Consider the following 72,089-nt stretch of genomic DNA (forward strand, 5'->3'; position numbering starts at 1 on the left):
AACTTATTTTAAGGCCTTATGCCCAGATTTCCTTAAGAGGTAAAATTTAAGAATTTTGCTAAAGCTATGGGACGAGCCCCGGACTTTTTCCCACACCATAAACCCTTCGTAATTTATTTAATTACTAAACTAAACATACGAAATAATAATAATAATAATAATAACATCCAAATTATTCGGGCCGTCTTCTACCCGAACCCAGACTCAAGGCCCAATACTTCCAGACCCAAAAATCGAGGCGTTACATGATTAAAAAGCAGAAAAGCCAAAAGCGCAAATAGCCCATGAATAAAAAACACACGGATCCTCTAGATGGGTCGAGTCAGTGCGCGGGTTGAGCATGAAAATGACACCGTTTTGACTAAGCTATAAATATTAATTTTTGACAAAAACTTCATTATTTCTTCATTTAAAAAAAAAGGAAGTTTTCTCTTAAACTCTCTCCCCTTTTGCGATTTCCGGTCATCGGACCGACCATCGCCTGGAAAAATAAAAAATTTCCCTTTTTCGGCTGTCGAAAAAGAATAGGTAAGTTTTTCTTTTTTTTATACCTTTTTTTGATATATATGTATATAAGCAGATTTGAAAAGGAGAAAAATAAAGAAAATGAAAAGAAAAATAATCTTAGCACATTTTTGAATTTTGTTGTTCTTTTACTGCTTGTTTCTCTTTTGTTCTAACTTTCTATTGTATGCTTGAAACTTTGTTTTTATTTATTTATTTGATATGTGTTCCCAAAAAATACATTTTGTTCTTTGTGGCTTTATATAGCCAAATACAACCTTTCAATATTGCTAATCCACTGTCTTTTCTACTGTTGTTTTGCAGATGGCAGTGGCAAGTTGAGGGCGGTGCTGACAGGCGATGGCAGAATAGGCATAGGCTAGGGGCAGCACGCCTAGGGTTTCAAAAACCCTAGTGTTTCTTTATCAGTTTAGGTTCTGGGCCTCAATTGGGCCATTAGGAATTTGGGCTGATGGTTTAATTTTGGGGCTGTAATAGGATTGTGGACCTTAATTTATTTTGATTTATGTTTATGGGCTGCGAGCAAAACTGGCCAACAAAAGCTGCCCCTCTTTGCTCGTTGTTGTGTAACGAGAACGAAGCAAAGACTTTAAAAAGAGCCAATTTTGCATGGTCGTGCCGAGTCTTGACTTCTTTGGTACTCCTCTTCTTCAGGTAGCCTTATTCCAACCCACTGCATCTTGTTGCTTCGATCTACTCCACCGCCATTTCAGAGAGATAGGACTTGTAACTTCAATCTGCTCTGTCGCAACTTCAAAGATATAAGATTTGTGTTTTTAGTCTGCTCAACTGCAACTTCAAAGAGATAAGACTTGCTATGGTAGATCTAATCCGACCTACTGCAACTTCAGAGGTGTAGGATTTGTCGCTTTAATCTGTTCCACTGCAACTTTAGGGAGATAGAATTTGTTTATTTTTGCTCTACTGCAACTTTAGGGGTTTGTGGCTTCAATCTGCTCCACTGCTGTAACAGCCAAATTTTTCAGTGGTGTCAGAAACAGTGATTCGATATCGCTAAATCCGACAAGTAAATTTAGAAATTTTGACAAATAATAATTATAGGCCAAGCGCGAACTTAAAAGAATTATTTTTAATTAGTGAATTTTACGATTTTAAAAGAATTAATCAGGTAAATGGGGTTGAAAACGAGGTATCGAGACCCCAGATTCATAAATCGAGCCATAAATATTTTTATAAATATTTATGGAATATTATTAAGTTATTATTAAAGTTTCGTTAGAAAATTTTAATGTTTGGTTAGTCAATTAATTAAAAAAAACTAAATTGAAAATAGTGCGAAATTTATTAAATTATGATTAAATAGTTTAAGTGATTAAAAAGGAGGGATTTGAAAGGGAATTGGACCCAAATTGTATGGGCTGGACGGTTGGGCAAGAAAATCAGCAAAAAAGACAAGGAGAAACAAGGGCAAAATGGGAAATTTTGCAAATTAAACATATAAAACAAGACAAAATTAAAAAATCTAGAGATATCATCATTTTTCTTTAGCAAAAACGCCATGGGAGGTCTAAAAGCTGCTGGTTTTTCATACTTTGACATATGTGAGTTCAATTCTTGCCCTTTTCTTTGAGATTTTTATGTTTTTGTGACTTTTACAATTAGGTCTAAGTGTTTAATTCATTAGTTTTTGATTTTATGGACAAAATTAAAAGCTATCATTGATAAGTGTTGGCTGTTTATGATGAAATAAAATGAATTTTAAGCTTTGATTTTGTTGTTTAATGATTTTATCAAGTAAATTTAATAGAAATTGATTTTAGGACCTAATTGTGAAAAAAGTTGTGAATTAAGGTTTAGTGTTAAAATTCTAATTTTTAAAGGTTGTGTAATAGGTTAGAATGATGGAATAAAATGTTAATTGAGAAAAATTAGCTTAATATATGGGCTAATTGAGCAATGACTGAATTGTATGACCTGTGAAATTTAGAGGAAAAATGGTAATAAACATCTTGAACTAAAACAGCTTTGGACAGCAGCAGTAGGTTAACTTTGAAAAATCACAATAAATTGTAAAAATTGAATTAGAGAATGAATAATAAATGAAATTAAAGCTTACTGAGTCTAGTTTCTCATAGAAGAAACAGTGTAAGCAACTGAATTGTAAATTATGAGATATAATGAATTTTGTTAGACAAGGTCAGGATGAATTTGGGTTCCCCTGTTTTGACTTTGGAAAATCACAAAAAATTGGAGAAAATTAATTAGAGGCTAAAATTTATATGCTTAGAATCCTTAATGAGTCTATTTTCAATAGAAATCAACGAGAACAATCTGAGTTCTATACTGTGATATAATTAATTTTTAGTGAAGAGAGGTCAGAATTGTCAGATAGTGAAACAGGGGAAACTTAAATGAATAAACTGTACTAATTGGCTAAACCAAAAATTTTGAAAATTTTATGATGGAATTATATGTGAGTTTAGTTTTAGGAAAAATTTACGGATCTTAATTTGGAGCTCTGTAGCTTGAATTATAAATAATTGAGTGACTATGACTCGTGTGAACAGTTTGATGTGAGCATTAATAAGTAAATTGTGAAATCGTACTTACAAGAATGTTATATACATTAAGGATGTGGAATGGAGAGGAGGAGAAGGAAAATAAATGATATATGTTTATAAAAAAATAGTATGAGAACGATACATATCATGACATGTATATACATGACTAGTTTCAATGTGATGCTTGTTGGGTATGGAGTTGGATTGAAATGTCTAAGGCAAGTATTTTATTCTGCGCATCTAAAATGTGGTATTTTATAAAGATATGATCTAGCTTTAAATATGAATGCTTGATGATTAAGTGAAAAATTTTATGAGAAATCAGTTGAGTTCCGACTTGATTTTAATGTTCATGTTGGGCTTCGAGGGCCCAAATAAAGGTTGTTATATATATATGATCTCAAAAAGTGAATAGTAATGTTTTGATTAATCTGTAAATGTTCTGTATGTACTGGAAACTTGTAACACTCTGTAACCCTGTTTCGACGATGGATACAGGTTAGGGTGTTACAACTGCAACTTTAAGGAGATAAAATTTGTGGCTTTAATCTACTCCACTGCAACTTCAGGGAGATAAGACTTGTAACTTCAACCTGCTCCACTGCAATTTTAGTGAGATAAGGTTTGTGGCTTCAATCTGCTCCACAGTAACTTCAGGGAGATAAGATTCGCCATAATGACTTCAATCCATCTCACTGCAACTTCAGGGGTATAGGAATTGTGACTTGTAGCTCAAATCTATTCCACTGCAACTTCAGGGAATTAAGATTCGCTATCTTCAACTTGCTCCACTACAACTTTAGAGAGATAGGGTTAGTGGCTTTAATCTGCTCTACTGCAACTTCAGAGTAATAAGATTTATAGCTTTAATCTGCTCTACTGTAACTTCAGAGAGATAATATTTGCTATAACAACTTCAATCCATCCCACTGCAACTTCAGGGATATGGGATTTATGACTTCACCGATCTTGCTACACCTTCCTCTGGGGGCACGACCTATAAAATAGATTTTATAGGCCCATGTTTATGCCAAATGATTAGGATCTCATGATTAGAATAAATCAAATACTCCTAACTAGATGTGCATGAATGATATTTGCATGAATGCAGGATGTCATTTTGCGAGAATGATCCATTTTTTAATGCTTAAGTTGTTATTGCTTGTTGTTTATCAAGGTCCTATCACTGACGCATTATCTTGCCTTCTTGTTCAGTTGGTATCTTTGATAGAAAATCTAAAGAAATAGCCATAATTTAGACTATTCTTTCTCAAATGTTTCCAAACCTTAGGTTTGGTTAGTTCTAAATAATAGTCCTGTTTCAGGTCCCCGTACTATTTAGAAGCTTTCAGAGTAATATGCAAAACTTCTTTTATGAGAGTATTAATGGTCCATTAATCGTTATTTCAATGCAAAATGCTTGAAAAAAGATCATAATGATGGACAGAACTTGATATTGATCAGGAAAAAAATTTGAAAAGAATAGATTAATCAAAGAAAGCAAATATTATTGAAATACAAAATGAGTAAAAGGAAAATAAGTGCCCCAAATATTGTAGCATGAGCTTCTCTATACAAACTTCTTGAGGACCTTTTTTAAGCTCAACATGTGTTTAGGGGATCTAGAGTGCTTTGTTGCTGCCCTAAGAGGTAGCATCTCTCCTTCTTGTTAATTCGGAGGAAGCAAGATTACTGCATGCCCCATCTTTGACCAAAATTTGAATTACCCTTTCACGAGTTTTCAACTCAAAATCTCTTTGGTCTCAAAGCGCTCTTTTAAGAGTTTTCGCCTTAGCCTATTCTCTTTCTCTTTTTTTTTAAGTGAAGTACTTCTTGACTGAGTCCGAATTCACTGGATTAGGCAAAGTCTTGCCATCCAGTTCAGTCAATATCAATGCTCCTCCATAAAAGGCCTTATTTACCACATAAGGTCCTTCTCAGTTTGGCATCCACTTTCCTCTAAAGTACTTTTGTATAGGGAGGATCTTTTTTAATACTAGGTCTCCCTCGTGGAATTCTCTAGGGTGAACCTTTTTGTTGTATGCTCGCATCATTCATTTTTGGTACATCTAACCATGACGGATGGCTTTCAACCTTTTCTCTTCAATCAAGTTTAGCTGATCATAGCGGGATTGAATCCATTCTACTTCATCCAACTTTAATTTTGACAAAACCTGGAGATAAGAGATATTGACTTCAATGGGAAAAACCACCTCCATTCCATAAACCAATGAGAAAGGTGTTGCCCCAATAGAGGTCCTGACAGATGTTCGATAAACATAGAGGGCAAATGGTAACTTCTCATGCCAATCTTTATAAGCTCAGTCATTTTCCCTACGATCTTCTTAATGTTTTTATTGGTTGCTTCGACTGCACTATTCATTTTTGGGAGATACGGTGACGAGTTGTGGTGTCTGATTTTGAACTGGCTATAGACTTCGAATATCGTGTTGTTGTTTAAATTCAATACATTGTCAGATATGATCCTTTTTGGTATTCCATATCAAAAATTGATTTCCTTCTTCAGGAACTTGTTAATTACCGACTTTGTAACATTGGCATATGAAGTAGCCTCTACCCACTCGGTGAAGTAGTCAATGACCACAAAGATGAATCGATACTTATTTGAAGCTTTTGGAGAGATCAGCCTAATGATGTCTATGCCCCACATAGAAAAAGGCCATGGAGAAGTCATAGCATGCAGAAACGAAGGAGGTACATGAATTTTATCTCCATAAATTTGGCACTTATGGCGTTTCTTGGCATAATTGATGTAGTCTTCTTCCATTATGGACCAATAATACCCAAATCTCATAATTTTCCTGGCCATTGTGAAACCATTGGCATGTGTTCTGCAAACGCCCTTATGGACTTCTTCTAAGATTTTCTTGGCCTCGAAAGCGTCTACACATCTTAGTAACACTTAATCCTTTCTCCTTTTATATAGGATCTCCTCATCTAAGACATAGTCACTGGCCAGTCTTCCTAACATCCTTTTGTTATTCTTAGTTGCCTGGTCAGGGTATTCACGATTCTTCACGTATCACAATATATCGTGGTACCAAGGGTGATCATCATTTTCTTTTTATTCTTCGATATTGTAACAATGAGCTGGAGCCTCATAAATACTCATCTGGATCGGTTTTACATTAACTTGTCTATTTATTTTAATCATGGAAGCCAAAGTAGCCAATGCATCAGCTATCTGATTTTCATCTCACGAAAGATAGCAGAAGGTGATGTCCTCAACCTCTTTAATTAGTTCTAGAACCAGCCTTCGATAATTGATCAACTTGGGGTCTCTCGTCTCCTATTCTCTCTTGAGTTGATAGATCACTAGTGCAAAATCCCCATATACCTCTAGCACTTTGATTTTATGTTTTATGGCTGTACAAATACCCATAATGCATGCTTTATTCCGCAATATTATTCGTGCAATTAAAATCCAATTTACCAGTAAAGGGATAATGATCTCCATTTGGGGATATCAGAACTGCCCCGATTCTGTTACCCATAGCATTTGAGGCTCTGTCGAAATTTAACTTCCAAGAATGGCCTTCTTGAGAGTCTTCTTCAGTGGTGGCAATATACATTAGATCTTCATTTGGGAAATCAAAGTTTAAAGGCTCGTAATCCTCTAGAGCTCTACTGGCTAGAAAATCTACTATTGCACTCCCTTTTACAGCTTTCTGATTCACATGTACTATATCAAATTCAAAAAGCAGAATTTGCTATCGGGTTATCCTTCTATTCAAAGCAGTCTACTCCATCATGTACTTTAGAGGATCGAGTTTCGAAATGAGCCAAGTTGTGTGGTACAACATATACTGTCTCAATCTTCGAGTTGTCCAGATTAAGGCGCAACACAACTTTTCGATTGGCGAACATCTTTCTCACATTCCGTGAATTTCTTACTGAGGTAGTAAATCGCCCTTTTTTTCCTTCCTGACTCATTGTATTGGCCAAGCACACATCCCATAGAATTTTCAAATACTGTCAAATATAGTATTAGTAGCTTATTTAGACTAGGCGACATCAGTACTGGGGTATTGGACAGGTATTGTTTGACTTTGTCGAAAGTCTTCTGGCACTCCTCATCCCAAACACCTGGATTGTGTTTTTTAATGAGATGGAATATGGGGTCATATTTCTCAGTTAGTTTTGAAATGAACCGGGCAATGTAATTTAGTCTTCCTAGGAATCCTCAAACTTCTTTTTGAGTGCGCGGCGGAGGCAACTCATGTATAGCATTGACTTTATCTAGGTTAATCTCAATCAGCTTTTCGCTGACTATGAATTATAGCAGTTTACCTGACCTGGCCCCAAAGGTACGTTTTACTGGATTGAGCTTCAACTAGAATTTCCTCAACCTCAAGAATAACTTCCTCAAGACTTGCACATGCTCCTCTTCTGTTGTGGATTTAGTGGACATGTCGTCGACATAAACTTTAATTTCTTTATGTATCATATCATGGAATAGGGTTACCATGGCTCTCTGATATGTTGCTCCCATATTTTTCAATCCAAATGGCATCAACTCATAACAAAATGTTCCCCACACGGTTACAAATGTGGTCTTATCCATGTCTTTAAGATGTATCTTTATCTAGATGTATCTTGAGAAGCCATCTATGAAGGAGAATAATGAATAACCTGTCATGTTATCCACTAAGGTGTCGATATGTGGCAATGGAAAATTGTTCTTCAGGCTGGCTTTGTTCAGGTCTCTGTAATCTACACACATTCATACTTTCACGTCTTTTTTAGAGATGAAGACAATATTGGCTACCTATTCTGAATATTTGACCACTTGTAAGAAACCAGCATCGAATTACTTTTTGACCTCTTCTTTTATTTTTAGCAAAACATCGGGCCTCATCCTTCAGAGCTTCTGTTGAACTGGCTTACACTCTTCCTTTATGGGGAGCTGATGTACCACGATATCAGTACTTAGTCCAAGCATATCTTGATATGGCCATGCAAAAATATCTTTGAATTCTTAGAGTAACTCAATGAGATCTCACTTTGTCTCTACGGCACTACAAGCTTCAATTTTTACTTCTTTTCCTTCTTCCAATGCCACAATCTCTACTGACTCTTTGTGAGTTAGAATCTGTTTCTCCTCTTGTTCTACAATCCTTAACAAATCAGGAGATAGGTTATAGTCTCTGTCATCTTCAAAGTTCTGAGGTTCCTCTAAACACATATATCACTCAAATGGAGATTCTGAGTTAGTAGTAGCGTCACTCATATTGTTGATATCTAGAGACTTATTATAGGGATGAAGAAAAATCCAAAGAACAAAAGAATCTAAGAATAATTATATGTATGGTATTATTATGAATGAAATGAAAGAATAGAAGAATATTTGCTTGGAATAAGACAGAAAAATACATTTCATTGAAATAAAGACGTTGGACATAGGCCTATTTTACAAAATGATTCTTATTGCTCCTAGACTTTAAAGCAATAAACGTGTTTTGAACATTATTCAGAATTAGCTCTAAAAACTATAGGAATCTCTTCCGCAGTGCAATTGTTCAGAATAGTTCCAGGTACATAAGGGTAGATACTTGATAAATTTCCCCCCAATTCTTTCTTTGGATATGGCGTTGACGTTCAAATTTCCTGACATTTCTTTTGTGATTTCTTTTCTTGACATCTTCCGTTCAGGTGAATGGTTCCTTCTGGCACAAATGTTTTGGATATATGAGGAAAAGTTACCAGTTCCCATTTGACTTCTTCCCCGCTTAATTGTGCTCTTCTCCTTTCCTGTTTCTTCTCCAACTCTTTCTTCTTTTGCTTCGCATCTGGCTTATATCCTAAGCCAAAGCAATCTTGTTTATCATCAAAATTGGTACCTCAACTCTCCCTTGGAGATATTTCTAAAGTCTTTTTCCCGGTATGGCTCCTTTTCTGACCATCAGCCATAGGCCCATCTTCATAGTTTTAGATATTCTGGGCATAGGGATCTTGTTCCCTTCGACAATGAAGGTTGTATTTACAAATTCCACCTACCGAAAAGAACATTCTATCACTTCACCGTCTACCCTTATGTATGGCGTGTTACTGTTTACGGTTGTAATAATGTATTCTTTAGTGTTTATCGTTATCAGTTGACCCTCAGTTATCAACTTTAGCTTTTGGTGCAGTGATAACGGCACTAGCCCAGCCGAGTGAATCCAAGGCCTCCCTAGTAAGCAATTATAAGAAGGCTTGATATCTATTACTAGGAAATCTACTTCATACGTGTTTGGACCAATCAAAAGAGGTATCTCAATCATTCCCATCACCTTTCTTTTGGTACCATTGAATGCACTTACTATGTTCTGACACGTTTTCATATAAGAGCTATCCACTAGTAATCTGTTTAGTGTGGATAAGGGCAAGACATTCAGTGCGGATCCATTATTAATTAACACCCCTGGCAGTGTATATCCCTTGCAGCGGGTGGTGATGTGCAAAGCCTTAATTGATCTCATGCCTCTAAACGGTATTTTATCATTATTAAAAAAGATGAAATTACGGGCCCTTATGTTACTGACCAGATGGTCTAGCTTATTGACGGAGATATCATTAGCGACATAAGTTTCATTTAATACTTTCATCAACGCGCTACGATGTACCTCCAAGCTTAAGAGTAAAGTTAGCACTGATACGCGAGCTGGTTGTTTATGCAGTTGCTCCATAATGCTATACTCGCTATACTTTAAGAATTTTAAAAACTCTTTAGCCTCCTCTTCAGTTATCGGCTCGTTAACAGGAGATTCAAGTCTAGTCGCCTTTTCTTTCTTTTGTTTAATTGCCAAGGCTTTTCCTTTTGCGGGCTCAGCCTTTGCATTTGATATGTCGTAGCGCCTCCCACTGCGCGTGTAGAAACCCACATCTCGACCTTCTTTTGAAGTGCTATTGGGTTTTCTTCTCTCAGGATCGTCACGTTGCAGTTATAATTCCAGGGAATCATTTTATTGTCCTTGTAGGGAAAGGTTACATGTTTCTGGATTATGACTCTTGGTGCAATTTGTACTTCGGTTTCATTGTTTTTTGGTCATAAAATGATAACCACTAGGTGGTTGACTTTATAGATATTCTCTGTTGACCCCTCTTCTGAGGCGCATACATTTTCTTCTTCTGGGCCTTCGGTATACTCAAAGAATTCTAACTTCTTATTATCCATGAGACCTTGTACTAGAGCCCTGAACTCATTGCATCTTTGAATTTCATGACCTTCTTCATCATGGAACTGGCAGTAGTTCCTTGCTTTTTGAGATTTTTTCTCTAAATTCTGTGTGCTTATTCCACTTTTTACCATTTCCTTCCAAAGCGCTCTCAGTGGGGTTTTTACTTCTGCTATATTCATCTTGATTCTCTTCCCCACATTCTTAATTATCGCGTTTACCCCTTTATCAGAATGGTTGGGTAATAAATTCTCTGTACTAAATGGATCATCGAATCTCACAATGCCCATTTTGATAAGTCTTTCGATTAACTTTTTGAAATCAGTGCATTTCTCGATCGAGTGTCCCATGATTCCACGTGGTATTCGCATTAGGTGTTCGCATCGTACTATTTGGGGAATGGAGGTTGCATAGGTTTTAGGTAGAAAGGGGATACTACATGTGCATCAAACAAATTTTGGTATAACTCCCTATACGTCATTGGGATAGGCGTAAATTAGAGTTTCTCCATATTTTACCTTGTGTTAGATTCTTGCCTTAGGGGGCCTTGATGGCTAGTAGCCATTGCCCTTGGCTGATTTACAGTAATCGGCTTTGAATATCCCTTATCATACGTACTCGCATTATTTACCTCATTTTTCTTCTTTTTCGAGGCAGTTCTCTTAGCGTTTTCCCCGACTTCTATTTTTCCACACCTTATTGCATTTCCTATCATCTCACCGGACATTATTACGTCTGAGAAACTCTTAGTTGTGCTTTCTAGCATGTGATTAATGAATGGAGCCTTCAGGGTATTAATGAAGAGCATTGTCGTTTCCTTTTCTAGCAGAGGCAGTTGAACTTGCGTGGCAACTTCCCTCACCTTTGAGTATATTGCCTGAAGTTCTCGCTTGGCTTTTTCTCTATGTTTTGCAATGTGATTCTGTCGGGTGCCATATCTGTTACATGACCATATTGTTTTATGAAGGCCTGTGCTAGGTCCTTCCATGAATTGATTTGGGCACAGCTTAATTGATTATACCATTTGGCCCAGCCCTGGTCAGGCTATATTGGAAACAATAAATTAACAACTAATCGTTATTGATATATCCTGTCATCTTTCGACAGAATATCGTAATGTGGGCTTTTGGGCAGCTGATCCTATTATATTTCTCAAATTTCAGGGTCTTAAACTTGGGCGGGAGCACTAGATCTGGAGCCAGGCTCAAGTCTTTAGCATCAATTCCACAATAGTGGTCAGCACTTTCCAATACCTTGAATTTATCTTCTACACATCTGCATCGGTCTTCAAGTTACTTTGGGAGATCCACTCATCTTTTTTATTTTAGCTATATCATCAAGATCAGGGACAACGCGATTTGCTGGATGGTCTCTTAGGTTAGAGCCTGAACCTATCAGAAAGCTTGTTGGTGCCGAAGTACCGGTTTAATATTAGGGCCTAATGTTAACAGACACCCTTTGTGGATATGCGTTTGGTTGTGCTTGGGTGTTTGTTGGGGTAAAGCCTAGAGGATAAGCAGGGTCCTCATTATCATCCCCAGAATTGACCATAGAGTTTTTTCCTTTTTTTAGGCCTCCAGTCAGCAACTGGGTTAATTGGCTCATAATATTGTTTTAGGATTCTAGCATCTGATCCCTCATGTCTTGTTGAATTTTGGCCAATTGTTCTTGCATCTGTATTTACAGCTGATCTTGCATTTCTTTTTGCATTTGCTCTAATCTTTCCAATCTTTGGTCCATTGCTTTAGTTTTTTCTCATGTACCGTAACGATATTCCAAGGTAACTGCACATGATGCAATGTAATGCTAATACATGAAATGCATGTAAAAAAGGCATTGATTCTGATTCAATTTCATTAGAGTAACTTTTCTAGAAAACAAATTTCTTTACATATAAGGCCTCGCCCTAATACTTAAGGCCTTGACCTTCCTAAGAAGCCAAGCTAACTCTCGGCCTCGATCTAACTCTGACTCGTATTTCAAACTCAGTACATCAGTCTGGATTGCTAAGGTTTGTAAATGATCAGCCACCTCTTGTTCTTGAGCCAAAGTTACATCCATGACATAATCCCTATCCCTGACCTGGTCTTGAGTCGATGAAACTGCTCTTGCCACTACTCATTATTTACTTCTAGGAGTTCAACTCGAAGTTCACAGTTTTGTAGCGAAGTTCACAGTTCAACTCGATTACAGAGTTATGACTACGATACTGATGTAGGGATCTTTCTAACTCTGACACTCGAGTTTTTAACCCCACCTTTTCATTTTGACCTTCTACCAAACTTTCTTGCAGAACGTTTTCTCGCTCTTGAGCATATCATAATTTCTTTTCCCATTGACTGGCTTTACTCTTTTCCTCTTTAATTTCTTGCTGCCATTGTTCTGACGTTTTTCCCAGACCAGTGATTCTCATTGACCTTCGCAGCTTTTTGTAGTCTGTTTTCAAACTGTCCAAATCCTCTTCAGCCTTACTCTTTCCCTTTCTCTGCTTCTCGACTTTTAGTTTCTAGACATCAACATCCAGTCTCAGCAGCATTTTCTCTTCCTCCAATTACTCTATCCTTTTTGCTAGCTCCAAACTCTTTCTCTCAAAATCCTGTTTGATGATCTCTAGCTCAGATGGGATCACCTGCAAGTGTCCTTCCATTGATCGAGTGTTTTCTTGGTCTGACGTAGAGATGTTGTCGTTGATTCTTTGACCCCCACCACCGGTCATACCTAGGGGTAGTCATATGGTTGGCAGCAAACCTTGTCATTCTGCGAGTTTGGTTCCAGACGTTCGATATTTCAAGAAATTTTATTTTATAATTATTTCATTTGTATACAAACTCGCATTGAACTAACCCTTGTGTCGCTGGCGTAAGCTGTCTTGATCTATACTGCCTTAACGCGAACAGAGGGGCATACCCGACAGCCCCCCATATTCCAAGCAGGGAAACCCAATCAAAATCACCATACCGATATAGAATCTCGTCAGGGACCATCCAAGGGGTTCTCCATTCGACGTCTTTATCTTGCAGATTTTGGAGAATCGTCATTCATTTCTCTTCCATAATACCATCTTGTCTTGGCGTAACCATTAACTCTTTTAGCAGAGGATAGCCTTCAGAGAAGATTAGATATGAGACATTTTCTACTTTCCAAAAATAGTTGTGGAACCACGCTAGTAAGAGTTGTGTGCATCCGATGAATCTCCCTTCGCCTGCTCTTTACCAAGTCAGTCACATAAATCGAAGATCGCCTCGTCTATATACCCTAAAGCCTTAGGGAAAATAACCAATTTGTAAATGTTTAACTCGAAGATATCAACCCTTTTCTTCACATTAAGATGTGCTAGAATCAAATCTCTCAAATTTCTCTAAGGAATGCACTTACTCTAAGGAATGCACTTACTATCACTTTTCTGCTTGATTCAGGATGCAACCCACTATTTGCTCATTCCCGTAATGTTCATTAGCTTTTTTAAGAATGTTGGGACGTTGGCAGATCTAGAATAAGCCTTCTCAATTTGAATCTTTGGGCAACGGAGCAAAGCCATATACTTTTCCATAGTAGGTACCAAATCCATCTTTCCAAAAGTAAAACAACTATAAGCAGGGTTCCAATACTGGGCGAGAGCTCGGAATAAGTGCTTGTCCACTTTGATATCGAGTAGATAGGGCAAATCACCATAATTATAGTAGAATAGTTGCTTGATCTTGTCATCCCATTGATCTCATATTTCTTTCATCTCTTGAAGATTATTTTGGGTTAAGCTGATACGAGTAAAATCCCACAACTCTAACACATACCCCTTTGTAAGACTATCACCTTTCTCTTGTTACGTTGTCTCAGTCCATATACGGATGGCCGCATTATCCTTCATTTTATCAAGAAATCCCTTTTCCATGACAAGTTATCTATTTAGCAATCGAATATGAATGAACACCATTTTTGTGATGAAAATGCCATGCAATTACAATAACAGTAAAACAAAACAAGTTAGTACTTCATACACAATTTAAAGCAAGTGAAGAATAATAAGTAAAGCACTTACTCAGGTAACCACTAGGGTTTGGTATGATTTACCTACGGTAGGCTCTTAGGGCTTACTATATGCGGTTCGGTTCTAAAGTAAGGGTACCTGAACCAACAGATTCCTCGATCCTCACCCATTATAGGCTTATACAGACCGAGTTCAGTTCAGAGGAATACATTTCCCTATGGCTATATGGAGATGAAAATCTCACGAAGACATAGGTACGGATGTATCTCGAAAGTGATTCACTATCCTATACAGAGGTGAAGACCTCACGAAGGAATAGTTTTTCACTCCCACTTAAAAGGGTAAAATCGATCGATTATACGATGCAATGTGCAAAAACATATCCAGTAAAGCAATTATAAACCAAAATAATAAAGATCGCAACAAAGACAGATGAAATGCAACAAAAGGATCGTAAATTTAAACCAAGTTTTCAATTTTCGACAAAGAGATAAAAAGTAATCAACTCGTGGCTTGACTCACTTATTTTGGGGTCCCCAGTAAAGTTGCCAAGCTGTCGAAACTATTTTTTGAAAAAAAGGGGTCGACTTTATTTAAAACAAAAACGGGAAATGGGAGTTGCCACCAATCCTTTTTTTTATGTGTGTCGGATCACCTCGTAATTCAATCATTTTAGTAAAAGTTTAAATTTATTAGAACAATGATTTTTGGTCTACAAAATCCAAAAAATAGGTTCGGGAGTCGGTTACGCACGAGAAAGGATTAGCACCCTCGATACGCCCAAAATTGGTACCTAGTTGATTACTTGGTATCTTTAGTGTCGAAAATTGAAAATTTGAAAAGATTTTAAAAATATGATCCTTTGTTAAAATATTATTTAATTGAAAATTCTTTTTGAGAAAAAAGTGTATTCTACGTTAATCGAGGAAAAGAATTATGTCCCGGAAGTTAGGACACAATATCTTAAATCCCCGAAATGAGAATAAACACTGAAAATTATTTTGGAAGATGTTTGATTATCTCGGTTTTAGAAAGAAATAATATTCTATAAGTTAGAACATGATCTTTTCGTAATTCCCGAGATTGTAAAAAACGTTCGTTTGTTCAAATTTATCGAGAAAATTGAAATCTCGTAAGTTAGGGATCGACCTTTCGAATTTTAAAAACACGGAGCATTGCTTATTTTAAAAACCAAAAAATTTTAATGCATCGCGTAAAATGTAACGCAGTTTTGTGGTGAAATGTAATATGGGTTGCGGTGTTTGCATGCATAACAGAATAATAAGTATGTTAATGTAAATGACAATATAAAGGACGCAAATAAAATAAAAGAGTCAAAATAGAAAAAAAATAATAATTAAAAAATTTGGAACCCAAAAACTAATACTAAACAAATAAATAAATAAATATAGTGTAACATAAATTAAAAATCATAATATTAATAATAATGATGATAATATTAATAATAGTATAATAAAAATCTAAAGTTTTAAATTTATATAGAAAGATATAAATAAATAAGTAATAAAATGATAAAATGAAATAAATGTATTTAAAAATAGTTGGTAAATAAATACAAAAAGTAAATACAATGATAATAGTAATAGTAATATAAAATTAATGATATAATAATATAATAGTAATAAGCATAAAAAGAAAATTTAATTATACTAATAATAACATTAAATTAATTAATAAAATATCAAAAATAACAAAAGGAGACTAATTTGAATTTTAAAATAGAGATTAGGGCGAATTAGAAATAAATAAAAAAGGGAAAAGGACCAAGTTGAACGAGTGAATAACAAGGAGGGACCAAAATGGGAAATAATCCCCACCCTCCAAAACGCGCAGCTTTAAGGTGGACCAATTTGTAAATCAAAATAAATTATAGGGTGAAAATTAGAAATAAAGAAAAAACTTAATTGTGAAATAATTAAAAAGCAAAAGGGCCAAAAGTGCAAATAGCCCATTAATAAAAAACACGTGGATCCTCTGAACGGGTCTGGTCAGTGCGCGGGTTGAGCATGAAACGACGCTGTTTTGGCGTTTATTCTTTTGCCCAAAACGGTACTATTTTGAGTAAGCTATAAATATTAATGTTTGACAAAAACTTCATTCTTTCTTTATTTAAAAAAAAAGGAAGTTTTCTCTCAAACTCTCTCCCCTTTTGCGATTTTTGGTAATCGGATCGGCCATCGGCCGCTGCGACGGCCCCCCGTGGCCGGAAAAATAAAAAATTTCCCTTTTTCGAGGATTGAAAAAAATAGGTAAATTTTTCTTTTTTATACCTTTTTTTGATATATATGTATATAAACAGATTTAAAAATGAGAAAAATAAAGAAAATGAAAAGAAAAATAACCTTAGCACGTTTTTGAATTTTGTTGTTCTTTTATTGCTTGTTTCTCTTTTGTTCTCACTCTCTATTGTATGCTTGAAACTTTGTTTTTTGTATTTATTATGTGTTCCCAAAAAATACATGTTGTTCATTGTGGCTTTATTTAGCCGAATACAACCTTTCAATATTGCTAATCCACTATCTTTTCTACTGTTGTTTTACAGGTGGCGGTGGCAAGTTGAAGGCGGTGCTGACAAGCGATGGTAGGATAGGCAAAGGCTAGGGGCAACGCGCCCAAGGTTTCAGAAACCCTAGTGCTTCTGAATCAGTTTAGGTTCTGGGCCTCTATTGGGCCATTAGGAATTTGGGTTGATGGTTTAATTTTTGGGGCTATAATGGGACTGTGAACCTGAATTTATTTTGATTTATATTTATGGGCCCTAGGCAGAATTCGCCAACAACATTATTAATTAATTTTATGTAAACTAGATTATTTAACTCCATTGATATGTTGGGAAAAAGAAAATGAATAAAAAACATATCTATATTTAAAGTTAATAATGTTAACCCCTCGAAGTAGTTGCTGAAGCTATTTTATAACAACTTAAGATCCAAGTTTCAAACTTTGATATTTTGCTTTTATTTAGTCTTTTTTAAAAAATATAAACCATTAAAGGACATAAACATTTTTATAATAATATTTTAATTAAATTAATATTTAATTAACTTGTTACATCAACTTAATAAAAAATACATTAATGCATAGAATTTGAGACCTAAAATTTATTTATTAGATAAATTATAAATTTAATCATTTATATTTTTTAAAATTACGTTTTAATCACTAAAATTTTAAAATTACTATGTAATCAATAATGTTATAAATTTATTATGTTATGGCTACTAAGTTGTTCAAGTATGTTAAATTTGTAAAGACAAGCGATATAACACGTTCTAATCTAAAATTTTCATGATTTTGAGATTTTGCCAAGACAAAGAATAAAATCAACATAAATTTAAAATGAAACTTAGGGTGAGTTTGGATGGGCGGTGCGTGTATCTGCGGTTAGTGCAAAAACAACGGTGGCGGTAAGATTAGATACTGTAACAATACTGTAGCGTGAGATAAAAAGTAAGCTAAACGACTGCACCACATCGCACCGCCGCCTCAAACCCACCCTTAGCTTTCATAAATTAAGAGTCAGGCTCCGTTTGGTTTGCGCTTTCACTTTTTGCTATTTGCTATTTGCCCTTTGTTTTGGGTTCAACAGGTAAATAGTAAAAGTGTCAACCAAATAGAGCCTAAATAATTGAAATTTTTAGTAGAAGTTTATTTGCTATGTTACCCACAAATCTATGGTTTCTTCGAGGCACTTCCTAAAGGATTGGCACAATAGTCAGCTTTACCACTTTCATTCTTTCTGCCATTATCACAGAGGGTTCAGATGGATGAGGATGCCTCGAGAATTTACTCCATTAGCGCCAATCCTTTTACGCTTTAGCAATTAAGTTCCCAATGAAATCATTCTGACATGTTGATATCAAAACAAAAATATCAAAATAGGAGACACTTGTTTGGAAATAAAATGCCAAATTTTGATAATTAAAGTTTGGACTCGAATCCCAACTTCATTGATAACCCCATACAATCCTTAATTATATTAAAAGAGATCAATCATCATCAACTTAATCTATTTTTTTGAAGAAGTAAAATAATTTATTATTCGTTTGATTGAACATCATGTTTTGATAGTGAAATGATAATTGAATCAATTCAAATTACTCCGACAACGTATGTAATATCATACATTCAAATTTAATGACTGAATCAGAAATAGAGTGTCACATTTAATGCTCACCAATATAGATTAAAATCACAACAATCAAAATAAGATATAATTCAATATATGTCTCGAGCTAAAGTAATTGCAGTGATGGTTCCATGACTAGCCAAATCATTCATTTTATTTGCAACCTACATCCAAGCACATAGACTTACATTATCTTTGACCACTTTTCCCACAATAAACATTATAAAAGTCAGCAATTTATACTAAGCATGTAGTATTACCAAAAAGGCATTAACGCTTCATACTAAAAGAAGAAATAATACCGTGGGTTGCATCTAAAGCTTGAGGCAATTATTGGACAGCTTTTAGAAAACTGATCTTATAATTTAAAAAATTGATGAAAATGACTCAATTTCTATATTAATTAAAAGAATGATTTGAAATTTAAAATTTAATTCAATGTGGTCATTTTTCAAGGTGGTATTACTTTAAAATTCCATCAAATCATCACTCATTAATGATTAATTTTAAAAAAAATATTTTTTTGGTGCCGTCACTTTCTAAGGCGGCATCGATAGTATTTTCATAGGTATTCTCAAAGTAGAAAGAAAAAATTATAATTTTGGTGATAGCTTTAGATGTGGCGGCACCAGTGTAAATTTTTTTTTTGGTGGTCTCTTCACGTAGAGTAACCAAAATTAATAAAAAAAAATTCCCCTGGTGCCAACTCAAGATGTGCCGACACTAATAATTTTTTTAATTTTTTTAAAAATTTTTCGGTGTCGCCTCTTCATGTGGAGGCACCAAAATCAGTAAAAAAAAATTCCCCTGGTGCCAACTCTAGATGTAGTGGCACCAATAATTTTTTCTACTTTTCAATGTCACCTCATCATGTAGAGGCACCAAAATCTGTAAAAAAAAAAAAATTCTCCTGGTGCCAACTCCAAATGTGACGATACCTGTAATTTTTTTTAAAATTTTTCGGTGCCGCCTCTTCATGTGGAGGCACCAAAATTAGTAAAAAAAAATTTTCCTGGTGTCAACTCTAAATGTGGTGGCATCACTAGCTATATATATCCCCAGCACCAACTTAATTGGTGAAGGTTTTATTTTTATTATTTTTTATTGTTATTATGTTGAAAGAAAAAAGAAAGATGGAAGAAATGTGTTATGTTGAAGGAAGGGGGATATTTATTATTATGGTGATGTTTTGTTAAGAAATTGTTTAGTTTTTAAAGTATGTTAGCTTTCACATTGATCTAGTGGCATTCGAAGTGGCACAAATTTTATTTGTCGTGTGAGGAGTGCACTGTCATTCTTATAGATAAACGACTCGTAAAACATAATGTCGTTTTTTCGCTCCAGCCCTTATTAAAAGACCCTATTTAACACTAATGTGTGTTGTTGACTTAATGGTGTGACATTTTCAACGGGCTCGGGATCGACTAACTCGACAAACAATTGAATTGGTTCAGTGTTGTTGTCCCCATTTGAGCAATAAATTCTCACCTTTGTGCCCAAGTCTTCTTCGTTTACAAGTTCTATCTACTGAAATTTCAACGGATTGAAGGAAATTGAAAACCTATAGAATAGTCTGGACATCTTCCTCTCACAACTTTGAGCTATTGTGGCACCAATCCTTTCTTTCATTTCTTGCACCCTTATATTTTTATTGAACCTTATTCCAACCTTCTAACAAGATTCAAATACACAACCAACTGCCCTTTCTAAAATGACTCTGTCAAATTGAACGTAAACGAGAATTTTGTTATTCATATTTGATACAATTTTTATGACGCACACTCTAACTAAAAAAAAGATTGTCTTTTTTCTTTCTCCTCACTTTAGCAGCTAGTAACAATGTGACAAAACAAACACAAATAAATGAGCTGTGTTCGGGATAGGGGATTATATAAATATATTGATTTTGGTGCCGCCACATTTGGAGTTGACACCAAGGAAAATTTTTTGTTTTTTACAAGTTTTGGTGTCTCCAAATAAAGAGGGGCATTGAAAAATTCAAAAAAATTTACTGGTGCTATCACATTTGGAGTTGGCACCAGAGAAAATTTTTTTTATAGATTTTGGTGCCTCCACATATAGAGGCGGCATCGAATAATTAAAAAAAAAAAAGTACTAGTGCTACCACATTTGGAGTTGGCATTAGGGAATTTTTTTTTTACAGATTTTGGTGTCTCCACATGAAAAGGTATTATCAAAAAAGTAAAAAAAATTATCGGTGCCACCACAACTAAAGTTGATACCGGATGAAAATTTCTTTTTACTAATTTTGGTGACTCCACATGAAGAAGTGATACTGAAAAAGTAAAAAAAAAATTACCAGTGCCACCACATCTAGAGTTGTCATTAGGGATTTTTTTTGTTTTGCTAATTTTGATGACTCCAAGAGAAAAAGTGACATCGAAAAATTCAAAAAAAAAGTAGTGGTGCCACCATATTTGGTGTCGGTACCAATTTTTTTTATTAAATTTGGTGCCTCCACATAATGAGGTGACACCAAAAATAAAATATAATGGTGTCGTCACATCTAAAGTTGTTACCAAAATTTAAAAAAAAAAATTATTCTACTTTAGGAATATGGATGAAAATACGGGTATTTGAAAAAACACATATGAACAACATCAAAAAAGATATTTTTTAAAACTAATCATTAACGGAATAATTGAGTGATGATTTGGAGAAATTTTAGGGTGATGCCAGTCTTAGGAAGTGATGACATCGAATTACACTATAATTTTCAAGGGATTCTCCTAATTAATATGGAAGTAAGATATTTTTATAATTTTTTAAAATTATAACTTATACGACAGATGAGACAGCCTCAAAGTCAATGTTTCATTATGTATCAGATCGTTACAATAAGGGTGCGTTTGTTTGCTAGAAAAATATTTTACGAAAAATATTTTCTTGGTTTTATAGTGTTTGGAAGCCTGAAAACATTTTCCATTTGGAAAATGATTTCCAGGACACGGGTAAATTGGCCTTCAATTTGGGGAAAATGTCTTACCCTTTTGAATTCGGTAAGACATTTTCCAGAAAAATGAGGCCTTCTTCTCCCCTTTCTCCTTCTCCTCGGGTTGCAAATCAGTGCCATTGCCAGGTACCCTACCCTCCGCCCTAATTCCTCAAGAGCTGCGCTATTTCGAAGAACGATGATGAGAAAGTTTGGTCAATGACCTTTTCCAGTTCCTCCTCCATCCAGGTAAGGCTCCTTCTCATTCTCCGTTCTTCATTCCTTTTCCTTCTTTCGTTCTTCATATTCTCTCATTTGTTGTCTGGTTTGTGTACTAGGAATTTTGTGATTTAATTTCGTTCTTCCTCTGAAGGCCAGGTAAGGATACTCTTTGCCTTTAATACTCTCATATTGCCTTTCTGTGGCAATTTTGTTGTTTAAATGTGTTTACTTTCTGGCACTGGTGCATTTGCTTTTATTTACTATTTCTTATAGTTTTGAGGCTATGCATTTAAAGAACATGTGAGCACACACTTCTATACATGATTTTATGTATTGTTTCTGCTGCGGTTCATGCATTTCTAGCATCACTGGTCATGATATACTGTTATTTGCTTTATGAAAAATTTGGTATCTAGCAGCAAAGTTGATGTAATAATCTCTGTTGAATGTATTGCTCGTTAATTCTTAGATTATGTGGAACAGGTGGTTGAGGCATTTAAGATTTTGACTTCTGATGATAAAGTGAAAGCCATTTTGGTGCATATATTTGGAGGAATAATGAAATGTGATGTGATTGCAAGTGGGATTGTCAATGCTGCCAAACAGGTGACAGTTCTTTGGAGTGACTTCTCTGTTTACATTGGTGACCAAGTACTTGTGTGTCACACTAGCATTTTATCTTACTGTATGGGGGTGAATCATCATTTTAACACTGATGCAGGGAAACCAAACTGTTTGTTAGAAGTTTATGAAGCCCAAAGTAGGAATGCCTTTTTAGAATATATATATAGATAGGTAGATAGATAGATAGATAGATATGGATATAAAAGAATGTAGACGATCTGTTTTTTATTGCTTCCATAAGGATGTTAAAGGCATTGACTTACGTTTGATCTTGTGTTACAGGTGGCCCTAAAGTTCCTATGGTGGTCCGTCTTGAAGGTACCAATGTTGACCAAGGAAAGTGAATTTTGAAGGTAAAGTGGAAATGCGATGGATGTAATTTTATAATATCTTGACAAGTCTTGATGTCTTTTTTGGTTTCCTTGGCGATTGTCAATGGTCCTGCAGGAAAGTGGAATGACACTAATTACAGCAGAAGATTTGGATGATGCTGCAAAGAAAGCAGTTAAAGCTGTCAGCAAATGAGAAATTTAAGATACGAGTCCTTTGTTCTTATTGTTTCTCATCTTTCACAGCACTGATGAGTTTTTCCTTTATTTTTCTTTTCATCAAGCCCATAGAATCTTGTTAATGATAAAGCTGCAGGGGGTTACTGTCCTGCAAAATTGATATATTTGCGACATTTTCTCCGGACAGTTGGCATATAATTCAAAGTTGATATAACATCCTTCTTTGATTTGAGAAAATATAGTTTGGAAATTTTATGTTAAATATTGCAAGGGTTATGTGCGTGGGCTGATGGAAGCGATCACTTTTAAGTTACAACGGTATTTTTCTTTTCATCAGGCTCAGTTCCTTTGCCAGGCAAGCAAAGGGAGGTTGAAGGAAGATGAAGCTAGAAAGTATTTTCAGCATCTTATTAATGCTGTGGATTACTGCCACAGCAGGGGTGTTTACCATCGAGACCTCAAGATACGGTATATATTTTGTGTTGATTAGCTTGTTGCCCATAAACGTTAAATATTTTAACAGTTTGTATCATTGGTGCATCCATCAATTAGTGTTGATTGTTCGATACTACGTGATTGCTATGAATCATTTGCACTGAATTGCTTTGGAAGATACCTTGCTTGCTTGGGTATGTTCATTTCAAAGACTTGAACTTCAAATAAAGATTTTATTTTTTATCTCTGGATCAGCCTTGCACGATATTTCATTTAGTTTACAGTTTTTGTGGTGACATTGTCTTTGTTATTTGCTTTGCTTATGCCCTTGAATCTGAATTTTGGACACCTAGATATTATTTTCAATGTCATTGAATAGTCATTTCAACACTCTGCTTTTTCATATCTTTACTTTTTAAGAATATATAGGTTCTTTTGATGTCTAACATAGCATAATCATAATTCCCCTTAATGCACTAAAAGGAATATGCACTACTTTGTTAGTAAGTAAGGTACAGGATGTTGTTGAACTTTGGCCTGCAATGCAACAGGAAACCAGCAGCAAACCAACAGGCAGACCAGCATCCAAGCTGAACCAGAGAAGCAACAGCATTTTGTTTATTTTGTTCATTTGTAACTTGATTTAGTTCCTTTGTAATTTATACTTAAAGTTAGTAGGAGTAGTTGCTGATTTATATTTAATGTTATAGCTGGTATGTCAGCTACATTTTGTGTGCAATTCTAACTAAGCTTTAGTCATGTATTAGTGGGAGCAGTTATACATTAGAGAACTGCCATATTTTATTGTAACATAAATGCTTCTCAAGTAAATGAAAATGATCTGATTTTTGGAGATCAAATTCAGTTTTCTTCTTGTTCAAACTACTTTGCATTTGTTTTTCTTTTTCTCCTTTAATTTTCTGCTAAAAAACCAACATATGTAATCCGGAATACTTATGTATATGGCATATAAATTTTTTAATATATGTAAAAATAGTTTTTCCAGAAAATATTTTCAGGAAATCTGTCAAATAACATAAAATATTTTACACAGATTCATCCAAACACCAAAAAAATAAATTATTTTTAGAAAAATAAATTATTTTTTAAAAATTATATTTTAAAAAATATTTTACTGATAAACAAACAGAGGCTAAAGGTAAAAGATTCTACCTTTAACCAAGGCTTTCTATCTCATAATAGAATTGACACTAATTCTGCTTTGAATAGCATGCTCATGAAAAGCAACTATAACTCAAGAAAGGTGAGTGCCCGATTGAAGAAACAGGAAAAAGAAGAAGAGGCGGCCAAGTTTTACCTTTAGGACCCATGTATAACATTACTAATTATATAGTAGTTTTTTAAAAAATTTAGTGGTTAAACATAATTTTAAGAAAAAATAAAAGACTAAACTTGTAATTTACCCTTATTTATTTACTTAAAAAAATTTTGACCTTGGGCTTTGTAGCAATTCTGGAAAGAAAACGAAAAAGGAAAGCACGTAATTCTTAACCTTCCATCGGAAATTTCCAAACCCACCCTCCACCACATCGTCTCCTGCCCCATGATACCTAACTGGAGATCTCCTTTATAATTTGTTTTTTCTTAAATTCTAATATCCATTAATACTTGAAGAAAATTGAAGGGAAATTTTTCATTTCAATTCAGGCGAAGCTGTGCGAGAAAACCAAATATATTTGTACAATCGGTTTCTTCCCCCATGTCTCTTGTACATTGGATTCTGATTTTGAACCTTTGGATCTTAAAGGCAAACTCGTTGCAAGCGGGATCGCGGGTGGTACTTCGTGAGATTGGTCATAACATCGTCGGTGGTAGTGATCCCAAGGACTACGCCGTTGAATTGAACGCCACGAATTTCGATGCTGTTCTCAAGGACACTCCTGCTACTTACGCTATAGTCGAATTCTTCGCTCATTGGTTAGTGCTCTTTTCATTTCTACGCTGTCACTGTTTTAAAGGTTTGAGCTTTGATATGAGCAGAAAACATTAAATTATGCTTAAGGTTTATAGTTTTGTTAACACTGTTGACCAGGGTAGAAAAGGTATGTTGTATTTGTGAACTCCTTACTTTATGAAAACCTTAACCTGCCGGAAATGTCTTCTAATCTAATTTGGTTATTGTTATGAGGAATGGAATGTCTATTTGAGTTGATAAACGAAGATAATAGCTTCAAGTGTAGGAATGGAAATATTTAACCTTTATCAGCCCAAAATTGGTCCTTGTTAATTTTTGCAGCAAACTTGCTCCTGTAAGAAATTAGACACCTTGGATGTACATGAATAGAAGTGTATGGCCATCAAATTTTGGCAAACGTTGTGGGAATTGAACACTGCATTGATGACATTACTACTAGCTTCTGGAACTAGACGAATGGAATTCATGATAGATCCAAAAATAAGCCTTTGATGCCACGGACAAATTTTCCTTGCCTACCCTTTTTAAGTTTGATATTTTCTTCTTTTTTCCCTAGTACATAGTCAACCTTTTGCATGAAATAATTTGGATGTACATGATTAAGTGTATGTTGCTAGTAGTTGAATTCCATGCTCCAAGCCAGTAATAATGTTATATGACATTCATTCTTCTTTGTGATTATTGCTTTTCAGGTGCCCTGCTTGCAGAAATTACAAGGTACTATTTGGTATATTTTGTGCTAAGAATTTTTCATATCTTCACATTCTTATTATATTTTTGCTGCTTTGCATACAATTCTTCAGCACCATTATGAAAATGTTGCAAAGCTTTTCAATGGACCCAATGCCGTGCATCCTGGAATTGTATTGATGACTAGAGTAGACTGTGCATTAAAGGTATTTATTTCGTCTTCTGGATACTTGCTAAGTGCAGCCTCCTGTAAGTACTGCTGTAAAAATACTCACTTCTTCAAAAGCATATACTTGCCTTACTAGCATGATCTGGGATTTAAGATGGAGTTGAAATGTTTCTGCACTCATGGTTTTGATATAAAGTTGTATGTTGTTTGTTTAACTGCTAGAACAAGTACTTTGAACTTTGAGTAGCATCTGTCATGGGAAAGATGGACAGTTATATTTGATGTTATTATTCAGTGGTTTTGTTTACTTATTTCTCCAATCAAACATTTATTAACATTGCCAAACATTAAAAGTATCTGTTAATACTTCTCTACTTATTTGAGAATATATATCAAAATTCATTTATCTGAACTTAAAAGATGTTCAATGGTTCCCCCCACCCTTCTTGGTCACATAAGTTTTGTTTTTGCAGTTGAATTTTATGTCCCTACCAATCCTTAATTCTTCCTTGGAAATGAAACTTAACTATAATCAAGTTTAAACAAGGGTTTCATAAATGGCAGGTGTAAAGAGGGAAAAAAAGGTGGGGGGACCCTTCTACCTAATCCAAAGTGCTTGGGTTTAGTTTTCTGATTGTTATGTCTTATATAGATCTTTGGTATTACAATTACAAACATAATTTACCCTAAACCCTGAACTGTTTTATTTTTGCTGACAAGAAACATATAGAACTGAAATTTAGGAGCATGTGAAGCTAATATGATCTGGATCAGAAATCGTGGAATGTGTGTAATTGAGAAAGTAATTGCCTTGTGATGTCATTGATTGGATCATTAGGGCAATAATAAAGAGAGCATTTAGATATTAGAACATCTAATTTTTCTAACATTTGGGGCTTCTCAAATTGTGGAGTAAAGTTAATGAAAATTCAATAAAATATCATCTTTAATATCATTATTTTTGTGAGCTTTGCACAGTTAGAATGTAGCCATGTAAGTTGGATGTTCCTTTTCCTCCATCTATTTAGATTTGCAACTTATTCAGCCTTGTTTTGTTAATCAAACGCTGTATAAAAGATTGCGTTTGTAGCACTTCTTTTTCTCTGATTTCGGTTCAAAAAATGTGTCTTGTTAATTTTTTTTTTTTTAACTTGTTTGGCAGCACAGATAAATAGCAAACTTTGTGATAAGTTTTCTGTGAGTCACTATCCTATGCTATTTTGGGGTCCTCCTACAAAGTTTTTTGCTGGCTGGAGCTCTAATCAAGCGAAAAGTAAATTACGTGTAATTGATGATGGGCGGACAGCCGAACGCTTGCTTAATTGGATCAATAAGCAAATAGGCAGGTATGAGGTATCTTCATCCATTACTTATTTAATACACATCTTCTTTATAATCCAAAGTGGTGCTTTCTTAAAATTATGGAAGAGTAAAGGCAATTATGAGCGGTTTACTGAAAGAGGCCATAATTTTTACCAGTCATTCTTGTGTCCTTGTAAATTTAGGAATTGCATGATAATCTGTTTAGTAAAAACATGTTATTTTATAATAATCTTATAATTGACACAACCTGGAGGAAGATTTTTAGTAATTGAATATAGGACTTAATTTTAGAATTCATTCTTGATCTGGGATGTTTCATATGGACATAACAAATAGGAGGATGATGCATTCTTCAAATCCAATTGCAGCTTATGCTTATAAACGGAAAACTATGTTGGCATGTTATTACAAAATTCCTGACAAGGAATTATGATTGAATAGTTTAATGCTTTTCTAGAAGTTTATTGTATGCCAAAGTGAGTATGAGTAGAAAGTGCAGGAACGTCCAGTTCCCATACTTTTTGTTTTTTTAATGCCTACCTTGACTCAACTACCCGGTTTCTTAAAAATTAAGAATTATAGTTTATAGAAAAAATTGCAAAATAGAAGTTGAACCTTTACACATTATGTAAACCATTATGTTAGTCCTAGAAAACTGGGGTACAAGATTGGAACTTTAGATATTTTGAAGTTGGGCATGTCAACCATCGGTACAGGGGAGGTTTTGGGGTATAATGAAATCTATTTCTGTTCTCACAGTGTAGTTATAAAAACGGATGCTTGATTGATCTTCTAGTGCTAAGTTTGTGCAGAAGGTTTGCACATCCTATGAAGTTTTGACCATCAGCCTGAGTTCTCATTTGATTTGTACTGCTTATACTCCCTTTCAGTTCATATGGTCTGGAAGATGAAAAATTTGAAAACGAGCATCTTTCATCAAATATATCGGATCCTGGACAGGTCTTTTTGTTCATTTCCAATTTGATTTCTTGAATAATGCATGTATGAGATTTCTAAATATGCTTAGGGTTTTACCTTCATTTTCTTTTATAATTTTGAAAGATTGCTCGAGCTGTGTATGACGTGGAGGAGGCAACTGCAACTGCCTTTGACATAATTCTAGAACATAAGGTGTGAATTTCACTGTCTTGTGTAAAGTTTCTTCTATTTCTGACCTCTGTATGCATATGAGGCTGGGACTTTCTGTCATCTAAATTTGCTGGAGATGGTTATCTGCAGATGATTAAATCAGAAACTCGAGCTCCACTCATAAAATTCCTTCAACTTTTAGTGGCCCATCATCCTTCCAGGAGGTAAAGATCCAACTTTTTAGTATGTACCTTGGCTTTATGTTTCTAGAATTCTTGTAACTTAACACCCCTGCAGACTGAAGGAAATACAGCCGAAGGAAAGGAAAAATAACTCCTAATGGCTACTGATATGGTCTTGAATGCAAAGGAGGGGCATTATTGGGCTTTTGGTGAACTTTTAATTGCCAAAACAATATAAGATGATATAATGTCTACCAAACTTAACCTAGGAAAGTGATAGCCTGGTGAGTAGAGTTTCAAAAATAATTGCCTAAAAGCTATGGAACTTGGAAAAATAAGGCAGAACGATGCCATTTCTATGAAGTGTGGGGGAAGCTAGTATTGGAAATAACTGACATGAGACAATGAATCTCTTTATTCAACAACTCCACAAAAACAATATGGTAGATGATTCAATAACTTAAATTTAAAGCAGCTTTGGTGTAGGCCAACTTTCTCAACAACTCTGACATTGACTAATGATAATCCAATGCATGAGAAAAAAATCAATTATATTCCTTCTACATGACATAAAATGAATAGAGGGGATATCACAGTGGCAGCAAGGCAAGTTAAGGAAGAGAATGATGTAGAGATAAAATAAGTAGTGGAAGTTGAAGAGTCGAAGTCCATACTGACAAATGGAATTACTTGACAAAAACCAATACCTTGTCTGCAAGCCGAAACTATTTCTTAAGTTTGACATCAAATTCTCCTTGACTTTGTACTAGGTGTCGGAAAGGAAGCGCAGAAGTACTTGTCAACTTTGATGACTTGTGCCCATTAGATATGTGGTCATCAGACAAGCATGATGTTGACACCAGTAACATGATAGGGGTGCTACGCAATTTCCATATTTGTGGAAAGGATGTTCCCCGTGGATATTGGGTAGGTACTCAAAGGCAACTTTGGCATGTTATTTTATTTTCTTGCATATATTTGAAAATATTGATATTAGGAAGTACCATCAACGCATGGTTAAGTGCTTCTAACTTGTTTTATATGCGATGTCTTATGGCTGGAATGAGAACTAGCTTGCATGAACCAGAATGCCCTAATACTACTACAATTGGTGATTGTTAGTTACCTATAAGTAGTTGCAACACCTATTTTTTATTTTTATGTTATCCATTGCCTCTCTCTATATCTGCTAATAAAGAGAATTATGGCTGATTTGAGCTCTGAGATTGTCAAAACAATGAAGCTCTATTATTCATTTTTATTTTCTCCAAGACCAAATATATTCTTTTGAAAGTTTTACATTTGAGTTTGAGTTTTTAATGTTTGCTTTACACCACATTTTGATGTTCTTTCTTTGTAGATGTTTTGTCGTGGCAGCAAGAACGATACCCGGGGCTTTAGGTAATGACTTGCAATCCCTTAATTTTTAGCTCATGCAATTTTGAAAGAGCTTGAGCTTCTCCATCCAGAAGTCTTTCACTTCCTTTAGCATTTCTTTTGGTATCAAATTGTTTTACGTCTCAATGAACTCTTGAAGTAGTAGTGCACTGTTTCCATAGGGTCTGTGCATGAGGGATAGCTGGGTTGCTAGTAGGCTTATAGATTTGAATGTAATTATTATTGCATATTTGATCTAATTTATGTTTATACTGTGACGTGCATATTGTGTGAACATGATAAGCTTATGCATTAAAAGAAGGGTTAATTGCAAACTAATAATGTTACTAGGGGATCCAATTTGGTTTTAGCAAATTAGCTCAAGATAAATGCCAACTGCGTGCGATGCAAGCTTTTTTTCTTCGCTTTCATTTTTTGTCCTTTTCTTTTTAGTTTGGGTTAAATCACATTTTGGGATTTGAACTTGGCAACTTTCCCACATTGGGGCCTGAACTTTTTTTGGTCCAAGTTAGGCCCTGAACTTGGCAAATGTTCCCACATTGGGACTTCAACTTTTTTTTTTATCCAAGTTAGTCCTTGAAAAGCCTAAAGTTCAAGCCTTAATGTGGAAATATTTGCCAAGTTCAGGCCCTAACTTGGACCAAAAAAAAGTTCAGGCCCCAATGTGGGAAAAGCTGCCAAGTGCAGGTCCTAATGTGGGAACAATTGCCAAGGTTAGGACCTAACTTGGACCAAAAAAAAAGTTCAGACCCCAATGTGGGAAAAGTTTCCAATTAACCCTTTTAGTTTTTCTGGAAACTTCTGCCTCTGTCTCTGTCATAATCTTTCTCTCCCTCATGGTGAATTATGGCATTATTTGCTAACCTTCTTACATATTTTTGGGCTAAAAATCTAAGGAAATCCTTGTGCTTTTTCAAAAATTTCAGGTTACTTTTATTTTACTATGTACCCAATGTCGTCATTAAAAGTTCTTTGTTCCATTATGTCCTTGTTTCTAATGGAAACCTTTTTGCCACATGGACATCTTCTTGACTTTTAACATATAATATGAAAATTCAAGTTGAATTGGTCTTATATGGCCTTCCACATCAACATCTAGGGAGCCTTATTTATCATGTTTGTGCCATGTAAATGCTAATGCAGCAGAGTAAGAACCATGCTAACACTAGTGCGGCAAAGATAATGGATTTTAACAGTTAATGTTATTTTTTATATTTTAGCCATAGAACAACTAATTAAGCCATTTTTGCAATTTATGATGTGAAAGAATGACAGCTGTGTCATCAAAATTTGTTTTATGGTTATCAGACTTGCCTTCTTCCATAGTTATTTGTTCCTATAATTCTTTTTCAACAATTATAAGATAGAGAGTTTCCTTCAGCTGTAATTGATTTTATAAACTGTCAATAATTAAACATATTTGTATGCAGTTGTGGTTTATGGGTTTTAATGCATTCCCTCTCTGTGAGGATTGAGGATGGAGAGAGCCAGACTGCATTTACATCTATCTGTGATTTTATTCACAACTTCTTTATTTGTCAGGAGTGCCGTCAACATTTTTATGAGATGTGTTCAAGGTAAATTTGATTCCAAAGCAAGTTATTTCTTAAATATGTAAATTTATTTCATCTAACTGCACAAGTTCAATTTGCAGTGTTAAAGGTCCTTTCACAAAAGCCCGTGACTTTGCCCTTTGGTTGTGGAGTGCACATAATGAAGTTAATGAAAGATTAATGAAGGAAGAAGCATCTCTAAAAACCGGAGATCCCAAGTTCCCAAAGATTATTTGGCCTCCAAAACAGCTTTGTCCTTCATGTCATCATTCCCGAGGTCCCAAAGATAAAGGAGGCAGTCAGATCGATTGGAAGCGGGATGAAGTATTCAAGTTCTTAATTAGTTATTATGGGAATACACTTGTATCTTTGTACAAAGAAAAGGGTCTTCTAGTGGGTGATGGAACCACTGTTATTCTGGAAGATTCATCAACAAACGCAGTTGTGGTGCCAGTTGGGGCTGCATTGGCTATTGCTCTTGCTAGCTGTGCATTTGGAGCACTTGCTTGCTACTGGCGTTCCCAGCAGAAGAATCGGAAGTATTACCACCAACTACACTCTTTAAAGAACATATGATAGTTCTGAGGATATGAGTTCTTTCAAATAGGATTATAAGCGTGTGAGTATAGAGAGAAACAGGGTGAGAGGGGTGGGGGAGAGTTGTAGAGAGAGAAGTTTTTGATATTTAGGATGCAACTTTCGTATCTGATTTCCTTCCACCACTTTTCAGGCCAAGGAGAAGCTGGAGTTAAGATTACTAGAACAACAAAAATATCAAACACAATCTTTAAGATGCCCCGTCGGATGACCTCAAGCTCCATGTAGAAATCCAGATTACAGCCTTGTACCGTCGCACTCGAGGTCCTATTCTTTTATCAGTTTTTTTTATCAAGACCGTCCTGAAATTTAATCTTGGGTTCCCACAGATTAACTTAATCTTCATTTTTGGCTTCTTTATCTTGTTACTTAATTTCCATTTTACCTTTGACAATGCTGCTGATGCTGCCTGCATGAATGCTTAAGAGTGACTTTTGGGAATGTCTGATACAAGTTTCAGGTCCAATTCCTTCTCTGAACTTTATTTTGTTCATATGATTAAAACATTGAAGAACCATGGTAACCTCTTTCAATGGTTTACTCGGAAAACTCAATGCCCCTTGTATTTGCATATGTGGTTGTATCACTTTCTTAATAGATCACTTGCCATCATTGATATCAGGGCTGTCATGAATTTCAGAAATGTAGAAATTGTTCAATCTTCCACCAATTTATTTAGGGAAATATAATTCTTCAAAAACGTTTTTCGTATTTTTTAGTAATTGGCTTCACGAAAGACAGTATTTGACTCAATAGAATATCAAATCTGTTTTTCCGGAGAATATTTTTTTATGCTTTTGAAAAGTGGAAAACCTTTTTGAGAAACTAGATATGCTGCTCATGTTTAAAGTATGTTCCACAACATTAACACACAAGTTGACAAAAAACAAATACTGATTTTAAAGATTCAATAACGACCCACCCATAGTTTGGGGACGCCCACGTAAAAACCAAGAGAAAGCAGTTAAAACAAAATGATTTACACTTGTATTGCTGCCCTTTTTATATATACTGTACATTGGTTATATACACAGTACATACCTTCATATTCCTTTCTGTCAGTGTATATTTTGTTTAACTATATACAAACGGGGTCTTCCCCAGAGTCGGTCTGTACAATCTTTTTCTAAAGACTACTTGCCTAACATGTAATAAAAATATTTTTGCCAAACTACAAGCCCTTATTGGCTGAGATCAACATCTTCCAGTTTTGTTACTCTTGCTCCCCAAAGATGACCTGATATTGATGACACCAATTTCTTGTAATGACTTCTAGTGCATCTGTTGGCATTCAAAGGATGTTGACTATGTGAGGTTGAGCTTGCATGATAGAATGCTCAGTTTCTTCATCTGATTGAGTAAACAATGAATTTGGAGCCTCCTAATGGTTTTAACCAAAACAAAATACTCACTGAGCAAAATTGTTTTCATCATAACAGGTGATGGAAATTATGAGTTGAACCAAAGTGAAACTCTCACCTGTTGTTGCCGGCGGTGGCGGAGGGCACTTACTGCTTTCACCATCAAATATATTGGCAGGATAATCCCAACAATCGGAAGTAATAGCAACTGTACAACGTGTGACAGCGCTAGTTTATACACTGGAAGTCGATCAATATCTTCAAATACAAGAACAAAACTTACCGTAAACAATTGGAAAGTGTACTCATTGCTTCCAGTAAGTATGACAGGAAGAGTATGTCGTAAAATCAAAAGAAGCATGAACTGCACGTGAAAAGAATAAGAAATCAAGTAGAGGACTGTCAGAAGGAAAGCAGTTGATGATTAAACTAAAGTCAAGGTTTCGGGTTCATCTTAACAAAATTAGATGTTTTTACACATTGGTCTCCATGATTTTCAGCACAAATTTGGAAATTAAAAGTTTAACTGCCACTGTGAGAATCATAACAGCTATTAATATTTTAGTTAGCTATGTCTGTCAAGAAGTAGCATACTTAGCATGGTACATTTAGTAGAATCTTTTTTAAGTGTTTAAATTAGAATGTCATATATTCCACCGAATTGCATTATTCTTTAGGACAGTGAACTTGATTTAAAGAGTGAGAGTTACCACTATAGCAACTGTTCGGTAATATATCGAGCTTCTTGTAGTTGAAACTGAATATTCATCATAGTGGCGATCTGTTGATACAACTGCTATAAAGCGAGAATCATTTAACTCCCTCCTATAGATATCCCAGTTTGCCCTGATACACAGCATAAAAGGTACTTAAATGAAGCATTTTTAACCTGATAAGAGACTGTTAATTATTACTTTTTAACTCATACAAAAGGTTACCTCAGATTCATTGGAAGATGCCTGAGTTGAAACAGAGGAGGTGGTACGGTATAGCCAGGCTTGAATTGCTGAAATGCAGAAGATGATGATGAGGTATGTTTTAGTATAACATAAAGTCAGGATGAACTATAAAATGAACAACTCAATTTGTATATTATTTGAAGAAATTGGAATTGAGAGAAAAGGAAAAGTCTTCTTGAAATGTGAAAAGTTAAGTAACCTGATGGCATATTTCGCAGGTAGTGTTGCCCTTCTCATTGCACCATCTTTGTACACATCTTCGATGAGCATACTGAAATAACATCAAAACAGAAGTTTTTGCAAGGTGAGAGACCACTGGGGTTGTCTATGATAAATAAAGCATGAAAGGGTAAGGTTAAAGGAACTTAAAAACTCGAATTTAAAATTTTCAATTTTGGAAACTAAATAAGCACCAAACTAACCTCCAAGCTGCCACAACAAGAGCAAGGGGTCTCCATGTTTGAATCTTCATCCTCATCTTGGCATATCCTGCATTCCACAATTTTCCTCGGGGATGACAAATCCACCGTTGTTGAAGAACCGAATACCTTCGTGTCATCAACTGTTGATGCAGTGGCCTGCAAAGACCCGTTCCTGCTACCGATTGCAGCTTCCAGTGTGGATTCTGTCAACAACCGATCCACTAGTAATACAAAATGATCCCCCATATTCAAATATAGAAAAACTCAAGAATCGGATGTAATAACCAAAGCTAGGAACCAGTTGATCAACTTCTCTCGTTTACTTTTTTGTCCTGTACAGAAAAACCACAAATGGTTAGGAACAACCTAAAAAGTTTTTAATTTAGGTAGTAGTAAATACATTTATGCTCTTATGGAACTCCTCTCAACTTTTCAACTGAAACCAGAACTAGGACCCCTACAAATGCTTACAAAAATTTGGCTCTAACCATCAAAACAATAGGATATCTTTTTAAGAAAAATTCAGCATCAAAAGCTCAGAAAATTGGAGCAAACACATTAAAATTTCAAAAGAAAATATTTTTATTCCTTTTTTTTTTTTTACAACAAAGACACTTTATTGAACAACTGCCTACCAAAAAGAACCCCTGGCCTCCAAAAAAAAAAAAAAGGCTAATTGACATAAACCCATAGAAGAAAAGACGTCCAAGAACACCATAAAGTATGCAGAAAGGAAAAAGGGAAAGTACCCAGAAAAGTAAAAGAGGAATGAAAGAAAAAGAAGAGAACAAAGGCATGCCAAAATGAGAAAACAAAAAGAAAAGAGAGTGATTTTACCAATACAAGGCAAAAGCATAACTCATAGCAAGAAAAGGGTTATAACAGAAAGTGGATGAGAAAAAGGAAGAAACTTACAAGAAAGGGATCGTTTTTCTTCAAGCAAAGAAGCCGTCTTTCCCTTGTCTCCCACATAGTTTTAGTGAAAATTAAAGCTATGGTTTTGAGGTGAAGCAAGAGATTGAGTGCAAACCTTACAGCAATTCCAAATTGTTGCCGTGCTTCCTTTTGTATCGTAGGATTGAATCTTGTGTTGATATAGGGGCGTTTGTTTCTGGTTTCGATGTTTTAAGTCTTATGAAGCGAAGCAAAGTCGACCAAAGTGAAATAATATTGAAATTGAAAGGAATTATTCTTAAGCGGTTTTTATGGTTAAACTATTTTTTCTCTCTTTATTACGCAATTTTATATATAGATTATTATTGATTGATGATTAGATTTGTTTTTATTCATGGTTTTTACCGATTAAAAAAAAAATTATATTTGGGTTAATTTATAGTAAAACATTCAGTAACTCTAAAATTATACTATTTTCAATGGATAAAAATTTTTAAATGACTTAATGTTTAAGTGTGTTTATTGCTTCAGGTGTGTGAGTTGCATTAGTAATATTTATTGTTCGAGCTTTGGCTTGTAGTTAAAAAAAAAAAACAAATTTCTTCCTCTCAGACGTCGGTTGTAAGTTAAATTGTCTTATTTTGCTGTGCTTTGCTTTATTTTTCAATATAGAATTTTTATTCTCTTGATTCAATTACTGAATTTAGTTTAGTTAATAAATTTTATATTTTATTTATATATATGTATTAGTTAGTTAATTTAAAATATATGCTTATTTTCAAAGCAAATTGTAATATATATTATTAATAAAATTGTTCTTTCATGATTCGATTTCTTTTAGATTCTATAATTGTTCTATATAATTATATGATTAATTTGATGTAGATATGTCGCATGACATGGTTGAGAAATTTTTTAAAGTTTTACTTATGTAGAAAGGATAGAAATTGGTAATGCTAATTTGAAGGAAATTTTGGTAGTAGTGAAGATGAAGCTTATAATTTGTATACAGATTATGCTCATCGTATTGGTTTTAGTGTTCAAAAATGAAAAAACAGATATCTTTCTAGCACAAAGATTATTCATACTAAAAACTTTTATTGTTCCAAACAAGGTTTCAAAGAATTTAAAGATGTTGCGGATACAAAAAAAAAAAAAAAAGACAATTTGGAAACAAGAATTGAATGTCCGACAATGATTCGCTTTACAATACAAGATGACTAATGGACAATCAATCGTTTTATTTCTGAGCATAATTATGAGTTAGCAACTCCTTCAAAAAGACATCTACTCAAGTCAGGTTACTTAGTTCTGATAGCTAAAGTTAACACCATTAATTCAATGGCTAGTGCTGGTATACGTCCTATAGATATTTACTCTTACATGTCAAATGAAGTTGGTGGAACTGAATATGTTGGGTTTACAAAATGAGATTGCTATAATTACATTGACAAACAAAAGATAATGATGATGCTTGAAGCCGAAGATGGTCAAAATTTACTTAACCATTTCAAGGTTAAAGCAAGTGAAGATCCAATTTTTTTTTTACATGGTTCAATTGGATCAAGAAAATCGAATGGCAAACTGTTTTTGGAGAGATGGTTGAAAACCCATGTTAGTTTGCTACAAATATCACTTCATTATTTGATAGCGAGTTTAGTCACAAGATTGAGCAAACAATAAAATAGAAATAGAAATAGAGAAAGTAGCAAGAGATTTGCACACAATCGTTTGTTCACACAATTTAGAAATAATCCTATTCTGCGAAGCCTTACTTAGTGAATGGTCTATTATTCATCAATTGGTCTAATCACCTATTGGTGTAAGCCCAAACTACCCTTTTACAAGATGTATTTGCAGCCCCAATAGCTAGTCCCAACTAGTTACAATTAGGAGAACATAATCCGATTCGATTCGAAAAACCTGATAAAAAATTCAAATCTTGAATTAAATAGTTCGAGTTATTCGAATTAATCATTTATTCAGATAAAATCAAATAAAAAATCAATTTTTTTAGTTTAATTCGAATATAGATTACACAATTCGAGTTATCCGAAAATCTGAATAAAAAAGACAAAACTACGTCATTTTGATAAATGATTACCTTTTCTAAAGTTAAAAGGCAAAACTACGTCGTTTTGATAAATATTTACCCATTAAGTTAAAAGCAAAACCATTATATTGTTTATGTAGTTAAATAATGTAACACCCCTAACCTGCATCTGTCGCCAGGATAGGGTTTCAGAGCATTACCAAGTAATCGTAATCTATATATTCATTTCAAACATTTCAAAAATCATAAAATGATTCAACATTAACATGCATAAAGTCCCTTAATAAGCCTTTTAGAGTTTGAAAACAATTTAAAAATGATTTGAGACTAAATCAGGAATATTTGAAAAATTTTGGAAAAAGTTAGAAAATTTTTAATTGCAGAGTTTACATGGCCGTATGGTCAAGCCGTGTGACTCACACGGCCAAGTCACACGCCCGTATGTCTGGCCGTATAGGCATTCGAAGTAGGGACATATGACCATGTCCCAGCTCGTGTCTTTGCCTGTGTAACTCTCTGACTTGGGTCACACGGCCATGCCACACGCCCATGTGCCAGGCCGTGTACCTTTTGAAATGGCCTCGCACGCCCGTGTGCTAGCCGTGTGGGCCTAAAATATGCCTTAAATAATAAATTTACCATTTCCTACATGTTTGGACATTAAACAATTCAAAAACCATTCGTTTAACCTGTTCAAAACAAGATCAAACACATTCAAAATATGCTAAACCAATCATCCTAGGTGCTTAACCAATGTACCCTCATTGGTACCATATTTATATCATCAAAACATATCATCAATGCATCATTCAAATTAAAATTATAAACATGCCAAATCCATCAATTAGGCTTAACTCATATCTACCTAAAACATTAACTTGAATTCACATGTACATACCAAGCTTTAGTTCATTTTACCAACATTACACTTATAACCTAATTTACATTCCATCCACAAAATAACTATCCTTTAGACATCTTAGGTACATGCCGAAACAAAAGATAAACATTACCACATTTGAGTTCAGGATCATTGTTGGATGCTGAATTGGCGATCAAAAGTGAAGTACCTAATCTGCGCACAGAAAAACAAAACCGTACGCTGAGTAAAACTCAGTGATATTTCTATAATCGTAATATTTAAAGATAAGATAATATAATATGCACAATTAATTTTTAAGTACATATTAATTTCCAGTATCATGACTATCATATGCTATCATATTTCTTTTGTTAAACAATGTCCCAATTCACGCAATTGCTATATAAATAGTTATTCACATACCAAACCACATTTATTTGTACAATGGCATTAGCCATTCAATACTCAACTCATGAATACATCATTTCATACCATACTCAATTCTCATCACTTGCTATATAATAGCTTTTCATAATTTGATCCATATATCATTTAAACAAGAACATTATCCATTCCATATCCAATTCATGAGTACATAACTCATGTATCTCATTTTCATGTTTCAAATCATTATCCCATTTTTAGTTCACATGCAATATCATCCAATATCAATCATAGTACCGTTTTATTTAATTACCCCTATTAACACGACTCAGATTCAGATGGATACATAGATCCAACCAACACACTAGTTTGGCACCTAGTTTCTCATCGGATAAATCCAAAGTAGTAACTGCGCCCAGCGCTATATAAATTTGACACCTAGTGTCTCATCAGTTAAACCGAAGTAAATTGGCAGCCAGTGCCTCATCGACTAGAAGTTGAAGAAATCCCTGAACTCTTCCTATCCTATGGCATGCCATCTATATCCGACTCAGCCCGATACAGTTAATAGGGTTTAATTTCACATTTTAGATATAACCAATATCCAATACTAATTTTTCATATAATCACATATATACACACGAATTAAATTCAATCTATAATAATCAATATCCAACTTTCACATTAACACATATATTCATTTTAAGTCAATAATCAATACATTCAATATGTATCTGCCAATTCAATCCATTTCAATTAATTATCAAAATGTCAATTACTCACCTCAACACTTACCATATGCATTAAATTGAATTATAACAATTAACAACTAAGTTCAGATTATAAAAATACAAACCAGGAATTTCGAGCTATTCGACGTCGATTTTATCTTTCTCCTTTTTAGTCGAGGATTTCTGTATGACGTTAGCTACGAAATTAAAACAATTAAAATTCAACAATATAACACAATTCAATTTCATATTGAATATTTCAATTTTACTTAATATTTTCCTAAATTCCAATTTAGTCCCTAAACCGAGACTAATTTTTATTCTTCACATTTAATTCTATATTTTCATACAAATTACACTTTAACTAAATTTAACTCCTATTTTCACTTAAACCCCTAAATTTCAATTTTTTCACAATTTAGTCCCTATTACTCAAAATTTATAATTTATTCTACAATTTAATCCTTTTTATTTCTAGCTTAAAAATCTATCAATTTAATCCCTAATACTTAAATTATTTAACAATAACAATATTTAAAATCTTAATAATTGCAAAAATTTCAACATGGGTCGGGTTGCCCTAGGTACCAGGATTCCAAAAATATAAAAATTACAAGAAAAGGGGGACTAAATTGACTAACCAATTAAAATTTGAAAAATTAGAGCCCTTGGCCTTGCGTTCTCTCCTATTTTCTTTCTCTTTTTCTTTTTCTTTCTTTTCTTTCTAATTTGTATAGCTTTTTTTTATCTATTTGTTTATTATACTTCAAATTATTATTATTATTATAATATATATACATTTACTTAATTATTAAGACAACATATTTTAACAGATTTTTATAACATAGGTATAATTACTACATTGGCCCTTTAATTTATTTTTCATCTATAATTCAACTTTCACCCTATACGCAATTTAATAAATATATTTATCCTAATCAAATTCAGACATCAACAAGATATATAATGTTGCCTATTGATGTCTGAGTGAGACTTTAGGCCTTTTGAGTGTTAAGACATAATAAGATAACAGACGGTTTTAAGTACCAAAGATAAATATCATAGAAGAAACGGATTGTCTATACAAAGATAAAATTTGCAATCATATTATGCATATAGATTCTAAAAGTGAAAATAATATTACGGCTCTTAGTAAAGGCTTTAATAGTTTAATGGATATAACCTCTATATATTTTCATAAATTATATAATAAAGTAAGTAATATAGAGAAACAAATAAATAATTTAGGAGAGGTAATGTAATTAGATTTGAACAACGAATCTAAAGAAATATTATCTAATGTTAGTAATTAATTAGACCAAGTTCTTAGTAATAAAATATAGAACAAGAGATAGATTTAGGACCTTTATATTATGGAAATAGTAATATAATATTAACTTTATCTCGAGGAAGAAGACACTTCTTCGTAAAAATCATCTCCTACAAATAAAAAAATTAAAAAAATGAAAAAGAAAATATACTCATCAACAAGAATATGTTTTCCAATCCTATAAACAACTTATAGAACATTGGAAGAATAAATTTACTAAAACATCGATAAAAATGAAATAGTTGAATATTTAAAATTAATAGAACAAATTTATGAAAAACATAAAGACTTATTTACTTTATTTAACTATCATTATATGTCAAACTATGACACTATAGACAATAGTAGTTCTAGTAATTTTGATAACCTAGAAGACTTAAAGGTTACAAGCTATAAATCTGATGAAGAAAACACTTCAACAGATGAGGAAGAAAATATAGAAATACCAGAACCTATGAATACTAATCAAACAGATCTTTATGGAAAAAGAAAAATAGAGTCAAATATTCAAAATGATGATTATCTAAGATCTTTTAATAAAGATTATGAAAAAGTTGAAAATACAGCTAGAATTTTTGGTAACCAAGCCGAAAATATAGCTACTAATGAAATAAAATCTAAAAATTCAGGAGAAACATCTAGTCAACCTGTCCCACATAGAATAGATGATTTAAATAAAAGAAATGTTGCTCAAGGAGGAATATATTTAGACTTAACTAATATTCTTATAACTGAGTATGAAGAAATCATAGATGATTGGGCATAATCTATGACTATTGTTGTAAACAACAACAATATGCGGTCAAAAGAAAATTTTTTAAATTATTTTGTTGGAACATTTCAAAGAGATGTTCTACAATTTTTAAGAAGATGAAAAGAATCTGATAAAGGAAAAGAACAAAAAAGGCAAACAGAAAAAGTAGTTAATCAACCAAATAGGAACTCTCAAAAATCTTTTAAAATGATTAACTTTTATTCTAAAAATAGAATTTTGTGGCTATTTTGATAAATTTAGTTATATATTATCAAAATTAAATTATGTGATATTAGATATTTAGAAGAATTTTCTAAAAATTTCTTCATGAATATCAAAAACTAAAAATGAAAATGTAGAATTTTGGAAAACCAATATTTTCATAAATTACCATCACAATGGGATGAGATATGTATTAAAAATATGTTTCTTATCTAGAAAAACATAGTAAAGTGGCGGTGTAGAACCGTAAAATATAGATTCTATAAGAAATATGATAAATTTTGCAAAAGAAAGAATAATTTTATATTGTTTACAAACTAAAGCTTCTAAACAAGTTAAGCATAAATTAAGTACTAAACATTATACAAAAATTTAGAAAATGAATGGGAATTAGGATGTAAACCAATACGTCCAACTACTTATAAAAGATATAAAAAGAAAAATAGCAAGTTAAGCATAAATTAAGTACTAAACATTATACAAAAATTTAGAAAATGAATGGGAATTAGGATGTAAACCAATACGTCCTACTACTTATAAAAGATATAAAAAGAAAAATAAAAGATATAAGCTAGTTAGATGGAAACCAAGAAATAAAAAATATACTGATTTTAATAAAAGAAAAGATTTGTTAGAAGAAAACTTCTAAAAACCTAAAAAACAAATGTGTAAATGTTTTATATATGATGAAGAAGGTCACATAATACCAAATTGTCCTAACAAAGGAAAAAGTGCAAAGAAAATGATTAAAAAACTTGAAGAATAAGATTTAGAAATATGTTATAAAGAGGAAATAAACTCAAGAAATATTATATGAACTAATATCGAAAAATGATTCGATATGAGATGAAGAAGCATATATATTTATGTTTAATATTGGAAGTAGTTCCAATAACCAATTAGAAGAAATTCCTAAATCCGAACAACAATATATAAAATTAGGAAATTTAATCGGAGATGAAAAAGAATTTTCGATGAAATGATAGAAAAATAAATAAAAATCTTATTTCTAAAGAAGAAATATATAAAATATCTAAATTCAAAATATGGAGTCAAAGGCATATAGAAAAAATAGTGGCAACATAGTCGCTAAAGATACTAGAGGAGGATTAACAGAAATCCCATTATTTACTAAAGACAAAATTAAGAGGATTAAAAGAAATATCCTCAAGTTAGATATATACATTTAGGTATAATTATGATAACTATTAGAGCTTTATTTAGAAAAGGTCATGATATACCTATAATAGCAGTTTTGCTAGATAAAAGATTCGAAAAACCAATAAAAGAACTTATTGGAGGAATTCAATCATTTACATATCGGTGTAATAGGATTTAAAGTTAAACCAAACTACTTTATATCTATTACAGATCCTCTAATAGAAGAGTGTATGTCTAAGAATTCAGACAAAAAATTATAAAATTAATGAATTAGCTGAAGATCTAGCAATCAGTTGGACTTTTATTAATGAATATACTAATATAGCAGAGGTAGAAATCAAAGAAATTAACAATAAAATTATTGAGCTCTTTGAGCACGATAAATTTACTACCGAAATACAACCAAGATTATTACATTTAAGAGATCTATCAATATCAAAAGACTGGATGATAGAAAAAATAAACAGTGTTAGTACTTCTAAACCTGTAAGTACTATAGAATACATGTCATCTGGAGATAAATTATATTTTAAAAATATTGCTATAACAAATACAAATGATAATTTAGTTTTACCCTCAAATACTCAAATAGAGGAAGAACAGGATAATACAAGTACAAATTCAACACCAATAGGTATGAAAACAGTTCATATTCCTATTTTCCCTACTGAACCAAGTACAAGTTCTAGAAATACTAGGATGAAAGAAATTCAACCTTCAACAATTATTCAACAAATAAAAATTGGAAATGGTGATATAATTACATTTTCAAATTTCCAATCCAGGAAATATTATACATATATTGAAATTACATTTCAATTTAGAGAATATAAAACATACTCTTTGCATGCTTTATTAGATACAGGTAGGGGTGTTCAATCGGTTAACCGACCTTTCAAAATTTTTAACCGTTAACCGAACCAAAATTTTTTCAAAAAAATTAACCGAACCGAAAATTATATGTTTTTTAATTTTTGGTTAAAACAAATATAAAATTAACCGAATTAATCGAGTTACCTGAATTACCCAAATTAGCCGAATTAACTGAATTATTTGTATAAAATTATATGTTTTTTTATTTTTATTTTTAGTTTTATATTTTTATTTTTATTTATTAAATTATTTGTAATTTTTATGATTGGGTTGGGTAATTAGGTTGGGTTGGATACTTGGGTTAATATTTATTAGATTGGTTATTTGGGTTTTTGTTGGATTGGGTTTGAGTGAATAGTGGGCTATTTATATATTATAATTTTTTTATTAATTTTTTTCGGTTAACCGAATTTTTTCGAACCGAATTAACCGTTAATCGAAAACTCAAAAAAATTTTAACCGACCCCAATCGAATTAATTCAGTTAACCGACCGATTAACCGAATTCGATCAGTTAACTGAATTTTTTCGGTTTTACCCGAATTTGGACACCTAGATACAGGAGCTACAACTAGTAGTTGTAGAAAAAATGCCATTCCTGTAGAAATATGGGAACCTATGAAACACCCAATAAAGGCCGTAGGAATAGATGGTAATGAAACTACAATTCAATATAAGGGTAGAAATGTACCAATCTACATAAATAATGTAAGATTTGTGATACCCAAAATATTATGTTTTCCTGCAATGCATGGAGACATATTATTAGGAAATAATTTTATATACTAACATTTACCATTTTCTATAGATAAAAATTTAATTATGTTATCTGTAGAGAAAACTTCTGTAGAAATACCATTAGTTGAAAATCATAAATTTATGTGTGATAAAAATTTTACACCCCCAAGAAAAGAACAGATTAAACAACTTGAAACAAATCATTGGTTGTTTAAAATATTAGAAAATAGTTTTAGTGAATAACCATTAAAATTATGGCAAAATAGTCCTAGATAATGTGAAATTAAATTAGAACATCCTAATAAAATTATTAGAGTTAAACCCATGATATATACTAAACAAGATATAGATGAATTTGATATACAAATTAAAGAATTATTAGAAAAATGATTACTAGAAACAACTAATAGCCCACATTCTAGTCCAGCTTTTATGGTAAGAGACCATGCTGAAATAAAAAGAGGAAAAGCTAGAATGGTTATTAATTATAAAAGATTAAATCAAAATATTATTTTTGATGGATATTTTATTCCAAGAAATGATGTTTTAATTAATCAAGCTAAACAAGCAAAATATTTTAGAAAATTTGATTGTAAATCAGGATTTTGGCAAATCATGCTAACCGAATAATATAAACCTTTAATAGCCTTTAGTGCACCTAATGGTCATTAACAATGGAGAGTAATGCCATTCGGGTTATGTAATGCCCTGCAAATCTTCCAAAGATGGATGGATTTTATATTTAATAAATATAAAAAAATTGTGTAGTCTATATAGATGATATTTTAATATTTTCAGATACATTGGAACAACATAGAAAACATTTAAATATCATTTCTCAAGAATTCATAAAAAATGGAATTATTCTAAGTCCTAAGAAAATAAAATTAGAAAAAAGAAATAGAATTCTTAGGATTAAAATTATCTTCGATGGTCCTAAACTACAAGATTATATTATAGTAAAATAAAAGAATTTCCTGAAAACATTGAAGATAATACAACTTCAACAATTTTAGGAATTATTAATTACTGAAGAAATTTTTTCTTAACTTACCGAAAAAATAGGTAAGTTATATGAACATTTAAAAAGGATAAACCTTTTATCGGTCTAAAAAGATTCGAAATTATACGAATCTAAAAATGAAATAAATCATATTCCAAAAGTTTATTTACCTAAACAATATGATAAATTAATTTTACAAACAGATGCCTCACAAAATTATTGGGGTTGTATATTAAAAGCTAAGGCAAAAATAATGAAGAATTAATATGTGGATATAGTTCGGAAAATTTAAACCAAACGAAATTAATTATGTTATATATGAAAAAGAGTTATTTGCAATAAAGAAAGAAATAAAAATTTTCTTATATATTTAGCTCCTGAAAAATTTATTATAAAAGCGATAATCAGCAGTTAAACAATTCTTTACTAACAAAAGTTTGGAAATTGTACCTAGAGGAAATTATAAGGTACAATGAATTATGTACTTTTAATTTTGAAGTTTTATATGTAAAAGAAACTGATAATATTATTGCTGATTATCTTAGCATGTCCTAGGTAAAAAACCTCTAGAAAAAGTTGGTGAATAGACAACTGTCCATAAAAGACCCAACAAAGGGAAAATAAAAAATTCTAATCAAGGATTTGTTACTATACATGCACAAGCACCTTTTTATCCTAATCAGGATATTATGTGTCATATCCAATGGTAAGACAACCAGCTGAAACTCAATTATCGATGACACCAAAAATGGTAAGTTAATTCCCTTGGTCCCAAGATCTAAATTCAACATTTCAAGGCAGTTGTGCTGAAATAATAAAATGAGCAGAAAATTTGTTGAAACAACAACAAATTCAGGAAATGAAAGATTTTTATAATCCAAGTTTACCATTAGAATTATACAATTTTATAAATGAAATATGAAAAACCTATATTTCTGAACAGAGAGCTAATTTCAAAAAAGCTCTTACCAAGTTTTCACAATTTTAGTTGAAAAACAACTAAAGAAAAGGAAGCTCATGATTTATTACTAAAATCTATTTTATATAGAGAATGGGATGAGCTTGAAATAGAATATATAGATATTAAGGAGATAAACAATCTTCTTGATATATTTCAGTAATTTATTAATAAAGGAACAAATAGTCCTATTATGAATAAAATATTTACACTAATAAAATATTTACACTATGTTTATATAATAAAGCTAGAATAATTTTACCAAGAGAAATTTTTATAAAAATAAATAGAGCTATTTGCAACGAGCAAGCTCAATTTCAAGAAGCTTTTTCAGAAGATTTTCTATAAGCTTATGTTTTTACTAATGATTTAGATGAAAAATTTCCTACTATAAAATTTAGACTTAATTATAAACCATTTGATATAAGCAGTGTTGAATGGGGTTTGGTTAAAGAATTAATTGTTCAAAATTTTTCTTTTCATCTATTAAAAGATTTTCCTGCATCTATTAAGTCTATATTATTAAACATAATAAATAAATATGACTTTTACTATTATTTTTATTGTAATGCCCCAATTTTCGGGAATTCTATGAATGTTGGCATAGGTTTAATTATGTTAGTGGGCCTTTAGAAGGCCCAAGCTTAAGATAGAACCCGGCAATTTTAGTTAATTTTTGTTCCATAAGAAAAAGGAGGTGAAATTATGAAATAGAACCTATGTGAAAATGTTTGAAAATGCTATAGGCTAAATTGAAGTGGCCAAATAAATAGAAGTGCAAAATAGGAGGATTTGCATGACAAACCTCCCATTTTACATGAAGTGGCCAGCCATCATGTTGTTGTAGACAAAATGTGCACTTGATATCCATAATTTATGGTACAAATTGATACAAATTGATAATGAGTTAGGTAAATGTTCCATGATAATGGGTTAGGTAAATGTTCCATAATAATGGGTTAGGTAAATGTTCCATGATTGGAATTTCATGTCTTTTGTATTAAAAAATTAAATGGATGAAATATGAAATTTTATTAAAAGAAAAAGGGGTGAAAAGAACAAAGTTTTGTCCATCTTTGTTCATCATAGCCTAAAGTTAGAGAAGAGAAAGGAGAGGAGAAAGCTCTTGAATGTTCGGTCACTTGGGGAAGAAAATTGAAGGTAAGTTCATGGTAGTTTGCTTCTATCTTGATGTTCATGAGTTCTTCTTGATTCTATCTTAACTCTTGAAGCATATTTTGGTTTTTAGTTGTGTTGTGAGCATTTAGTCATGAATTAAAATGAAGGAAATGGTTGTTGTTTCATGTTCTTTTGATGAAAAATGGAAGATAGGTGAAGTTGAGCCAAACAAATGAGCATGCACGTGCCTTAGATGCTAAGGGGAAAAATAGGATAACATGTTGTGCTTTAAAATGATGAAATGGAGATTATACTTAAGTAAAATCATATATATGTGATGATTGATTGGTGATATACATGTTTAAATAATATGCATGCAAGGTATGTGTGAAAGAGTGATTTGGTAATAAATCTGCTTGGGACAGCAGCAGTAACGTGACTTTGGAAAATCACCATAAATTGTGGGAGATGAATTAGAAGCTGAATAAATTATGTAATTAAATCTTATTGAGTCTAGTTTCAAATGAAATAAACAAGAACATATTTTGAATTCTTTACAATGAGAAATTTGATTTGTAATGAAGAGTGGTCAGATTAGTCAAACAGTGAAACATGGGAAACTTTAAGAAAAATCTGGTATTGATTGGCCATACCAAAAATTCTGAAAATTTTATGGATAGAAGATATATGAGTCTATTTTCAGGGAAAATTAACGACACTTGATTTGGAGTGTCATAGCTCCAATTATAAATGATTTGGTAACTGTTGCTCAGGAAGACAGCTTGTAGTGAAATTATGATTATGTGGTAAACATTAACAAATTTGTTAATGAGTTGCTTATTGATTTCTTATAAGCTTACTCTGATCTGTAGGTGTGATTGGCCGAATATTGTAAGGGGTTAATACGTAGTTCGTATTTGAATAGTTAGATTAACGTGTTAGTAATCCAATTGTAGGCAGTTCATGTGTGGATCTCGTCAGCATATCGTCGCAAACAGGTGTGTAACTGACACCCTCTCATAGACTAGATTGGCAAAAGCCGAAAAGCCGAAATGCCGAAATGTCGAAAAGTCGGTATTTTGGGAATTCGCAAGTGTGCGAATGCTCGTAAGATAGTTGGGTTTGTATATTTGGTAATCTAAAGTAATAAACTGCAGTACGCGCGATTTCGTACATTTTGATAATTTGGGCTTAATGGGCCAAAGATCGGGTTCATGGGCCAACGGCCCCAATTCGGTAAGTATGCGCGGTAAGTGTTCTGATAGTACGTAAATAGTTAGGATATGCATGAAAACCCTAAAAGCAGCTAAATTACTATAATACCCCTATGTATGGAAAATTACTGTTATACCCCTAGGTGCAAAATTACCATTATACCCCTAGGGTTACTTTTGACTGAAAAGCATGACGATATGATTCTGTATGATGTATGCCATGATTATATATCTGTTGCATGGGGACATGGGTTATATTATGGAGGAAGCGTCCTGGTGGCTATGCCACAATTATCTGATCTGGTGGCTCTGCCACATATATCTGTTCTGGTGGCTCTGCCATAATATCTATATCTGGTGACTTCGTCACAATATCTGGCAGCCTCGCTGCGATTTCTGTGGTGTGTAGCGGTTGGGTGGGTTGAGTAGTCTCCCCACATGGTGTAAGGCAGGTACGGGGGTGTTATGGATGAATCTGGGTTGGGTTTCTGCATAAACATGTAATATCTGTTCTGTTCTGTTATGGGCTGTAACACCCCGAACTCATGGCCATTACCGAAAATCGAACACGAGGTGTTACCGGCTTACTTCATTTATTTTCCCCTATTTTTTTTTTATGTTCCAGGCAAGCTGGCTACTGTATCGTGGTCGCTTTAAAAATCATATTTTGAGTTCTGAAACTCGAAATCCAATCCCGTAAATTTTCCCCAAAACTAGACTCATATATCTATATGGGGGAAATTTTGTAGAATTTTTTTGTTGGGCCAATTAGTACATTTTATTTGTTAAAGTCTCCCCTATTTCAAGGTTTGACTACACTGACCTCTGTACCTTACGATTTAAATATCTCCCTGTACAGGGCTTCAATGCCTATGCCGTTTGTCTCTAATGAAACTAGACTCGATAATGAATTTTTACATATAAGGCATGACCTCTAATTATCTCGATAAAATTTACGGTGAATTTTCTAAATCAAAATAGGGGATCCAGAAATCGCTCTGGCCCTATTTCACAAGAATTTAATTAACTCCTAACATACAGCTCATATGGTCGTTTCGATTATTTCATATGAAAATAGACTCATCAAGATTCAATATCATAATTTATTCATTATTTAATTCCATTTCTACTATTTTTAGTGATTTTTCAATCTCACATCACTGCTGCTGTTAGCATCTGTTACTAAAACAAACTATGCCTATTTCATGATTTTTCCTTGATCTAACTAATAATTCATCATACATGTCACAATTTATGACCATGACTAGCCATGCCAAAGGCTAATCATCACCGAGCATCTCCCCACTACACTATTACCAAATCATAATCATGAATTTAACACCGAAAATAATCAGCCATGACATATGGCATAATAATCGAGTAGGCCTCAACCAATACTCAACCAAAACCGAATTACCAAGACTTGTGTCCAAACATCATAGAACCAATTCCAACCGAACATTTATGCCATTTTCGCGTGGCTAAAAGTTTACATACCAAATTTCAACAAAACATAATAGCCTATACATGCCGAAATGTTCTCCTAGACCAACTAAGAAGAAAATACCAAAAGTTGCTAGCCGGTGTGATGACTTCGATGACGGTCCCGAATACGAAAAAAGTCGAGTCCAAGAAACCTAAAATAGGTGACAAGCAAACACCGAATGAGTATATAACTCAGTAAGTCATAAGCATTACACTACCATCCATTAATAAAATTTTCACAAGAGGAAACAACGAAATGAGGCTAAGTACTCCATCCATACCGAACTATGCCATAGTTTCTTAGACCTTACGATTCAATCTCATTCCAAGTCCTAAATTGACATTTCATACGCTATTCAATAGAATAATTGAGGCATTTCCATACATCATTTTATTTTCGTTACAATCATACAACTAAGCGAACTTTCACCTATTCCACGATGAACCTTATGTACGTGACTTCAATTATAATCATCACATAGGTTCAAAACTTACCACGCTCAACTCCAAATATAAATATAGCACCTATTAGCCATGAACTCAAGGTACTTACCCTTTCCGCTGTCCAAAATCGACTCGGTAAGGTCGCACCCTTAATATAAATAATTGATAGAAAATATATATATAGTGGGTTCGCACACATAGTGCTTAATAATCAACCACGCACACTTAGTGCCATGTACTTTAAACTCGCACACTTAGTGCCATGCATTTCAAGCCCGCACACTTAGTGCCAATCTCACAACCGTGAACACTTATTGCCCGCACACTTAGTGCCGAAAACCAGCCACTCTATACGCTTCACTTCCTTTTTACATTCGACAATTTCATCTCTACATACACATACATTTGTATACATTTCATCTCATTAAACACAATTGCATAGGTATTACAATCATTTAAATCAATACCAACTATATGCTTAATGACTTACCTTGTGTTGGGTAAAATAATTCCAAGTCGGCTACTCGATGACCTTCGATTTCCCTTGTTGGACGCTCTCCTTTAGGATCTTGAGCTTAAACAAATAAATTAACTCATTCAACCGCTTTGATACATATATTGGTATTCACATTTTAATGATTTTATGACATACGAACGGCATGGTAAAATTTTATCTTGCTACCTTATGTTCTTAGCTATTCGCTAATAACCTTATGCAATTACCATACTTTCAATAATCCAATCACACATGCATATGTATACTTGGACATTCGGCAATCACCTTTGCTAGTTTTTCCCATTTTTTTGTCGGTTATATATACATAGTCCTAAGGTAATATCACGAATGGGCATACATATATATGTATATATAGCCGAATATGCAAAGCTTAAACTCAACATTACATAAGCTCCTAAGTGATGGCCGAATATGTATATCTATATATATATATATATATATATCAACTATACTATTACTTTTAATTCATCTAATCACAAAATTTCATCTCATGAACACTTGACCCATTTCTCACAAAAATGAAACAACAACTAAAATGAACATCCCATTTTTACCCCATATGGTGATTGCTTCATTTGTTACCCAACTAACAATTCAACAATTTCAACCTCATTACAACCTTTACCTATCCAATATAACATGAACACAATCCTCCACCCCTAAATTAGATTCGGCAATCACTTAACCCATTTTAACCTCAACTTTCAAGTTAAAAGCAATTAACCACTCACCATATCCTACATTACTATCCATTTTAATGACATTAACACATCTACTAAGAGTTTCAAGCTTCTTGGCGAATTTCAACCTCAAAATCCTAAGTCTAATCTATAGGACGAGTAGAATTTGAACTAACCATCTCAAACATGCATAGATTTTCAAGAATCATTCAATACATACCTCATTCTAGCCATCTTCCAAGCCAAAATCAAATAACCAAATCTCCTTCCTTCTCCTCACTCACGGCAATAGCCAAAGAAAAAAAGATGAACACTCCTCTTTCCTCCTTATTTTATTCATCTTTTCCTTTTAATTCCTTTCTTTAATTTATTTTAATTTACTTACCAATATTAAATAATAAACAACATAAACTTGGAGGAATGGAACCATGCTTGGCCGGCCACTTAACATGAATTGGGCACTTTGACATGCAAACCCAAACTTTCCTATTTTAATACTATTTGGTCCTTACTTATTTACCTATCATAATTTTCTAAGTCTCTCAACTAGATCCTTTCAAGCAAAATTCACATTCCTAAGATAAAATTAAAACATCAAATTTTTATACAAGTACTATCACACATATAAGATATGCAATTAAAATTTTAACTAAATTTTATGACTCGGTTTTGTGGTCCCGAAACCACATTCCGACTAGGGTCAAATTAAGGCTGTCACAACTCTCTCCCACATAAGGAATTTTCGTCCCCGAAAATCTTGCCAGTGAAAAATTTAGGATATCGATCCTTCATAGAGTCCTCAAGTTCCCAAGTGGCTTCTTCGATTCCGTGTTTATGCCACAACACCTTCACTAATGGGATTTTCTTATTTCGCAACTCTTTTACTTCACGCATCAAAATGTGAACCGGCTTTTCTTCATAACTCAAGTTAGGTTGAATCTCGATCTTAGATGGAGTGATTACGTGCGACGGGTCGGACCTATATCGTCGAAGCATCGAGCATGGAAAACGTTGTGAATCTTTTCAAGCTCGGGGTAAAATTAATCGGTTTTGCATCGCCCAACTCGTTCGGATACTTCATATGGACCGATGAACCTCGGACTCAATTTGCCCTTACGGCCAAATCTAAGCACCTTCTTCCAGGGTGAAATTTTGAGAAATACCTTGTCCCCAACCTGATATTCAATGTCTTTTCTCTTTAAATCCGCATACAACTTTTGACGATCCGAAGCGGCTTTCAAACTTTCATGAATTACTCGAACTTTCTGCTCAGCATCCTTAATCAAATCAATCTCCCGAAGATTTTACTTTCACTAAGTTCAGTCCAAAATAATGGGGTACGGCATTTACGACCGTATAAAGCCTCGTAAGGTGCCATCTTAATGTTTGATTGAAAACTATTGTTGTAAGCGAATTCAATCAAAGGCAAATATCTTTCCCATGAACCACAAAACTCTAAGACGCAACATCTCAACATATCCTCGAGTATCTGAATTATTCGTTCAGATTGGCCATCAGTCTGGGGATGAAATGCGGTGCTAAAATGCATCTTAGTACCCAACGCTTCTTGTAACTTCTTCCAAAATCGCAATGTAAATCTTGGATCTCTATCCGACACGATAGAAATAGGTACCCCATGCAATCGAACAATTTGAGAGATGTATAATTCTGTCAATTTATCGAGCGAAAAATCCGTACGGACAGGATAAAATGAGCGACTTGGTCAATCTATCAACAATAACCTGCATCGAGTCTTTCTTACTCGAGTCAAAGGTAACCCGGATACAAAGTCCATTGTCACTCGATCCCATTTCCATTCGGTATCATGATTGGTCAAGTAATCCCGATGGCACTTGATGTTCCGCTTTTACTTGTTGACATATCAAACACCTTGAAACAAATTCAGAAATGTCTCGTTTCATACCCGGCCACCAAAATTGACGTTTCAGATCGTTGTACATTTTAGTACTACCCGGGTGGACTGACATTCGACTACTGTGAGCCTCATTCAAAATTATCGAAATAAGTTCCGAATTTCTTGGAACACATAATCGACTCTTGAACGTCAAGCAATCATTATTGTCAATCTGAAACTCCGATTCCTCTTTCGAGGCACATTCAGATCGTTTAGCGACCAATTCAGCTCGACTTTCTGGGATTCAAGTATTTGATGAATCAATAATGGTTTGGCCTTTAATTCAACTACTAGCACCTCATCGGGCGAAACGGATAGGTGAGCATCCATTGCTCTCAAAGTAAACAGTGCTTTACGACTCAAAGCATCGACCACCACGTTAGCCTTCCCCGGGTGATAATCAATGACAAGTTCATAGTCTTTCAACAACTCAAGCCAACGTCTTTGTCACAGATTTAGATCTCTTTGAGTCATCAAATATTTAAGACTCTTGTGGTCCGAATAAATATGACACCTCTCTCCAAACAAGTAATGTCGCCATATTTTCAAGGCGAACACTATGGTCGCTAATTCAAGGTCATGGGTCGGATAGTTTCTCTCATGCGGCTTTAATTGTCTCGACGCGTAAGCCACAACTCGACCTTCTTGCATCAACACACAACCTAGCCCAAGCAAGGATGCATCACCGTAAATAACAAACTCCTTGCGGACTCTATTGTACTAGCACTGGGGCTTCGGTTAAACAGTTTTTAGTCGATCGAAACTTTCCGACGTTGTTCGACCATTCGAACTCAACATCTTTTTGAAGTAGTTTTGTCAACGGTGCGACTATCATCGAAAAGCCCTTTACAAAACGCGTCGGTAGTATCCGTAAGTCCCAAAAGCTCCTAACTTCAAGAATATTCCTTGGAGGTTTCCAATCGAGTATGGCGAAATTTTGTTCGGATCCACCTCGACACCGATGCGGACACCACGTGCCCCAAAAGCTAACCTCTCTCAACCAAAATTCACATTTATTGAATTTTATGATAACTCGCTTGTCTCGTAAAATTTGTAATACTAATCTCAAATGCTCGGCATGTTCACTTCACCTTGTGAATAAACTAAAATATCATCAATAAACACAACCACAAACCGATCCAAGTATGGTTTGAATACTCGATTCATTAAATCCATAAATACCGCGAGGGTATTAGTGAGCCCAAACGGCATCACTAAGAATTCAGAGTGACCGTACCTCGCTCTAAAAGCGTTTTTGGTATGTCCGAGTCTCGGACCCTCAACCGATAATAACCAGATCTCAAATCTATCTTTGAAAACACTGAGGCTCCCTTCAATTGATCAAACAAATCATCAATACGTGGCAACGGATATTTATTCTTTATTGTCACTTTATTCAACTGACGATAGTCGATGCACATTCTCATGGGTCCATCCTTCTTTTTCACAAACAATACTGGTGCGCCCCATGGTGAAAAACTCGGTCGAGCGAAACCTCTATCCGTCAATTCTTGCAATTGAACTTTCAATTCCTTTAATTCTGTTAATGCCATACGATACGGGGCTATTGAGATTGGCGTGGTACCAGGTACAATTTCAATGCCGAATTACACCTCTCGAACCGGTGGCAACCCCGGTAACTCTTCGGGAAAAACATCTGAATACTCACAGACCACTGGTACTGATTCAAGTTTCCTTTCCGTCTCTTTGCTATCAAATACATACACAAGGTATGTTTTACACCCCTTTTTCACATATCTCTGAGCGGTCATTGAAGATATTATCGCTGGCACCCCCTTTAAATCAAGAGACTCAACTTGGACTACTTCATTATTTGTACTCCTCAAATCAATGGTTTTCCTTTTACGTTCACCTTCGCATCATGTACGGTCAACCAATCCATACCCGAATAACATCAAATTCGTCAAACGGTAAAAGCATCAAATCAGTAGGAAAATAGGATTCTCGGATTATTAGAGGCATCTCTTACACACTTTATCAACGAGCACGTATTGACCCAAAGGGTTTGACACTCAAATTACGAACTCAAGAGACTCGATGATGGAGTCTTATGGATGCTAAGGTTTCACATACGTATGAATGAGTAGAGCCGTGGTCAATCAATGCAATCACACTAGTATCAAAGAGAGTGAAAGTACCGGTGATAACATCGGGGAGGATGCCTCTCTCGCGCGAATGGCATATGCTCTAGCAGAGTACGGGTCTCGGTTCGAACAGTACCGATCGAGGCCCTCTCGACTACCACCCTACCTCCCGAAATTCTCTTGGTCTACCTCTAGTTGTCATTCCACTAGGTCTTGCACCTTGCATCATATTCTTCTCATCAAGCTCCGTGCAATCTCTAATCAAGTGGTCCTTCGAAGCGCATCCGTAACAGGCCCTGTTAGTAGACTTACCCCAACATTCACCTATGTGCCGTCTTCCATATTGGGGGCATTCAGGTTTCTCTTGGCGATTATTGCCCACACTAGCTACCGAAGTAGCTCGGGAGTCCGTCGATGGTCATGCTCTAATGGAAATTCCCGCAGTCGTCCTCGATTTATTAGTGTCCTCCCTGAACTTCTTTACTGCCGAGCACGGAGCTTTACCCATCGATCTTTTACGATAGTCTTTAGCTTCAAATTCCGCCTTCTTCTTCTCCTTTCCAAGTTCTTCCGCCTTGCAGGCTCGTTCAACTAGTGTTACGAATTCTTTTATCTCCAAAATACCCACTAGTAGCTTTAAATCTTCATTCAATCCTTCTTCAAATCTCTTGCACATAGTAAACTCATCAACCACACACTCTCGGGCATACCCACTGAGTCTTACGAACTCATGTTCGTATTCAGATACTGTCATACGGCCTTGCTTGAGTTCCAAGAATTTCTTACGCTTTTGATCGATGAACCGTTGACTAATATATTTCTTTCGAAATTCCGCTTGGAAGAAATCCCAAGTAACTCGTTCGTTTGGGACTATGGAAATCAAGGTCCTCCACCAATAGTAGGCTGAGTCTCGCAACAAGGATATAGCACACTTTAGACATTCATCGGGTGTGCATGACAGTTCATCGAGCACCCGAATGGTGTTATCAAGCCAGAACTCGGCCCTTTCGGCATCATCAGTAACTATGGCCTTGAACTCCTCGGCTCCGCGCTTCCTAATGAAGTCTACAGGTGGTTTATTCAACCTCACAGGATCAGTAACTGATGGCATTACGGGCTCTTGGGGTGGATTATTCAAATTCGGGAATGGTTGGATAGCCGGAATGGTTCGGGCATAGTGCGCGACCCACTCATTCATCATGGTGAAGAAGGCTTGTTTTGCCCCCTCATCCTGATTATATGCAGATGACTGAGGTTCAACAGGCGGTGTCCCTTGCGCAGGAGCAGCCGCTACACTTTCAACGTCATCCGCTAAGGGTCTCTCTACCCCGGGTTCCATTTGCTAATCAAAACAAAAATTTTAACCGTCAGAAGTCATCACATTATTAAGCACTAACATTAAGGCATGTATAGCTAGACTCATACGCGCTATGGTAGTCCTAGAACCGACTAAAGCATAGCTCTAATACCAATAAAAATGTAACACCCCGAACTCATGGTCATCTCGAAATCGAACACGAGGTGTTACCTGCCACTTCATTTATTTCCCCTTCTTTTTTTTTTGTCGGTTATATATACATAGTCCTAAGGTAATATCACGAATGGGCTTATATATATATGTATATATAGCCGAATATGCAAAGCTTAAACTCAACATCACATAAGCTCTTAAGTGATGGCCGAATATGTATATCTCTCTCTCTCTCTCTATATATATATATCAACTATACTATTACTTTTAATTCATCTAATCACAAAATTTCATCTCATGAACACTTGACCCATTTCTCACAAAAATGAAACAACAACTAAAATGAACATCCCATTTTTACCCCATATGGCCGATTGCTTCATTTGTTACCCAACTAACAATTCAACAATTTCAACCTCATTACAACCTTTACCTATCCAATATAAAATGAACACAATCCTCCACCCTAAATTAGATTCGCAATCACTTAACCCATTTTAACCTCAACTTTCAAGTTAAAAGCAATTAACCACTCACCATATCCTACATTACTATCCATTTTAATGACATTAACACATCTACTAAGAGTTTCAAGCTTCTTGGCCGAATTTCAACCTCAAAATCCTAAGTCTAATCTATAGGATGAGTAGAATTTGAACTAACCATCTCAAACATGCATAGATTTTCAAGAATCATTCAATACATACCTCATTCTAGCCATCTTCCAAGCCAAAATCAAATAACCAAATCTCCCTTCCTTCTCCTCACTCGCGGCAATAGCCAAAGAAAAAAACGATGAACACTCCCTCTTCCCTCCTTATTTTATTCATCTTTTCCTTTTTAATTCCTTTCTTTAATTTATTTTAATTTACTTACCAATATTAAATAATAAACAACATAAACTTGGAGAATAGACCCATGCTTGGCCGGCCACTTAACATGAATTGGGCACTTTGACATGCAAACCCAAACTTTCCTATTTTAATACTATTTGGTCATTACTTATTTACCTATCATAATTTTCTAAGTCTCTCAACTAGATCCTTTCAAGCAAAATTCACATTCCTAAGATAAAATTAAAACATCAAATTTTTATACAAGTACTATCACACATATAAGATCTGCAATTAAAATTTTAACTAAATTTTATGACTCGGTTTTGTGGTCCCGAAACCACATTCCGACTAGGGTCAAATTAGAGCTGTCACAACTCTCCTCTACATAAGGAATTTTCGTCCCCGAAAATCTTACCAGTGAAAAATTTAGGATATCGATCCTTCATAGAGTCCTCAAGTTCCCAAGTGGCTTCTTCGATTCCGTGTTTATGCCACAACACCTTCACTAATGGGATTTTCTTATTTCGCAACTCTTTTACTTCACGCATCAAAATGCGAACCGGCTCTTCTTCATAACTCAAGTTAGGTTGAATCTCGATCTTAGATAGAGTGATTACGTGCGACGGGTCGGACCTATATCGTCGAAGCATCGAGACATGGAAAACGTTGTGAATCTTTTCAAGCTTAGGGGGTAAAATTAACCGGTATGCGACTGGCCCAACTCGTTTGGATACTTCATATGGACCGATGAACCTCGGACTCAATTTGCCCTTACGGCCAAATCTAAGCACCTTCTTCCAGGGTGAAACTTTGAGAAATACCTTGTCCCCAACCTGATATTCAATGTCTTTTCTCTTTAAATCCGCATACAACTTTTGACGATCCGAAGCGGCTTTCAAACTTTCACGAATTACTCAAACTTTCGCTCAAAGATCCTTAATCAAATCAACCTCGAAGATTTTACTTTCACTAAGTTCAATCCAAAATAATGGGGTACGGCATTTACGACCGTATAAAGCCTCGTAAGGTGCCATCTTAATGCTTGATTGAAAACTATTGTTGTAAGCGAATTCAATCAAAGGCAAATATCTTTCCCATGAACCACAAAACTCTAAGACGCAACATCTCAACATATCCTCGAGTATCTGAATTATTCGTTCAGATTGGCCATCAGTCTGGGGATGAAATGCGGTGCTAAAATGCATCTTAGTACCTAACGCTTCTTGTAACTTCTTCCAAAATCGCGATGTAAATCTTGGGTCTCTATCCGACACGATAGAAATAGGTACCCCATGCAATCGAACAATTTGGGAGATGTATAATTCTGCCAATTTATCGAGCGAAAAATCCGTACAGACAGGGATAAAATGAGCAAACTTGGTCAATCTATCAACAATAACCCAGACCGAGTCTTTCTTACTCTGAGTCAAAGGTAACCCAGATACAAAGTCCATTGTCACTCGATCCCATTTCCATTCGGGTATCATGATTGGCTGAAGTAATCCCGATGGCACTTGATGTTCCGCTTTTACTTGTTGACATATCAAACACCTTGAAACAAATTCAGAAATGTCTCGTTTCATACCCGCCACCAAAATTGACGTTTCGGATCGTTGTACATTTTAGTACTACCCGTGGATGACATTCAACTCTTGTGAGCCTCATTCAAAATTATCGAAATAAGTTCGAATTTCTTGGAACACATAATCGACTCTTGAACGTCAAGCAATCATTGTTGTCAATCCGAAACTCGATTCCTCATTCGAGGCACATTCACTCGTTTAGCGACCAATTCAAAGCGTCGACTTTTCGGGATTCAAGTATTTGATGAATCAATAATGGTTTGGCCTTTAATTCAACTACTAGCACCTCATCGGCGAAAGCGGATAGGTGAGCATCCATCGCTCTCAAAGTAAAGCGATGCTTTACGACTCAAAGCATCGGCTACCACGTTAGCCTTCCCGGTGATAATCAATGACAAGTTCATAGTCTTTCAACAACTCAAGCCAACGTCTTTGTCGCAGATTTAGATCTCTTTGAGTCATCAAATATTTAAGACTCTTGTGGTCCGAATAAATATGACACCTCTCTCCAAACAAGTAATGTCGCCATATTTTCAAGGCGAACACTATGGTCGCTAATTCAAGGTCATGGGTCGGATAGTTTCTCTCATGCGGCTTTAATTGTCTCGACGCGTAAGCCACAACTCGACCTTCTTGCATCAACACACGACCTTGCCCAAGCGAGGATGCATCATTTGTAAATAACAAACTCCTTGCCGGACTCTACTTTGTACTAGCTTTGGGGCCTCGGTTAAGCAGGTTTTAGTCGATCGAAACTTTCCCGATAGTGTTTTGACCATTCGAACTCAACATCTTTTGAAGTAGTTTTGTCAAGCGGTGCGACTATCATCGAAAAGCCCTTTACAAAAGCGTCGGTAGTATCCGTAAGTCCCAAAAGCTCCTAACTTCAAGTAATATTCCTTGGAGGTTTCCAATCGAGTATGGCCGAAATTTTGTTCGGATCCACCCTGACACCCGATGCGGACACCACGTGCCCCAAAAAGCTAACCTCTCTCAACCAAAATTCACATTGATGAATTTTGCGATAATCGCTTGTCTCGTAAAATTTGTAATACTAATCTCAAATGCTCGGCATGTTCACTTCACCTTGTGAATAAACTAAAATATCATCAATAAACACAACCACAAACCGATCCAAGTATGGTGCGAATACTCGATTCATTAAATCCATAAATACCATAGGGCATTAGTGAGCCCAAACGGCATCACTAAGAATTCAGTAGTGACCGTACCTCATTCTAAAAGCGTTTTGGGTATGTCCGAGTCTCGGACCCTCAACTGATAATAACCAGATCTCAAATCTATCTTGGAAAACACTGAGGCTCCCTTCAATTGATCAAACAAATCATCAATACGTGGTAAGGGATATTTATTCTTTATTGTCACTTTATTCAACTGACGATAGTCGATGCACAATCTCATGGGTCCATCATTCTTTTTCACAAACAAGATCTTTGTGCCCCATGGTGAAAAACTCATCGGCGAAACCTCTATCCGTCAATTCTTGCAATTGAACTTTCAATTCCTTTAATTCCGTTAATGCCATACGATACGGGGCTATTGAGATTGGCATGGTACCAGGTACAATTTCGATGCCGAATTCCACCTCTCGAACCGGTGGCAACCCCGGTAAGTCTTCGAAAACATCCAATACTCACTGCACTAACCGGCATCGATTCAAGTTTCCTTTCCGTCTCTTTGCTATCAAATAGATATGCAAGGTATGTTTCACACCCCTTTTTCACATATCTCTGAGCGGTCATTGAAGATATTATCGCTGGCACCCCCTTTAAATCAGTAGACTCAACTTGGACTACTTCATTATTTGTACTCCTCAAATCAATGGTTTTCCTTTTACAGTTCACCACTGCATCATGTACGGTCAACCAATCCATACCCAGAATAACATTATATTCGTCAAACGGTAAAAGCATCAAATCAGCCGGAAAACAGGATTCTCGGATTATTAGAGGGCATCTCTTACACACTTTATCAACGAGTACGTATTGACCCAAAGGGTTTAACACTCTAATTACGAACTCAGTAGACTCGACAGATAGAGTCTTACTGGATGCTAAGGTTTCACATACGTATGAATGAGTAGAGCCAGGGTCAATCAATGCAATCACACTAGTATCAAAGAGAGTGAAAGTACCGGTGATAACATCGGGAGGATGCCTCCTCTCGTCTTGCGAATGGCATATGCTCTAGCAGAGTACGGGTCTCGGTTCGAACAGCCGTATCAGAGGCCCCTCTCTGACTACCACCCCTACCTCCTGAAATTCTCGGTGGTCTACCTCTAGCTGTCATTCCACTAGGTCTTGCACCTTGCATCATATTCTTCTCATCAAGCTCCGTGCAATCTCTAATGAAGTGGTCCTTCAAGCGTATCCGTAAACAGCCCCGTTAGTAGACTTACCCCAACATTCACCTATGTGTCATCTTCCACATTGGGGGCATTCAGGTTTCTCTTGGCGATTATTGCCCACACTAGCTACCGAAGTAGCTCGGGAGTCCGTCGATGGTCGTGCTCTAATGGAAATTCCCGCAGTCGTCCTCGATTTATTAGTGTCCTCCCTGAACTTCTTTACAGCCGAGCATGGAGCTTTACCCATCGATCTTTTACGATAGTCTTTAGCTTCAAATTCAGCCTTCTTCTTCTCCTTTCCAAGTTCTTCCGCCTTGCAGGTTCGTTCAACTAGTGTTACAAATTCTTTTATCTCCAAAATACCCACTAGTAGCTTTAAATCTTCATTCAATCCTTCTTCAAATCTCTTGCACATAGCAACCTCATCAGCCACACACTCCCGGGCATACCCACTGAGTCTTACGAACTCATGTTCGTATTCAGATACTGTCATACGGCCTTGTTTGAGTTCCAAGAATTCCTTATGCTTTTGATCGATGAACTGTTGACTAATATATTTCTTTCGAAATTTCGCTTGGAAGAAATCCCAAGTAACTCGTTCGTTTGGGACTATGGAAATCAAGGTCCTCCACCAATAGTAGGCTGAGTCTCGCAACAAGGATATAGCACACTTTAGACATTCATCGGGTGTGCATGACAGTTCATCGAACACCGAATGGTGTTATCAAGCGAACTTCGGCCCTTTCGGCATCATCAAGAACTATGGCCTTGAACTCCTCGGCCCGCGCTTCCTAATCAAGTCTACTGGTGGTTTATTCAAACCTCACGGGATCGAATCGATGGCATTACGGACTCTTGGGGTGGATTATTCAAATTCGGAATGGTTGGACAGCCGGAATGGTTCGGGTATATTGCGCGACCCACTCATTCATCATGGTGAAAAAGGCTTGTTTTGCCCCTCATCCCGATTATTTGCAGATGACCGAGGTTCAACGGTGTGGAGAGCGCACCGCTACACTTTCAACGTCATCCGCTAAGGGTCTCTACCGGGTTCCATTTGCTAATCAAAACAGAAATTTTAACCGTCAGAAGTCATCACATTATTAAGCACTAACATTAAGGCATGTATAGCTAGACTCATACGCGCTATGGTAGTCCTAGAACCGACTTAACCATAGCTCTGATACCAATAAAAATGTAACACCCCGAACTTGTGGCCGTTACCGGAAATCGAACACGAGGTGTTACCGGCTTACTTCATTTATTTCCCCCTCTTTTTTTTTTGTCGGTTATATATACATAGTCCTAAGGTAATATCACGAATGGGCTTACATATATATGTATATATAGCCGAATATGCAAAGCTTAAACTCAACATCACATAAGCTCCTAAGTGATGGCCGAATATGTATATATATCTCTCTCTCTATATATATATATCAACTATACTATTACTTTTAATTCATCTAATCACAAAATTTCATCTCATGAACACTTGACCCATTTCTCACAAAAATGAAACAACAACTAAAATGAACATCCCATTTTTACCCCATATGGCCGATTGCTTCATTTGTTACCCAACTAACAATTCAACAATTTCAACCTCATTACAACCTTTACCTATCCAATATAACATGAACACAATCCTCCACCCCTAAATTAGATTCGGCAATCACTTAACCCATTTTAACCTCAACTTTCAAGTTACAAGCAATTAACCACTCACCATATCCTACATTACTATCCATTTTAATGACATTAACACATCTACTAAGAGTTTCAAGCTTCTTGGCCGAATTTCAACCTCAAAATCCTAAGTCTAATCTATAGGATGAGTAGAATTTGAACTAACCATCTCAAACATGCATAGATTTTCAAGAATCATTCAATACATACCTCATTCTAGCCATCTTCCAAGCCAAAATCAAATAACCAAATCTCCCTTCCTTCTCCTCACTCGTGGCAATAGCCAAAAAAAAAAAGATGAACACTCCCTCTTCCCTCCTTATTTTATTCATCTTTTCCTTTTTAATTCCTTTCTTTAATTTATTTTAATTTACTTACCAATATTAAATAATAAACAACATAAACTTGGAGGAATGGAACCATGCTTGGCCGGCCACTTAACATGAATTAGGCACTTTGACATGCAAACCCAAACTTTCCTATTTTAATACTATTTGGTCATTACTTATTTACCTATCATAATTTTCTAAGTCTCTCAACTAGATCCTTTCAAGCAAAATTCACATTCCTAAGATAAAATTAAAACATCAAATTTTTATACAAGTACTATCACACATATAAGATATGCAATTAAAATTTTAACTAAATTTTATGACTCGGTTTTGTGGTCCCGAAACCACATTCCGACTAGGGTCAAATTAGGGCTGTCACATGGGCCTATGGGCTTTATTCTGAATTTCTGTTTTGGGCTAAGGCCAACTTATTCTGTTTCTGTGGTTTGAGCTGATATAGGCTATGGTTGGGTTAATTTACACACTGAGTTTCCCCAAAATCACCCCTTTTATTTTCATCCACGCAAGTAATCCCCAACCATAGTGGGCTTGGAGTCGTGAGGAATTTGAGTGGCCACCCATTCGAAAGTTTGATTTTCTTCCTGAACTGGACATCCTTTTATTTACGTTTGAAGTTTTGGGTTTTTAAATATAATAAGGCCGCTTGATTATTTTTGATGGTTTTAATATGTATTACTAAGATAGGTATTACTTATTTTAACTGTTGAAATTGGATAGCTTTAGGGCGCGTTTTCAAAAACAACAATTGATTTCAAAATAACACGACAACAAGCAAAGCTTTAGCAATGAAAGTATTTTCCAAAATTAACCACTTTTCCTAAAAATGACTTAATCAATTCGGTTTCCTAGAAATATCCATGACGTTAAGGTGTGGCAATGGTGGTATGCATGTCTAAGATTGGATCTAAAGGGCGCTTGGTACTTAAGCAGTCCGATGGACTCACCACCTCTTTTCCGGTTTTCTACTTGGTGCACAGCTTCCATTCACTTTAACATATAATGAAATTATCTTTTAAAACACTAAGTAAGTTTTTCTGGATCAACAATATAAAATGTTTTGAACGCTTTGATGTGGCATGTCAGATCCGGTCATAACATCTGGGCCGGGTTTGGGGTGCTACATTTATATTGAAATAAGCAGCCTTATTGGTATTACTGAAAAAGAAAAATTTTATCAGCCATATCAAATTTGGATTATTTAAAGAATAATTGGAAGCCCCAAATTGTTAGCAGTTAAAGAAGACAAAGAACACTTGACAAAAAACATTGGCAAGTGTTTCAATAATCCCAGTTATTATCAAACCTAACCAGGGATAGATCTAATGACAAAAGCCCAATATTTACTTCAGCAACAAATTTATAGACTTTGGACAGATGAAAGAAGAATATTGACTTATAAAACTAGAAACATCTAGAATGATAGAGATGAAGAGTCTTTGCGACTATTAAAAAAGATAGCTGAAATGGAGACTGAAGATTTTCCATCTCATACAATAAAAGAAATCAAAAACACATGGGAAACTTTGAATTCAACAAAACTGTCACTAGATTCATTACATCTAGATGAGATAGAAGAAATGAATCTAGATAACATTCAAGAAGGATAAAGCCAAAACAAGCAAGTCACGTGGAAAAATAAAGTCTAAAGAAAACACATGGGCAAAAGAAGGTAACTTGAAGAAAAAGGCATCCAGATGCAAACAAAAAAGATTGCAACATGGAGGGAACCAACAAATCAATAATGTGACAAGACAATGCAACGTTGAAGCAACCATATTGATGAAGAGACAGGATCCTTATAAAAAAACTATACGGGATTCAAAAGAAAATTAAATAGAGTTTTAGAATTCTCTTATAAATAGGAAAGAAAGAAGCCTAAAGAAGGCATCGAATCCAAAAATAGTTTAGAAATCTTCCTTTTTTACTTTTTATTCACCATCCTCTCCTTGTAAAGACTTTTCCTTTACTTCTACTTTTGTAATAAAATATACAATCTTCCGCATTTCCCCTTTTATATCTTATATAATTCTAATTACTTTTAATTCAATCAAATTTACTTAATCGAAACCTAATTAACTACACAACTTACGAGTCTGATTTGCAGGAATGGAGTCCCGAGAATGCACTTTCTGACACCCTTGACTATCGGGTCATTACAAATAATCTTGTGCTTTGTCTACTAGTTAAATAATCGGTTCATGTAAACACAACATTGAGAATAAATAATAGGATTTGTTAACTTAACTCGACTTGACTCAAATTTTTTTGGCTCAATTCGATTCGATTCGGAAAAAAAATTAAATTGAGTTTGACAGCTAAAATAGGATTCGTCAACTCGACTAACTCAAAATTTTGTGACTCGATTCGACTTGAATCAACCGAATGTTCACCCCTAGTTACAACCATTCACCTAAACGTCTCTTAAAAAGGTTTAAATTCACTCACAAGTAATGGCTAACATTGAGTGTGAAAATTAAAAAAAGAAAATACTTAGCCAAAATAACAATTCGCAACTCTCTACCCAAAATAAATCAAGTACCCTCGAATGTACAATGTACTGGCTATTTACAGGCATCCTAGGCAACATTGATAAGCCCCAAGTAACCAAGATAAACTTGACTTTTTATATACTTCATATTCAATCAACGAAGTCAATCAGAAAGGCTCTCCTAAATAATAGCCATTGATGACGTCTTTGAGGAGAGAAAAATTCTCTCTTTAGTCCAATTTGAATTCTACTTCTTTCACAAATCTAATCTTTTCACATAATACTCTTATTGATAATTTCATTTTTGAGAACAAAATTGAGGCTATCCATAAGGCCCATTTACTTTAAAAGTAGACCTGTGTCAAAAAGGCCAACACATAAAAATGCCCAAGCTGTCTCGTAATGTGATTGACCACGTCCATGACTAATTAGGTCACTGAACAAACTTGTCCTAGCAATGGTAGATAAAGAATTGATTATGATTACTTTAGAGATATTGTGGTTTTTGACACAATTTATCGTACCAATAGATATAACCTAATATTTGCTCCCTTTATGAGGATTAATCATCATTAACAAAATATAATGTTTGGTTGTGCTATTTTGTTATATGAGACTGTTGCTTCCTTTATATGGTTATTCAAGTCCCTCTAGCAATCAATGGGTAATTAGTCACCAAAGACCATAATGATTATTGCTTCCTTATAATAGCATGCAACAAAGTACTGGTGTAATAACTCTAAATTCATCTTAGGTATTATTTTTTATTTTATTTGTGGACATATAGTATGTCTAGTTTTACATCAAATATTCAAGTGAATTTTTCTCATTAAAAAAATCTTTCAAATTTTTTTATGAATTTAATCACTTTAATCAATTAATTATAGGAATCACTTACACGTAATCAAGAATACCCAAATTATAATTGTTAATCATAGGTTTGTTTCATACTAACATTTATTCTTTTATCAATGAATTATGCTTGTATATAATTTTTTTTTGTATTTTTCCAATGATGTAGGATACATGGATTATTTTTGAAAGTTAGAAACATACATCATGGTGAAGTTATATTGATACAACAAAGTCCAAATTAGGTGCTTAATGACACTTGATATTAGACTAACTTCTTTTTGTACATGGTCATTAATATGACCATTACAATGTATAAAGGACTTGAATATTCTATGGTGTGATCGTGAATCAATGCACTTCCTTATTTAAAGTTTTTTAATCAAGTGTTGAATTTTTTTAGCTACGTTTCTTTAGTGTTCTATAATGAGATTTTCGCTACTCATTTATATTATATTTTGATGTTAGTTTCTTATATCTAATGTTTGGATCTTATCAAGATATTTTGAAATGAGACTATTTTCCTTTTTCTGAAAGGTAAAATGTATAATTACATTAACGAAATTACTACACTATTAAGACAATAGTTAACAACCCTAGAACAATATCAGCTCTTAAGAACATACAAAACAACAATTGAAAGAAAAAATAAGAGTGCATATTCAATTTATAAACTCATCAAATCTATACACTTTCTTTAGCCAACCAAAGTCAGACTAGTTGAACATAAAATGGTTAAGCACTGTTGAACAATGTCATTTCTTCTAAATAATGCGTAGTCCAATGGTACATGATTCAAAGTACTTCTTGTGTAGCTGAAGTATGGTTATTTCATCTTATGTAAAAAAATCAGTAAGGAAGAAACAATACAACACAAATGAACAAAAAAAAAATCCAAGTATTGCAACAACTAAAAAAATTTAAATTAAAACTTCAAGAATGGATTACACAAATCATGTTCGTTCTTATATATCAACAATATCTAATAGCAAGAAATAAAAGATTGGCACCTGCAAAACCTTAACAAATGATGAGCAGTTGATGTCAAAGCATAGACCATTAAGCAACTCCACTATCTTTATCTTTAGACCATCAAGGCTGTAAGGGGTGTTGAGATCTTGTGTAGGACAATCATGAAGTGGAAGCACAATAGGAATCTCCCATCTCTAATCAACATATTGTATGCTAGTTGATAATGACATGGAAAGTGAGGAACAAGATCCCATCACAACTCTAGTGTACTCATTTTCAAAAGCAATCTTTTTCAATGACAAGATCTAAAAATTGTTAATGCGAAACTTCGGTTAAGAAAATCTCAAACACATGAATGGAACACAAACAACAACTTGAATAGAAAAACGAAGTGATAGGATAAGGCTCCAAGGCGTGTATCAAGATCTATCTTTTCTATTTGCCCCCATTTATACTTTGTGTGAAAATGAGTTTCAAGAAAATGAACCTCAAAGATACAATGAAGCCCGGTGACTATTTGTGTTTTGCATTGACAAAAATAGTCCATTAAGCACTGAGTAAAGTATAACAAGAAAATAAATTTGTATAAAGAATTTATGCAATAATTATTTATAAAACAATCTAAGAATAGTAAAAGATGGAGGAAGGATAAAAAGAACTTTCGAGAATTTTTTGTATGTTTTTCAAATGAAATCTCACTCCTATTCATAGAAATTCTCATGTCTCTTCGTAGAGACATAATTTTCAATAGGTGTCTTTTCTGAATAATCACATCTTTAAGAGAGACATAATTATTCAACTAATATCTCTTAAATAAACATAACTATTCAAGTAATATTGCTTGAATAATTATAATTCTTTGTCAAAAATCAAGTGATATAACTCTTGATCAATAACCAAAAGATATAACTTTTGATTAATTACACCCTTCCATTTATAGTTATTGGAACATTATAGATATTTGAAAATGTTCCAACAAAATGAATAAGAAGATTTTCTTTACCAGCAACATCACTAACAATAGCTAATAACTTCTTCGATCTCTCCCTAACATCAATACCATCTGAAGAGAAATTACTCTTAATTGGAATGACAAACAACTCTTTTAACGGTGAGCCAAGATTCAACACAATCAATCTTATATCCTCAACTGCCTTACTAATATGTTAAAAAGGAAATGAATCGATTGAACTTTCATAAATAAATGCAACTCCAACACCAAAAACCAATAATGACTTATCTTTATTAGATCATAGTTCTAGAACAAGAGGAGAAATTATGGCATTATAAGTAATAGCCTGCTTGAAATTTTCATAGTGAGACATGCTTGTTGAATTGAATATATATATATATATATATATATGGGATTGGCACATTAAGAAATTATATCAACCAACAATAGCAAACCACAACCAAACTCTATTTTATTCATTAATTCTGCCAACCAAACTATGTTATATAATTTTGAGAAAATCAATTGAAAGAGAAGATTAAAAATTGAAAAAAAACCTAAACATTTCAAAATTTATAGGGGGTGAAATCCCTTTACTCAAATGCATCGTCGTCAATTAGATGCTCCAATACCCATCGTCCGTGGATTCAATTTCTACGAAAAAAAATGTGAAGTCAAAATCAAACCCTAACATTTTAATTCGATGGAAAATTTTGGGATAAAAAATTAGGATGATGATGAAGTAGATGGTCGTCATTGTTGTCAATTAGGGGCTTGAACACCCGTCGCTGGTGCATTCAATTTCTGTGAAAAATAACGTGAGTCAAAATCAAACCCTAACATTTTAATTCGATAGAAAAATTTTGGGATAAAAATTAGGAAGATAATGTTTTATATAATTCTAAGATCGAAAAGAAAGGTTTCAACAATTTCATGTTACTTTCAATACTCCACGTTCACTAATAAGAAATTAAAAAAAAAAAAACAATTCTAAGAGACTTGCTTGCTTCTTTAGAGTCTCCAAGCATATTCACAAATTCTAAGTTATGTTTTCTATTAAAGCCCTAATGCTCAATAAGCAATGATGTGACAGTTGATGTAGGCACATTTTCATGTCCAAAATAAACTTGGACAAATGAATGCCTAGATTAGGTGAAATAGGATATTCATTTATTTAGATTCATTCTAGATATGTATTTTAATAGTTTTATATATTTTATAAATTTAAAAATAATATATAAAACTTGACATTTTGAAATTTTCCTAGGTATTTTTAGAAAATTTAAGATATTTTGAAATTTTTAAAATTTTTAGAATTTTTTATATTAAATGGAACTAAGATCCAAAAATAAAACATATTTTCAGGACACAAATATAAAAGATTTAATGAAAATAATTAGTGTAGTAACCATATTTTGTTCAGGTTAAGCTCGGGTTTAGTTTGAATGTCATGATTTTGTTTTTCATATTGTTTAGTATCATAATTTTTTTAGTATTATTTCCTATTATTTTCATTATAAAGAAAAAAAGGAAAAAAGAGAATCCACAAAATACTAAATACATTTGTTATTTTTTTATCTTGTGCAAAATACGAGTTGATTATATGTATCAATTAAATCAGATCAATTTTAAATTTTTAATTTTTTATGAAAACATTAAAAATAAAAATATAGTATTTGTAAGAGCCCAAATATGACCGGGCTTAAATAAACCAAATGAATTATTATTTAACAGTCCATAAAGTCCAGCTTACAAGAGTCCAAATATACATCCAAATAGCCCTACCAGTTGCAACCCAAACAAACCCATTACACCCGAGGCCCAATACTACCCAGTAGACTCAATTAAAAAGGGGCCCAATTGACCCAAACTCTCAGAGGCCCAAAACCTAAAATCATCAGCTAGGGTTTCTAACCCTAGCTCTCTCTCAGCCCAGAATCGCTTCGAAGCTTGGGAGCGTCTGTCAGACTCCCCAATCAAGACCACCATTCAGGGTTCTGCCTCCGTAATCAGCACCCCACCGACACCACCACCAGACTGTAGGCCTCCATCAACGCCAGCAACCCTTCCATCGCCGGATTTTCCGCAAGCACCTGCAAAAGAGGGAAAGAACCACAGCAGCAAGCAAAGCAAATATGGAAAGATATAAAAAGATTTCTTTCCTAAATTTTGTAATAAACAGTGGCTATAAAAGCCCGAATCAAACCATTGTAAAAGGACTGGTTTTTGAAGAGCATAGAAATACATACTTACAGATACTTATTCAGAAAGATACAAACAGTTTCAGAAAAGGTGATTTAAC

At 34.3% G+C, this 72,089-nt stretch overlaps 2 protein-coding genes and 2 long non-coding RNA genes across 15 annotated transcripts; 3 read left to right on the top strand and 1 right to left on the bottom strand.

The window, feature by feature from the left end:
* The first annotated feature begins 16,344 nt into the window (after positions 1 to 16,344).
* On the top strand, positions 16,345 to 17,052 carry LOC128290296 (uncharacterized). The gene is made up of 2 exons (XR_008280003.1): positions 16,345 to 16,480; positions 16,774 to 17,052. It is a non-coding gene; the product is annotated as an uncharacterized LOC128290296 (long non-coding RNA).
* Positions 17,053 to 21,075: 4,023 nt separating this feature from the next.
* Positions 21,076 to 23,963, top strand: LOC108475987 (uncharacterized). 2 transcript variants are annotated; one of them, XR_001870057.2, is made up of 6 exons: positions 21,076 to 21,562; positions 21,652 to 21,691; positions 22,019 to 22,141; positions 22,442 to 22,512; positions 22,607 to 23,136; positions 23,655 to 23,963. It is a non-coding gene; the product is annotated as an uncharacterized LOC108475987 (long non-coding RNA). The 2 variants fall into 2 exon arrangements; XR_008280002.1 differs by lacking the exon at positions 21,652 to 21,691.
* Positions 23,964 to 24,373: 410 nt separating this feature from the next.
* Positions 24,374 to 33,986, top strand: LOC108475984 (sulfhydryl oxidase 2-like). Of its 4 annotated transcripts, XR_008280001.1 has the most exons (13): positions 24,377 to 25,041; positions 25,732 to 25,756; positions 25,843 to 25,935; positions 27,066 to 27,244; positions 28,112 to 28,181; positions 28,284 to 28,352; positions 28,461 to 28,534; positions 29,263 to 29,419; positions 29,853 to 29,893; positions 31,321 to 31,467; positions 31,545 to 31,982; positions 32,174 to 32,304; positions 33,480 to 33,986. XR_008280001.1 is itself a non-coding variant. In XM_017778013.2 (12 exons), exons 1-12 carry the CDS (start codon positions 24,824 to 24,826, stop codon positions 32,193 to 32,195), a joined length of 1,533 nt encoding a protein of 510 aa, XP_017633502.1. In that variant the 5' UTR covers positions 24,377 to 24,823; the 3' UTR covers positions 32,196 to 33,366. The 4 variants fall into 4 exon arrangements, 2 of the variants coding, with proteins under 2 accessions (XP_017633500.1, XP_017633502.1); XR_008280000.1 differs by having other exon boundaries at positions 24,374 to 25,041; positions 31,545 to 32,304; XM_017778013.2 differs by lacking the exon at positions 33,480 to 33,986 and having other exon boundaries at positions 32,174 to 33,366.
* LOC108475986 (uncharacterized) lies at positions 33,005 to 36,012 on the bottom strand. 8 transcript variants are annotated; one of them, XM_017778018.2, is made up of 8 exons: positions 35,698 to 36,011; positions 34,783 to 35,114; positions 34,560 to 34,631; positions 34,340 to 34,407; positions 34,112 to 34,247; positions 33,685 to 33,765; positions 33,520 to 33,609; positions 33,005 to 33,421 (listed from the first exon to the last, which is right to left on the bottom strand). In XM_017778018.2, exons 2-8 carry the CDS (start codon positions 35,026 to 35,028, stop codon positions 33,332 to 33,334), a joined length of 783 nt encoding a protein of 260 aa, XP_017633507.1. In that variant the 5' UTR covers positions 35,029 to 35,114; positions 35,698 to 36,011; the 3' UTR covers positions 33,005 to 33,331. The 8 variants fall into 8 exon arrangements, with proteins under 8 accessions (XP_017633507.1, XP_017633506.1, XP_017633503.1 ...); XM_017778017.2 differs by having other exon boundaries at positions 33,520 to 33,765; positions 35,813 to 36,012; XM_017778014.2 differs by having other exon boundaries at positions 33,520 to 33,765; positions 35,698 to 36,012.
* Between the last annotated feature and the right edge of the window lie 36,077 nt (positions 36,013 to 72,089).

Source organism: Gossypium arboreum, chromosome 3 (assembly GCF_025698485.1).
Source record: "Gossypium arboreum isolate Shixiya-1 chromosome 3, ASM2569848v2, whole genome shotgun sequence".
NCBI lineage: Eukaryota > Viridiplantae > Streptophyta > Magnoliopsida > Malvales > Malvaceae > Gossypium > Gossypium arboreum.

Excerpts from the sequence above, each read along its gene's own strand:
- LOC108475984 (XM_017778011.2), top strand. The coding sequence starts at position 24,824 with ATGTCTCTTGTACATTGGATTCTGATTTTGAACCTTTGGATCTTAAAG. Across the intron at positions 28,535-29,262 it reads GCCCATCATCCTTCCAGGAG|GTGTCGGAAAGGAAGCGCAG; the intron begins GTAAAGATCCAA and ends ACTTTGTACTAG. Across the intron at positions 29,894-31,320 it reads AACGATACCCGGGGCTTTAG|TTGTGGTTTATGGGTTTTAA; the intron begins GTAATGACTTGC and ends ATTTGTATGCAG.
- LOC108475986 (XM_017778017.2), bottom strand. The coding sequence starts at position 35,028 with ATGGGGGATCATTTTGTATTACTAGTGGATCGGTTGTTGACAGAATCC. Across the intron at positions 34,632-34,782 it reads CTTGTTGTGGCAGCTTGGAG|TATGCTCATCGAAGATGTGT; the intron begins GTTAGTTTGGTG and ends ATGTTATTTCAG. Across the intron at positions 34,248-34,339 it reads CATCTTCCAATGAATCTGAG|GGCAAACTGGGATATCTATA; the intron begins GTAACCTTTTGT and ends GCTGTGTATCAG.